At 37.1% G+C, this 72089-nt stretch overlaps 1 protein-coding gene across 1 annotated transcript; it reads left to right on the top strand.

Moving 5' to 3' along the window:
- The first annotated feature begins 17407 nt into the window (after positions 1–17407).
- TRIQK (triple QxxK/R motif containing) lies at positions 17408–36886 on the top strand. The gene is made up of 3 exons (XM_080938690.1): positions 17408–17478; positions 31261–31346; positions 36711–36886. The coding sequence occupies exons 1-3, from the start codon at positions 17418–17420 to the stop codon at positions 36822–36824; spliced, it is 261 nt and encodes an 86-aa protein (XP_080794816.1). The 5' UTR covers positions 17408–17417; the 3' UTR covers positions 36825–36886.
- Positions 36887–72089: the final 35203 nt, after the last annotated feature.

A 72089-nucleotide genomic window follows, 5' to 3' on the forward strand; every position in this document is an offset into this window, starting at 1 on the left:
TATGGTTCTTGGTTACCATAAACAAGATTAGCAAGCCATTATTATATAAATAGGAATGTCTTGCAGGGCTGGCCATTGCTGTCATCCATAGACTTTATAGATAGGTTAAGTCTGTTGATTATTTTCTGCCCTTGGTATCTTGCATAGCATCTTTGGTTGGATATTGTTTGACATAGTTCCCAGGAATGAGGCCCCCAGGTACCATCCAGCATGATTCCTCCATGTTCTGTGTCTAAAGTGTGGAATCTCTAGCACTAAAGTCTTATTTAAATCTGGGGACAACCAAAAACAGTAGCAATTGTCTACATATTTTTGAGACTCTCTAGGACAACCCTGACCATACCAAGAACTTTTAATTCAACAAAATATTCTACTTATTCTGAAATTTAATCAGCTTTACTCACAATATTTTGTACTCTGCTTTGTTTGTCTTTGTTTTGGAATGCTAGGGACAGAACCCAGACCTCTATACCCTTAGGTACTTACACATAGAAAACAAAATAGGCAAGACTAACTGGTTTCACAGGTAGAATCTACTACGCATTCAAGTAAGATAATTACTATAAAAATCCATTAGATATGATCTAAGTGGTTTTGAACCAAACAGACAGAAACAACCCCAAACTTATTTCTTGGGACTAACTCAATTTTGAAATAAAATCAAGATGCACATATTAAGAATAAATGGATTACAGTTTCCCATGTTTTTAAACCAATCCTTTGTCTGTTCTAATCATCTCTTTGAAATCTTATTTCCTAACTTTTTAAACTGCTTTTTAACTTATTGTTTTATTACCTGTACCTTGAGAGATCATACTTCTAGCATTTTTTAATTTTAAAAAAAATTCTTTTCACTTTTTAAAACAATTTTTTTATCATTTTTTATAGTCCAGACTTCGTTCTCCCAGTCTTCCCTCTCCCACTTCCACCTGCTCCCCATTCCATATCTCTTCCCCATTCCTGTATCCAAGAGGATGTTCCCACCCTGACCCAACTCACCAGGCCTCCCCACTCCCAGGAGCCTCAAGCCTCTCAAAGGTTAGGTGCATGTTCTCTCACTGAGGCTAGGCCAGGCAGACCTCTGGTCATATATGTTGAGGCCTCCACTTGATCTGGATCCCAATCTAGGTCTGTCACTGAACCTCCTTTCTTTCATGCTCTTCTCCACTTTTCTCTCTGCAGTTTCCTCAGACAGGAACAATTCTGGGTCAGAACGTTGGACTGTGGGATGTCAACCCCATCCCTCCACTTGATGTCCTGTCCCTCCATTGGTGAGGGATTCTACAAGTTCCCCCTCCCCACTGTAGAGCACTTCATCCAAGGTCCCTCCCTTTGAGTTCTAGGGGTCTCTCATTTTCCAGGTTTCTGGCAGGGGTGGCATGTTTTTCTATACTTCATTTATAATCTTTTGGTTTGTCTAATTCTTTTTAAATTTTAGCCCCTAAATATGTGTATGTGCATGTGTATATGTGTGTGTGTGTGTGTGTGTGTGGTAGTATGCATGTGTTATTCACAAAATGAACATTTATTTAAAATCCTGGTTGTTTTAGCCATAATTTTTAGACATTTTTCAGGTTAGCACTTATTGTTCTCAAAATGACTTAAATTTGAAGTCATTTTAATTTCGATAATATATTTAAAATCTGTACTTACCATATTTTCACTTCTGGGAATTGCCTTATTTTCCTTTAAAAAACTGAATGCTTTAGAAGTGTCAATGATTTCATTCAGTCAAGATTGTTGTCCATCAATTCTGTGACATCTCCTTAAGCGGAAGGGTGCTGTACCCTTGATGAAATAGAAAGGTTGTAATAGGGGCTGGAGGCTAGAGACCAATGGCAACATAGAGTTTCAAATGCTCTTGATCATATGTGTTATCTGATCAGTTATTTTTCTCTCTGATATGCTTCCACAATCATTTAATTATGACTTTAAGTGTTCTTTTTTCTTATTTTCTAGCTATAATTTTATATACTTATATAGTTATTTTTAATATCACAGTGCTTCTCCTTAATTTTTTCCACATCATTTTTCCAGTTTTATGGACTCAGTATTTATTATTGCATTTTCCTAGGATAATTTGGTAGCTCTTAAGTGTAATTTGCTTTATGTTTGTAAATATAAAGTTTAATATTGCAATCTGTTTGAAAACTACTACTTTGAGAAATTCTTGCATTGGTGAATTAGTAATGATCATAACGTGTGGGACATTCATATAATTTATACTTTTAATGTAACTTCTGTCCAATTGGAGGAATGCTAGTTGTATTATACTTTTGACACGTACTTACTAATAAAGCTGCTCTTAAATAAGTAATGTAGAATTACAAAGTTATGAGAAACTAAGTAACCACAAAGGAAATTCTATGGTTCACTTGGGCTACTTGATTCTGTTCCGCACTTAGATTATGTTCACTTCATAACTTTCATTTGTTTTAGAAAATTTATATTAAAATACAATGTATTAGTATTATTAGCCCTTTACTAATATACAAAAATATGTTTTTAAGTATTAAAATAATCATTCTCAGCCCAGTCATGGATTCATGTATACTATGTTTAAAAATTGTGTAAAGGGGGTTAGGAATATTTTATAAAGAAAATTTCCAGGCCATATATTCTTATATTGAACAGAAAAGGATACTCTAAGGCCTTCTACCTTCTACCCAGGGTGTTCATACATGATTCCATATTTGTCAAGTGGGAAACAATGAATGTCTTTAGGAAGCTATCCATGAATGTAATTTCTGTTTCAGTTTATTATCCCTAAGTATTTAATATACAGAAAGAAAAGACAAAAGACACATCTGTATTTTCTATACATTCAGTGCAACCCTGGCTGTCTTCTTCTAGAATAGTTTTCTGACATTTAGAGGCCTGATAAGTTGAAGTATATGATACACATTGAAATGACTGGCAATGAATACAGTTACTGCTGTCATGAAAAGTAAATCTAAGAACCTCAATGTATAAGGCAACATCTATACTTTTTGTCTAGTCAAAAGTATTAAAAAATGATAATTTTAAGATCTTAGATTATGAAGAATATATTCATAATTAACAATAAACATCTTAACTTTTAACAATTTGCTATATGTAGTTACTTTCTAATTTATATATGCATGTTATATTATTAAAGTCCTAGTTTTATTGAAAATAGATTTTTTATATAATAGATACTAGTTATAGTTACTCAATCTCTCAGATCCTTATCAGCAAACCAAATCCACATCCTTCTTGGTCTTTGTCATTATAAAACAAATAGTCTTTTTTTTTTTAAGTAAAACAATGAGATGTTCCTGTATAAAGTAAACACAGGGACAAAGAGTGAAGCAGAGACTGAAGGAAGGTCCATCCAGAGACTGCCCCACCTGGGGATCCATTCCATATACAGCCACCAAACCTAGACAATATTGCTGTGCCAGGAAGTGCTTGCTGACAGGAGCTTAACATAGCTGTCTTCTGAGAGACTTTGCCAGAGCTTGACAAATACAGATGTGGATACAGGCAGACAGCCACCAGACTGAGCATGGGGATCCCGATGGAGGAATTAGGGTACAGACTAAAGGAACTGAAGGGGCTTGCAGTCCTGTAGGAAAGAACAACATCAACCAACCAAAGCACCTAGGGACTAAATCACCAACCAAAGAGTACACACAGGAGAACCCATGGTTCCAGCTGCATGTGTAGCAGAGGATGGCCTCATCTGGGATTAATGGGAAGGGAGGCCTTTGGTTCTGTGAAGGCTAGCTGCCCCACCATAAGGGAATGCTAGGGCAGTGAGGCTGAAGTGGGTTGGTGGGTAAGAGTGTCCTCATAGAAGCAAGGGTAGTGGGATGGGATGGGGGCTTGTGGAGGACAACTGGAAAGGATGATAACATTTGAAATATAAAGATATAAAGCAACACATATTGATGTAGATACAAACACATTGTCACACACTGACATGCCTAAAGACACAAAATAATACATGAGCAGAATACCTGCAGGGTAAGAAATAGGAAAAAGAGGACAAGAACAGATGAAGAATTATGTGACAAAATCAGATCAGCATTAGCAGCCGCAGCAGCATGATCCTTCCATTATTATCATTAAGTTTGTTTTGTGTTGACCGTCTACTGCTGGGCATGAGGCCTGGCCTTTAGGCTTGTTTGTGTAACAAGTGAGATGCTGTTAGAGAAAACTAGTTTTTCATTTGCCAGTAGTAATCACTTGGAAGTAGTTTCTGCGCAAGGGATGGGGGTTTGTTTCTACTCCCACTGGCTGCAATGAGAGCCCATCAGAGCCAGACCTGCATGCACTGTATATGATGCCACAGTCTCTGTGAGTTCATATACATGCAGCTCCTTCTGTGTTTAGAAGGGCTTATTCCCTTGTATCCTCCATCCCTGCTGGCTCTTAAGATCTTTCTACCTCTTCCACAGGGTGCCCTGGGCCTTGAGGGGTAAGATTTGATGGAGACATCTCATTTAGGGCTGATTGATTATTCCAATCTTTCTCACGTTGTCCAGATATGGGTGTCTGAAGTTACTCCCATTTACTGCAGCAGGAAGCTTTTCTGATGAGAACTGGGCAACTCACTGATCTACGAGTACAGCAGAATGTCACTAGGAGTCATTTTGTTACCAGGTACCTTTAGTGAAATGGTAGTATTTGGTTTTCTTCTCAGTCTATTTCCTATCTAGTGTTGACTCCATGACCCCCTGAGCAATGCTGGGAATTAGGTCAATCTCGCGGTGCTGGAACTTTAATCAAATAAGATATGGATTGGTTGCTCCCACAAGCTTTGTGCCTCTGTTACTCTAGCACATCTGTAGACAGTTGATTCTTGCAGATCAAAGGATTTACAGCTAGGCTGGCATTTACATTTTTTATTTTTGGTAGCATGCATTCATACCTTCCAGTACCATGAATATATTAGCAATGGCCGACTAGCACAATTGAAAGGGGATCTAGTACTAAGTGGGACTCTAGGGATGGGCCTCATGGGTTATACCTTCTGGTTCTGGTCAAATGTTTTTCCTGACCTTGCCATGTAACCTAGCTCCTCTTTTTCCCACTTCTAAGGTTTAGTCGTGATGCACTATTTTCTTTTACCTTCAATGAGGTAAAGTAAACCCTTTATCTCTTAAGTTGGTTTTGGAAGGTACCAACTTAAAAGATGCCATCTGAATCGTCCATTTAAGCCTTGCATCTGATGTCTCCACTGGTTATAAACATGTAACTTATGTCGACTTAAAAATTTTTGATAAAGGGAAACTAGGCCCCGTTGGAATTGGCAGCTTCTAGGACAAATAAGGAAGCTCTTTATAAAGGATGATAATTGGTCAGTTGGACACAGGCACTTTGAAGGAAGAATCTGACACTGGGCAATGGGACCAAGACAATAAACAGGATTCTTACTGAGTGAATAAAACAGTCTTCTGTGACCATATACACTGATAACCATGTGGAAACAAAAAAGAGAACATTATGTGTTCATTTCCAACTAATAAATGTAGGCGGAGGAAATTAAGGCAGCATCATTTGGCAGCTGTTAAAATTTCAATCAGTACAACTAGATTCTGGACTAGTAACTTCAAATTGTATGAGACGCAAGATAAAATGTATGCAGTTTCAAGGTTTATTGTAAAATTATTATGAATTAAATAGATGAAAATTCTTAGTTGGCAGTGGTGATGCAGGGCTATCCCTAGATGTCCTAAGATGGTCAGGCTTCATTTTGCTCATCTTGATGCAACGAAGCCCCCTTTGATCTTGAAAGTGGATTGCTTAGAGGTAAATTGTGTGGTTCATCTTTATAGGTTTCTGTTAACAGGAATATCTTTATGGAACCAATAGGTAAGCATATACTTAGGACAGTCTTTATATATTTTGTAGTAATCAAATGTAGTAATCAAAAGATCCTGTCTTTCTGAATCAGACCCTTAATAACTGAGCCTTTTACTGCTTAAACTTTGTATAGAACAGAATTTGCAAGGTAAAGTTATAGGTAATTGTAAAAGTTAGACAAGGACCAAAGTAGGAAGTTTGTTATATCCAAGTTCTTCAAGAGCCTGGTGAGATACATGTTAAGATTGAGAAAGTCTTAAAGTAGAGTTTCAAACTCTGCCAGTTCTCTAAAACTGGAGGTTGTTTATATTTACTTGAATGTACATGCCTGAATAATAAGGGCAAATAAAGACTTACCATTGCTTAAATTAGTAAAAGTTGGTTAAAATCATGATTCTAATAGATTAAGCGTCTTTCAGAACATTTCATTTCCATGTGAAACCTATTTAGAAATTTATTAAGTGACTTTTCTTAGTCTTTGCCTTAGAAAAATGCATTAAAATTCTTTAAAGAATTTATTTTTGTTTTTAATTGTCAGGGAAAGGGGCGTCTTTGTGGACATGTGAGTTCAGTACCTATCTAGAAGAGGGAGTCAGATTCCTTTGGAATAATGTGTACAGGCTGTTGTGAGCTGGAAACTGAACTCCATTTCTCAGCAAGAACAGTATATACTATAAAGTGCTGAGCCATGTTTCCTGCACCCACTGAAAAAAAAATTAAGTCATCATGATTCTCCAATCTTATGTGAGACCTAACATATAGAGTTCACATAGAAAAGTGATAAATGGCTTTGTCTGCTCTTTCGGAGTATTGCTTTTTTCTATGGCTATGTAGTACCTTGAAAGAATCAACTCAGGTGAATGAACCAGCCTACCTTGGCTGTTAGTTGTAAACTGTGGTTCATCACAGTGGGCAAGTAAAGGAACAGGCAATCAAACAACTGGCCACATCATACCCGCCATCAGGAATGAACATTTACTTACTTGTGCCCTGTTCACTCTTTCTGCACTATACTATCAAGATCCCTGCAGAAAACAGTCTTACCCACAGAGGGTGGATCCTCTCTATCAATTGTTGTAATCAAGAGAACCCCCCACAAGCATGCCTAAAGATCATATCTCAGATGATCCTAGCCTTTGTAAAATTACAACTACTACATACCATCACCTTTGCTTATTCAGGGATTATGGAAAAAGAGAAAATATCCCCTGAAATAGCCATGTCTATGGCTTATTACTTTCATTTATTCTTTTGAAACGGCTGAAAAAGTGAGGATATCAGTATCAACATAATAAATTCAGACAAGCTTCAGCTTCATATACATCTTTTAAAGAAACTTAAAAGGAAGATGAATATGGGGAACTCAAGGTTTGCAGATATAGCTCTGGTTTCAATTACTCTTTGTGTTGTTAGAGAAAACAATTTGGACTATGCTATTTAGTAGTCAGAGTAGATACTACCCTGCCTTGCTTAACGATAGTATCTACTTTAGTTACTTTCATATTGACTTGAATAGACGTTATGATCAGGGGAATTTATGGAAGAAAGCATTTAATTTGGGGGCTCACAGTTCTAAATGTTAGAGTCAATGACAATTATGGTGCATAGCATGTCAAGAAGTGAGCAGACTTGGCTCTACAGTAGTAATTGGGAGCATACTTCCTGATCTTCAAGGGTAAGACAGAGAGCTAAGTGGGAATGGAGTGGCCTTTTAAAACTACAGAGACTATACCCAGTAACATGCTACCCCCAGCAAAGCCACATTTTCCAATCCTTCCCAAACAGTTCCACCAACTAGAAACTAAGTATTCAAATAAAAAAAAAAAACCTCTGGCGGCCTCAATCAAACCACAATATCCTTGAATATTGCAATATGCAATCCTGCTTCTCAGAATTCTCTGTGACTCGTTAAGCATTTATATACAGTGGTCCAAATTATTTGCCTCATTGATTTTATAAGATAATTGTATAAGTTTGTTAATTTTACATTTGAAACTGTGTGCCTTCTTCCTTCAGCACTACAGTAAAACCAAGATAAATATTTTTGTTCTTGATTTTATATTACTAGAACCGTTAGCACTAAAAGTATATATTTGAATTATTTTATTCAAATGTGTGCTTTGACTGCATGTATGCCTGTGGATGCTTAATGCTGGTGCTTGAGAAAGCCAGGAAAGGGTTTGAAATTCGGGAACTAGAGTTACAGGTGATTGTGAGCTTCTGTCGGATGCTAGGATTTTAATCCCAGTCATTGGAAGAGCAATGTTCCTAACCATTGAGCAACTTCTGTAGTCTCTTTTACAAACTTGTCTAAAATAACAATTTATATGAAATGTAAATTTGTTTAAAAGAGAGGGTAATTTGTTAAATTTAAATTTTTCACCTTTTTTAAATTTCAGAATTTTTTCTTAGGTATATATACACCTTTAAAAGCATATTTTTATGTATGTTTGAGGAAGGTATATGAGCACAGGTGTCTCCACACATGCCCTCTTCCAACAGCACATCTGATGAGTAGAGACATCTATCAAGTGTTTCTTTCTGCCATTCTTCACCTTATTTTTGTGACAGTGTTTTGTTTGTTTGTTTGTTTGTTTGTTTTTTCTGGATCTGTAGCTTGCAATTTTATTTAGGATGACTGGCTAGCAATCTCCTGGGATCTGTCTCCCATGCCTTGGGCTCCAGGCTTGTGTGGCCATGCCTGGCTTCTAAGGTTGTGCTGGAAATTAGAATTTAGGACTGCCTGGTTTATAAGCACTGCACCATACTGAATACTTTCCCCAGCCCAATTAATGTTTTTTATTCAATGACTGTTAATTAATGTGAATAACATAGACAGTATTTACGCAATGTATCTCCTTTGGAAATATAGCATAAGAAGTAAATTAAGGCTCAGTTTTGGCTTCTCTAGTAAAACTTTACTGAATTATAATGATTACTTTTAGGTTTTAGAAAATGTTCACTTATTAGATACCATCTCTTTCTTACATGGCACTTCAGATTTGTAGTGCCTACCCCAACTATGTTTGGGCAGAGTTTAGAATTATAAAAATTATTTCATGAGTCCCAGCTGATGTCACATCAGCCTTCCTGAATGAGGAATGTTATTAACAGCACACACAAGGCACCTTCCTGTCTATTCTGGGCAGTATAAATTTAATGTGTTGTTTTCAAGTATGTCACGTGTCCAGATGTCACAACAATCTGTGCTTTAAAAGGCACCAAGAGAAAAGCGAGAAAAATGTTTATGTGCATCTCTTGGTGGGTGCTGAAAGATTTGGGATAGAGTTATACCTGAAACAACCAATTCTGTTAGGTTTGAGGAAAACCTAGTTCATTGCGTTTTTGCAACAATTTTATCCATTTTAACAGATGGCTTTGCCACACTCCCACCACGACCACCTATCCCTTATGTCATTCCCATGTATTACTTATTTCTGTTAGTGGGGTTGCCATCTGTCTAGCACAATATATTGCAAACTATGGCCCACGGCCATTTACGTTTGAAAACTCTGGCATGGAGTAGGTGTTTATTGGATATACTTAGCGCTCTCCCCAGCCTTACTGAGTATCTTTATGGAGAGGATGAGACCTTAGAATCTGTATTTTAGGGAACTATGCTTGACGTTGAGAATTGTTGGTAATATCATCTTTTCTGCCTTGTGGATTCATCCAGGATGCTTCTCAGTTCTAAACAGCCAGCTCACGGGCATCACTTTCTCAGTATATGTGTCTGTCCTGTTTGCTTGGTGAACTACCTTTGAAATTTCCTCAATTGTGCATTACCTCTTAAGTTTATTATCTTGAAACTTCCCAGTCCTTGGAATGGTAGTAAAAATGTGTCAAATTTGGTTTCCTCACTACCCAAGCCCCTGGAAATGTTCCTATTGTGTTCAGAACGCCTATCAAAATTAAAAGCCTCAGTGATCGAGTCATGGTGCTCAAGCAGGGCTGTCATCCACCAGGCATTCTGAAAGATGTCACAATCTGATGTAAAGCATCATACTTTTATGCAACAGCTTTGCCAATGATCACATGTAGAAAAATTCCTGAGAGCTTGCTCTAGAAGAAGGTCAGTAGGCTTGATGCTGACAGCTATTACTTGGGAAGCTAACAGCAGAACAGCAATGACTCTTTGAGTCTTAGTTGCTGAGATTCTGATCTAGCAGGGCTGGGGAAGGGCCTGGGAACTTGCCCCTCAGTAGATAATAAGCAACTGAGGGCAGATATTTTGACAATTATGACCTAGAGACTCTAGTCCTGCTTGGTGAGCAGTGTCCCTGCCCCTTGAGACTGAAGACTTTCCTCTGTGGGGCTGACTTCTATGTAACTGACCGACCTTTCAAAGAAGTATGATTTCCCCATTCCGCCTAGCCCCAGATAACTCATGTAAGGTAACGGAATTCTGTGTACTCTTGAGATAAAGCTACTTCAGGACACCTTCCATTTTGTTTCTTACTCCCTTTCTGGAAAGAGCCATTCAATTCTATGTCCTCCTGTGGACACTCGTGTCCCATAAATACCCCTGATATTTCATTGGCTCCCTGTGTACTTTTATATTCTTGAAATCCTTCAATCCTTAAGCAAGTCTTTCTTTTTTAAAACCAGATTCTTGGAAGAGACACTATTTTCACAAAGTCTTTTTGTTCATTTGTTTGTGTACGGTTTTGTTTTTAGGAACCTAGCTGGACCTCCTAGCTGACCTTGGATTCCTGATATTCCTCTCTCTCTCTCTCTCTCTCTCTCTCTCTCTCTCTCTCTCTCTCTCTCTCTCTCTCTCTCTCTCTCTTTCTCTCTCTCTCTCTCATATGTTCTGGAATTAAGGGACATTCTACCACTCAGCTCACCTATGAGTTAATACATGGGCAATCGTCTTTTTTCCATATTTCTGCTACTTTGTGACTTAGTGTTAAATATTGAGTAAAACAAGTAGGAAAAGTCAGCCAAAGCCCCCAACACATTTGTTTATCACACAGGACTGCCATGGCTTCAAACATTCCTTTATTCTCTGTGGACATCTCCATCCTTCTTCAGTCTAACTTCAGAATCTCTGTGTCCCAGTTTGCAAGTGGCTCTTTGTGTCAAAGTTAGCATGTACCTTGCTGTGTCCACGCTTGCATGTGGCTATATGCAGGCCCCCTTTTCTATCTACATTTACAATGGAAATTTGATCTTTTCTCTTAGTTACTCTTTTTATTTGCCACATTGTGGTTTTCCACTTTGACAACCTTGACCAAAGTAGGCTCCATGTCAGTAACTGTTCACTCCATAGTTTTCATTATGATTCCCAGTTCTTCCTTAATAGGGATACTTCATTCAAATACTTGTGGACTTTTAACTCCAGAGTTTGAGTATTTCACTTCACCAGCACTTTAGAGTCTAAAGATTGATCTATTAAAAATTCTGATTAACTCTGTGCTTCGACAGCTGCACTTCCTTCCTAGCTTTAGGCCACAGAGTGGTGTACTTGCCCTTAGTACTTACACTACCCTTAGACCTCTGCTTGTCTTGCCCTCTTTCGGTTTTTTACCATCCTAGAATATATAATGTCTACTCTGTCATACGGTCTTTCTTTCTGTCAACATTAAGTGACTGAGAAAGCCAAAAGTAATGTATTATCTGTCATAATGCATCCTTGTGAGTCATGCTCACCAAATCCATGTCTTCATATGTACTTGTGCGTGAGTCGGTCTTCTCAAAGCTCTACAGTTCGTCAAAGTAGCAATTCCAGTTTCTGACTTTCCAATCTTCTGACTTCTGACTTTTCACCTTCCATTTTCCAGCATATAACATCATATTTCACAGTAGAAAATGTGTTACCAAACCCTCCATGCTATCTCCCACCAAAGCTCACTTCTGCATGTTCTTGTCATTCCTCTATGTATGGAGAATGATGTCTAGAAACCTGGATTGTAGTTGGTGCCATTTAAGAAAGGTCTGACTTCTTCAGTGGAGATGTCCCTGATATGTATTACTTAAAATGAGTTATACAGCTAAGGACATATCGAGAATATATCTAAAACAAATCAGAGAGCTTGAGTAAATTCGTGAAACTGCGAATAAGCTTGTTACCACGATGGGACTCAAAGCTAATGTGAACCAGGCTTGCTCTTACATTTCTGTAATCCCAGCTTGTGTAGGTAGAAATAAAAGGATTGAAAATTCAAGGCCAGCTATGGCTATGTGAATCAAATGTTTTTCAGTCATTTTGTTTATTCAAGTAATATAGAGTTTGATAGCGCAGTGGAAAGCAAATAGAAAACAAATAACCCAAAAAGCCTTGTCATCACTCAGAAGATGGCATGGTCAGTGTTTTGAATATTCTGAAAATGGTGAATGTGTCATACGACCAGGAAGAAATACCAGCCATGACCATCATTTTATCCTGTATGATTCTCTATTTTTTATGTATATCTTTTCTGCTTAAATATAACTTGATGTCTAATGAAGAATTTTCATAGGTTAGTGTCTTTCTGTGAGGAATAATGCTAAGGTATTAATATTTTTCTGTGTTCAAGAGTTAAATCTTTCAGTAACCTATGTTTTAAAATGGATTTGAATGTAACTATCTAGATTTAAACTTTTTCTGGAATTAGAGATATACACAACAAGTTTTAGCTTTCCTCCTTTTACACTTTGTCATTTTGGGATTTACAAAAATGTTTGGATACCATGAACATGACTAAATTTTATGCAGACCTTCCCTAAATGATACCATTAATGATCCAGACATATAGTCTTAGGGTTTCATTGCTGCGAAGAGACAACATGACACCAAGGTTAACTCTTATAAAGGAAAACGTTTAATACATTTAATTGGGACTGGCTTATAGTTTCAAAGGTTCAGTCCATTATCATCATGGTGGGAAGCATGGAATCATGTAAGCAAACATGGTTCTGGAAGACCCAAGAATTCTACATCTAGAGCCAAAGGCAGCCAGAAGGAAACTGTCTTCTCCAGGCAACCAGGAGGAGGGTTTCATTCCACGATGGGTGGAGTTTGATCATTTGAACTCTAAAAGCCCACCTTCACTGAGACATAGCTCCTCTAAGAAGGCCACACCTCCTTCAATAAATCCATATGTCTTAATAGTGACACTTCCAATAGACCAAGTATAATCATACACACACACACAAACACACACACTCTCTCTCTCTCAGTCTCTCTCTCTCTCATCTCTATCTATCTATCTATCTATCTATCTATCTATCTATCTATCTATTTATCTAGATATATATTATATTAGCAAAACAAACCAAATGTAGTTTCAATGTGATTGAGAATATGATTCATTTTCTTTTAAAGATTTCTTTTCTGTGTGAAGGTGAAAGGCAGATGTGCATGTTAATGTACGATGCAGGTCAAAGGCATTAGGTGTCTCTGCAGCTAGAGTTACAGACAGCTGTGAACTGTCCTACATTGATGCTGGAAAGAAACTGGGTTCATCTGCCATAGAATATGATTACTTACTGAGCCATATCTCTAGCCCAACTAAATGACCCAAAATATGTTTCAACCTTCATCTGAAACAAATTTCTGTTTAATTCAAGTTAAGAAAGCTTATATAAACCATAGTAACATATTCTGTCTTAAAACTTCTAGACTGTAAAGTTTTAATTAACAAATTTAATTATGAATTATTTTAATATTTGGTCTATATTAAAAAAAACCATTGGTCTTCATTCTCCCTTAAATATGTCCTCAAGTTTCAAGAAGGATAAAAAGTTCTCTGATGACTTAATCTAAAAATCATTCCTACAGCAAAATTCATAAATAATAAATAACAGCTTATTAATCCATATTTTAGTTGAACTGGGGCTCAGAGCAAGTTACCTCCTCAGGGAATGCAGTGCTCTTTATAAGAGAAGGTGGTGAGACACGGTCTCTAATGAATTAAATTGTGAATACAATCTTGGTATTGTACATGCTAATGTAAATCTGTTATTCCCTTTCCGCATCTATCACAACACGTTTTAAATCATGGCTGATCTCCTATGCAAATAGCTGTCTTATTAGAAATTGTGGTGGTACGTTACAGTGTCTCCTTGGATTTCCTGGGAGTTTGCTATTATGCCATAAAGCAATAGAAATTAATGTTGATTACTGCAAGGCTCTGAAGAGCAAACCATAGTTGTGTAAGTTCTGATGACTGAAACACTGACAGTCTGTGCTATACAGAGGAACGGGCATGTCTTTAGGTCATTTTAAATAGAACTGAGGCATTTATGAGTAAAGCCAAATACATTAAACCATTTTATGCTTGTTTTGCCTAAAAAAATTTACTCACGTTAATAGCTTTTACTAACTCATCATTTGGTTAAATGTTGTGTTTTGTCTTTAAAGAATAGAATATATTTATTTCACGCAAAATAATAAAGGTGCAGTTTTATAATCTGATCAATTATTATTATCAATCATGAAAGTAATTATAACAGTAATTATAAACTAGTTTTGTCTTTTGTATGGAACTTTAAAAACCTAAGATTTTTTAAAATTTTATATACAATAATTATATACAGTATTTATAGTCTGTTTATATGTATATAATCTTTCTGTTTATAGCTTATAGACATTTATGACAACTTAGCTTTGTTATCCTTTTTGGAAATTAATAAAAGCACATTTGGAAAATACTAAAGTTCAGTGTAAGATGCTGTTTTTGTATGATTATGAGTAATTAGTCAATACAGTACTGATCTCTTAAGTGTTCCTTTTGTTAATTGACTAGAAGACAAGACAGTGTAAGGACCAGAAACAAAAGGGTTGTGTATGAAAAGCCATTTCTTGCTCAGACTTAGCAATTTCCTGTGTTTTGTGTGTTTATCTTAAGCATATTCCACAAAGGAACAAAGCTATATTGAACAAAAAATATTTTCTTGTGTCTTATTCATGAAAACTAACTTCTTTCCTGAAATGGATGTCTTCAAGCTCCACACAACTAAGATTAAAATAATGACTCCACTTTGTTATTAATAAATGCAAACACGATGCAAAATAGAACTGCTATATGAATACATTATATTTATTGACATTATTTATGGCTTGTCTTGACAGAACTATTTTTAATGTTTTGATTTATAGCAAGTAAGAATACATAGGCTTTGGTAATATCTTATTTTCATTTAGAAAACTTTAAGTATGTGTCATCTTAGATGTAATAACTGTGCTTTATTACTGATAAAAATGGAATTTATTTGACTTTTTCTTATCAGTAGATATTTTATATTTTTAGGTACTGTTAAACAATCAATCTGAAGATTATTATTATAAGAAAAAAGCTTTTAGATGAGCTTCTGATTTTCTTAGACATGGGTGAAGTGATATCTTTTTGCTGTGTTGAATGATATCATTATTGGATAGTTCTGTGAAGTTACATAAAAAATGTAGTTGAACTCGAACAGACTCCGCACATACTTGGTATCTGAGAACCCTGATAAAAACCATTAAGAAAATTCCGTTTATTTGGAGCCCAAAAGAGTTCCCCTTTTATTAACTCAGACACAAGAACAAAGTCCTCGAGGTTTCTGGACTACCATAGTTAGAGCCTAACTAACCCTACCCTTCCTAGTATCACCCATGGGAAGGTTTTGTTTCTAACAAATCAGGATCATCTCAGAAGAACTGCTATGTGTTCCTCTGTGACTGCCTCCTCTGGCTGTTTCCTCCTTCAGTGTGAAGGGGACATCACAGGGTACAGTTGCCTCCCATGGCGCTACATCAGCACCTTCAGAGCACAAGGAAGGCGGCCTGTGCTCACTCACACAATCCTGTGCTTAACATTGCGCCTTTCTCAGGAAATAGTTTTCTCAGTTTTTGTTAATCTCTGCAACCACTTACAGGGAGTTCCATGTGCTTTTAATTTTGTCACATTTTCTTTCCTAAATATAATTCCATCGGCTTTTCATCTATTCTTTGGAACTTCTGGGCAGCTACTTTTACCCTCTTGTTTCTACTTAGATATAACCTGAAGTAATAGATTCAGAGCAAAGTAATTCCCATCCCCCCTCTCTCTCCTCCTTCTCCCTCTCCCCCCCCCCTCTTTCTCTTTTTCTCTTTCTTTCTCTCACATTCTCACTACTGTTTCTCTCTCCCTCTCTTTTCTCTTCCCTGTTTCTCTCTTCCTGCCCTCTACAGAGGAGATATGTTAACCGACTTTCAAACTAATCTTCAAAGATTTCTCAGATTTTTTTCTTCCCATCTGCTTTTAGACGTTAGCTTTTCCAGCTTTTTAAACCCCAAGTTCTTAGAACTCTTGTGCCTTTATGCATTTCTACGAATTAATTTTTAATGAAAATATAATTATATAATTTCTCTACTTCCTTTTCTCCTTTCCCTAGTCTAAGGCAGCTAACGACTGCTCAGGGAGGGAGAGTTAACCTCTCCCAGGAATGCAGCTTCTAGCAAGTACATAGTACAGAGTAGTCAGTCCTGAGATCATGAACACTCAGGCACATGAAACAGACAAGGCAGACTGTATTTATATATGTATGCACATATATGTAACATTAACAATGAAAGAAAAAGAGGCCTTTGTGGTTTTAGTCCTAAAGGACTACTTGCTTGACCATATCATTTTCATCTATCTTCTTCACACAGAACTACACCAGAAGGAGCAAGACGCAAATCCCAAGCAATGGTGTTTGCCTTGCATTCATGAACATTTGTGACTATAGTAAAAACGGCCCACAAGAATCTATCAACTCACAAGAGAAATTAATTTTTTTCTAAAGGATAAATAATGATTACAAATGCTTCCTCTACCCCTTGGATAACCAACTTTCTAGAAATGGGGCCGTCTCAATTTGTCTGAGGCTTGTTTGTTTCCCATGCTTTAGGTGGGGAAGAGCATAGATGTTCGTGCCAGCAAGTTTGTCATACTTACACTTGGAAGTGACACATTCACATTCTTATAATAAGAACTTAATTACTATTTTAATGAAAGCTAGTCTAACAGTGAAAATAAGCAATCGTAGATTTGGTGAGAAGAGTATAGTTCCTGGTACATCAGAATAAAAACAGAATAAAAATGATAGAGATTAATAAAAGTAGATTGTGGACAATAACTTGAGGATGAGATGAAACAGCACCTGTTGCAAACGTGAGAGTATTCACACACAGCAGCGATCTCTGCTGCTATATTATCAGGGGCACATCAGAGTTTGAACACACCCACCTTGGCCTCACTCGGGAGGCATTTTAAAACCAAATTCAAACTATTCAACTAACATACTATGTCACCTCTATTCAATGTAACACAGAGGGTAACTGCAAAAACTATTGCCATTTACAGACATTTCTCTAAGGTTCTGGTTTAACTGAACTTAGTTCTTGATGAAATTAATGGGACCTAGAAATAAATGAATAAAGATTTTAGCACCAGTCACTCTGTAGCTGATGGTTTATTTGAAGAGTATTGTTTTCTCTGTAGACATCTAATGGAAGTTAAGTTGGCAGCATTTTTAGTCATTGGATTAAAAAGAATTTTAAGGACCTCTTTGGGAATTTCTTAAATAGTTTTTTTTTTTTAAATGTGTTTCATTATGATGGTTTTCTTTCTTTTTAGCAGGTGTTTTGGAGATCAAAGATGGGTAGAAAAGACTCTTCCACTACAAAACTTCCTGTTGATCAGTACAGAAAGCAAATTGGTAAGCGATGAGCTTCTGTGAGTAGAAACTAAAACAAACAAACAAAAATAGACAGCCTGTCAATTAAAGAATCCATTTTCTATAATGTATGTGACTCACAGAGGAATATGAATCAAGAGATACCTTCAAGCTCTTTAGGAGGAAAAGCAAAAGTGAAGCTGCTTCCTAGCGAAGGACCTTTGCTTTTTCAAGTGCTTTGGAGATTTTATCAATCAAATTAAAGCAAAATTAATATTGTTATTTTAAATGGTGCTTCACATTATTTTTCATATTGCCATTTAATAAGTTATTCCTTTATATTTCTTTATATTCATTCAAATATTTCGTTGTGTTGTCTCACCATGGCAGTGATTTGTATTTTCAGAATACCTCATTACATATGCTGAATAAATATAAATGCCATTTCCCATGTAGAGCGGAGCTTAGAGAGAAAGAAAAGGAACTTCCCAGGAGTCATAAGTAAAGACTTACAAGAGACAAGATGTTGGCTTTGTCAGTTAAGGTTCCAAGCACATCTTCAGATAGTAGGAAGATCCCTTGGGGAAGATGGCCATCCAGAGAGAAGATAACAGTATATAGAGAAGCAGGAAGCAGGTTGCTGCAGAATACATGCTTTTTTCCCTATGTGCACACAAAGTATTTGATTCCAGAATACTCATGTACTAGGCAGTGCTCAAGGAAAAATCCAAGGTTTTAGAGAATTTGTAGCTTAGGAAAACATTCTTTTTTAAAAATCATAATAAAGTAGAAATGAGAAGCTAAACAACAGCGAATCAACATACTACTCTCTTTTCTTTCTCTATATCCTCTACCCATTCTTATTTAAACAAACCCAGAATAAATTCATAAAACCTCCTTAAATAACCATAGAATAAAAGAGATTCAATGGATTCAGATAAAATAATTGCTAAAAAATAATATGCCTTTATTTCATAACATTTCCAAAGCATGCACTCCATACATTTAAATAGTTACAAAAACAAGTAAATTAAAAAACAAAAATAAGAATGCATAGGCAAATAAATAAATTTTTATGTTTTGTATTGTGTATAACTATATAAAATCTATGCATATTCATGTATAAACACATACACATATCAATATCATGTAGCTATAATAAATCTAATTAAAATCTCAATTATTCCACATAGTGAACTCTTGTGAAGGTTAAACCCACCTAACTCTATTCATCAGTTTCCCATTAAACATGATAGAATATTATTAAATGTAGCTCATATTGGATCTCTAGGTACCATAGTTTGCACTTTTGGACTTGCATATTCCCATTTGTGTCCTTCAACTTGGGTAAGAACCGAAGATGCCCATCTCTTCTTTTATGAATCTTTTTCTCATTGAGATTATACTGTAATTACAGCATTTCTTCTTTCCTTTTGCTCTTCCCAAATTCCCTACTTTGCCTATTGTTCTAGTTGAAGTTCATGGCCTCTTTTTTTCCCATTTATTGTTGTTATATACAATTACTTCTTAATTCAGTTGACTTGTGCTATCAGACTGTAGGCAGAATTAAGTAAGTCTTTCACAGAAGACAACTTGAATGGCCTCTATTCCATTCCACTTAGTGATGAAACTTCATGTTCTTAACCTCCACTCTCCACTAACATTCTAGTCTCTGAGCAAGCACCAAGATTTGTCAGTAAAGCTCTACCACAACATTATGGGGCACCTCTTGCCTGTAGATCCAAACACTTTCACATCCCTTCAGCAAATGAGTTCCAAAAACATTAAAACAAATGATCAGGATCATCACAACCCTTCCCTGGTACCATTTTTCAGTTCATTCTTCTCATCACTGCTGGGATAAATACTTGACAAAAGCAACTCAAGAAAGCGAAGATCCATCCTGAGTCAGTTCATGGGATGTAGTCTAGCATGTGGGACAAGGCATATGGATGGCCTGAGAGGCAGCTGCTCACATTGTTCCCACAGGCAGAAGCAAAGAGAAATGAACTCTGCTCATGTCTCATTCTCTTATTCAGGCAAAAAGCCCAGCCAATGTTACATGGCTGCACAGTTCATTGTAGGTGTCCCCTCTTCAGCTAAGCGCTGTGGGAAACATCTTCACAGACACACCCACAGGTATACTTTGATAGTAATTGCAAATCTAGGTGAGTTGACAGTTCAAATTGGCCTTAATTTGGTCATTGTGAATGATATTTTGAGTGTAGTTTCAAATCTCACCTTCTACTAACTTGTAGATGATCTTAGCAACTGTTTTTTTATAAAAATAAATCATTAATTTTTGCATTGTAATGTTTTTTTAGCTTCAGAATATCTTAAACACTTATATAGAAAGTGGAATGTTCTCTATAATGTATTTTGGAAGAGCTTATGAAGAACATTCTTCTCTAAATGTCTGGTAGACTTCATCTGTATAGGCATCTGGTACTAGGATACTTTTAGTGAGAAAATTTCTGATTGCAGATTCAGTATCTTTATTTGTTATTTGTCTCTTCAGGTTTTCTATTTATAGTTTATTCCTTCTTGGTTCCATGAGCTAAAAAGCTTGTCTAGGAATATACCCATGTTTATATAAATATTTCGTTTTTCTCGTTATTCAGTTTGTTGGCGTATAATTATTCATGATAGCCTGTTAGTCTTTTCTGTTTGAGTTTATCTCCCCACCCCCCTCATTTTGGTGTTTGTCTACTTTCCTCAGTCTAGAATATCTCTACTCTCTTTTGTTAATGTTTTCCCTATTGTATTTTGGTCCATATATTATGTACCTAGTCTTGATTATTCCCTTCATTCTTCTAACTTCACACTTAATTTATACTTATACATTTTTTGAGCTACTTTGGGTTGTTTAGTTGAAATGATTCTTTTTAATGCATGTAGTTAGTAGTTTAAACATCACTCCATACTGTATCAGCCCATTTGCTACTTTAACAAAACTAAAGCCAGTACTAGGTTGTGTTAAATTGAAAAAAAAAAAAAAGGCACCAAACTGCATGGCACTGGGGATGGTGTTCTCAGGAACACTCTGGTCCAGAGCTCCCAAAACCTCTCTACCCAAATCGCTAAGTTCCTGGGGTGGGTTGCTGCACCCCAATTCCATGGCACACTTAGCATCCTGCCACCATGCCTTTCTCTGGAGCACAGCTGAGTCACTGTGTGAAGGAAAATACCACACAATCTTGGTTTAAGATCAGTAGGCAATTCAATCGCTGTGCACAACCAACATCCTAATTAATAAGCCATCCTTATTGGGTTAAATCCTCTGATGGCGGATTCACAAGGATCCACAGGTATCTTCCATCTAAATAGCGGGGAGAGGGGGGAGAAGAGCTGGGGCGTCTAGTTCTCTACCTTATCCTCCCCAAATTCTCTACCATTCCCAAAAGCCACAAGTCTTTTTTCTCCTCTATCCTGCTCCGAGCTGGAAGTCCTGCCGACTCCTCGCCCAGTCATTGGTCCCCTGAATTCTTTATTTATCAGAGGAAGGTCCATCTCTCAGTAGTTTGTGAAGAAGAAATGTTCAGGAGGCTATCCACTGGCTGGCATATCACATATGCCTCCTTGATGCTTCTTAATGCCATCAGGTGTCACATGGAAACCTAAGTCAGCTGAGTCTGTATTTCGGATCTTACAGCCACCAGGGCCACTATATGCTATCCTGATGGCACTGCATAACCCTAATTACTTCCAAGTATTATCAACATCTGGGCTGTGAATTACATCTAAATAAATTTTAAAAAGGGCAACCAAACTGTGGCATCTACTTTTGCAACATGCAATTCCGTTGTTCATTTTCATGTCAAAAACTTGGTGATTATTTAAATTGGTTATTTGCTTTCATATAATATTTGTGAATTTTCTCATTTGACTTGCTGATGTGTAATTCCATTGTATACAGAAAGTATATATTGACTGAGTTTAGTTTTGTTTCTTATGTTTGATAAAGTTTTCTGTGTACTCTAACATGTGATATATCCTGGAAATTTTAAGCATGCCCTCAAAACTGTGTAATCTGCTAGTATAGAATTGGATACTCTATATTTATCTATGAGATGTATTCTCTAATTTTGCTATTTCTATCTTGGTGATCTATCTATAAAACAGCTGCATATTGTCAATAAATTATTTTCTATTCATAGAGATCTTTTGAGTTTTATGATTTGTTTGTCTATCATTCATCTGTCTATCCATCTCTTATCTATCTATCTATCTATCTATCTATCTATCTATCTATCTATCATCTATCTATCTATCTATCTATCTATCTATCTATCTATGTATCTATCTATCATCTATCTATCTATCATCTATCTATCTATCTACCTATCTATCTATCATCTATCTATCTATCATCTATCTATCTATCTATCTATCTATCTATCTATCATTTATCTATCATCTATCTATTCAGCTATCTCACATATACATACAGATATACATGTGTATGTATGTATGTTTTTATATGTATACACTTTAGAGTTTAGTGCATACAAAGTAAATCTTCTTAATTCACATGTTTCAAAGTTGATGGAGCCAGCTAAGTTCAGAGTGAAAATAAATTGTCCCTGACCTTAACATGAATATGGTTTGTTTATTTCCACCCATTGTGTAAATAATACAGCCTTATGCAGGCTTTGTGCTGCATTAGGGACTATAAGAAATGTAGTGGTGTTTTGAGGTCTACATGATAGTTCTGTGCCAGCAGCATTTGTAGACAACATCTGAGTTTTCATGGAGCACCTACAGATGGTCCTCGAACCATACCCTGAAGACAAAGAAACATTTATAATTGCTATATCCATTTCCTGAATTGACTAATTTATGACAACATTGTTACTTTTTTATTTGTCACAGTTTCTATAAAGTTTGTTTTTCACTGATGTAATCCTAGATGCTTCTGTGCTTGCTGGCTGGCCGATGTGTTCTCTCTCTCTCTCTCTCTCTCTCTCTCTCTCTCTCTCTCTCTCTCTCTCTCTCTCTCTCTCTCCCATCCCTCTCCCTTTTTCTCTCCCTTTCTCACTACTTCTTTTTCCCTTTCCCCCTACGCCTCTCTCCAATATTCTGTTTCTGTAATGACACAGTCTATGTCCCATTAAATCTAAAGTGATTCTCATCTTGAATGAATTTAATTGTGCCTTTTAAAATTCAGCTCAGCTATTTGCTTCTTTATTGGTACATTTAATCCATTTACATTTAAAATAATTGTCAATAGAACATGAATTACTTTTGCCATTTTGTTGGTTTTAAATTTTTAAGTTTTTTCCTCCCTTGCTGTTTCTTTGCAATTTGATGATTCCTTAATGCTATAAAGTCTTTATCTTTTCTGTATCTACTATTGGTTTGTTTTTAATTGCTCAGAAGCTTATATGAAACATAATAGTTTCGCTAACACTGGTAGAAACTTAAATTGCATACAAAGTTGGAAAGATTGTTTTCTATATCATCAGGTTTTGCTAATACTCTGTTTTGTGCAGTCAATCTTGCTAATGTCCTCTCTGCTGGTGAAAGAAAGCTGCTATGTTTCATTTAGATACAACACTGCTCAGCTATGTTTTTCAGGATTGTTTATATATATATATATATATATATATAGATAGATAGATAGATAGATAGATAGATAGATAGATATAGATATATTCCACTGTCCATGAAAGAAAATGAAAATATCCTAAAATAATGTTATATTTGTTGCAATGCTTTTTAATCTCTTTTTGCTTAATATATGAAAATTAATGTCTATTTTTATTCTGTTTCTCCATTTTTCTTTTAATGACTTAAAAGGTATTTACATTTTTTCATTTGTCTATTTTCTGAGACTTTTGTTTTAAAATAGTATTGATACCTACCTTCTAGCTTTTGTCTAATTTTCAGTTACTTTTCTCCTTCATTTTTTTTACCTGGACTTTAAAATTTTGACTTTATGTTTTTATATATATAGTTCACAAATGTTTATTTTTGGATAAACAAATTTCATTGATAACTGTTAGTGGTAGTTTTTAATTTTGCAGCTTAAATTTATATTTATTTAAAGTTTATGTTCTATATTAGTTTGCACTCTATTCTACATCTCTGTAATGTTTGGACTACATCCTTACTTTTATAAGTATTTAATTGAATTTTGTTTTCTCCTGTTGGGATTTTTATTTATTTTCTGTTTTTTATCTGCTACATTGTATTTACTAAAATGTGATGTTTGTCAACTTTTAAAGTCATATTGAGTATTTTTATTTCTCATATGTGATTAGTATTTGTATCTATTAAAATTTAGTATTCTTAAAGACATATGCTCTTATTCTTTACTTGTATCTATACTGATATTTACACAAGGAACTTAATAAAGGCTTGCTAACATATCTTCAATTTCTTATTTTTAAATTATAATTATAATATTCCTCCTTTCTCTTTTCTTCCTGCAAACCCTCCCCTTCTAGCCCTCATTGTTGATTTTTAAATCCATAAGCTCTTTTTCATCAGTTGCTATTACATGCACATATGCATAAGTGCACATATATATTCCTACATATAAGCAGCTCAGTCTGTGTCATGTTACTTGTATGTATGATTTTAGGTCTGAACATTTTTACTGGCAAACAAGTTGTGAAGGAGACATTGTCTTCTGCCCTCAGCACCTTCCCGTTACTTGTAGTGCCCTGTGAAGGGTGGAGGTCTCACAGGCCATCAGCTTCTGCTTTGGCATGTCTACCATTGTACCCATCACTTGATAAAAAGTACAGTTGAGACAGTTCTGTGACTCTTCTGAAATGTTTTATTTCTTCATGCTTAGTCATTTCTTTTGTTTCATTTTCCTTTAGTACCGTAAATCTTAGTGCTTGCATATGTTTATGGTGTCAGTAGATGATGTGGTCTTTGAAATCTATAATAGCTGTCAGTATGTTCTGCCCACCCCTGGAAATTGTTCTGATTATCTCTATAAAATTTTTAAACTATATGTTTTGCCTGAGTTTATATGCTTAAGAGTTATTTATCAGGTTGCTTGCTATAATCCAGATGTCTGTATAATTTTGGAAAAACAAACGTTTTCAAAGTTTCCTATTATAAGTTGTTGTGGTAAATAATAAATAGGTAACCATTTATCCCTCACTAGTGCCAGCACCTATAAGGCCACATGGCACTGTGGGGCATCTCCTCCACTACCCCCACTGCCATCCCCCTACCCTCTTCACTTGCTTCCATGGAGCTCCCTCTACAATCCACCCACTCCCAACTCAGTGCTATGGCATTCCCCTACACTGGGAAAAGATGCCTTCTCTGCACCAAAGGCTTCTCCTTCCATTGATGCCAAAAAATTCTATCCTCTGCTATATCTACAACTGGAGCCATGGGTCTCTCCATGTGTGCTTATTGGTTAGTATTTTAGTCCCTGGGAACTCTGGAGAGTTTGGTTGGATGATAATGTTGTACCTCCCATGGTGTTGTAAACTCTTTCAGTTACTTCAGTCCTTTTTCTAGCTCATTCACCCTCACCTCGAGTGGGCAGCAGAGCTGGAACTCCTATTTCCAGCTGCATCTCAGTGAATACTTTCACACACCATCCTCCACAGTAAAATCATGACTCAACAATCAATAACTTATCAAACAGATATATATGTTAAATTCTCAATCCACAATTATTCTACACAATAAGCTTATAACCAATTGACAAAGATATAAACTACCCACCTAGATAAGATAAATTGATCCATAGAACCCCTTAGAAATAATCATAACAACCTTATCCATAGAGAGATGTGCAGAGAGAAATATCCATGTCTGCTTCCATGTTACCTCCTCTTGAATTTCCTGCTTTCTCCCTACTTCTTTACTAAAACTTTGTTCCCATCCACTCTCTACTGTCTAATCATATATCACCTTAACATCAACCTGCAATAAGAATATTACCTTTATCTTTTAGGAAGCATATGGTATCATTTTATGTGACCGACAAGAGTAAAATTTGAATATTCTTATAGATCAATGTTTTGTACTATGTAATAATTTTACGAACTTAGTTATTAGTTTAAGTATACATTTTCTTATGAGTATTTGTAAGTTGGTTAATCTTTACGACATCAAAATGCAAATTGTTCACTGATATAGCTACTACAGTTGAGTTTTGGTTTTGTAGTGAAATTTCTGAAGCTATATTGTATTATATAGTAAAATTACTTTACGTACAGTATATGTATGTAATATAGTAAAAAACCATATGGCAGTTCATTTAGCAGTTTGAAAATTATGTGACAAATTGTCTCTGCCTTATATTTACATCTGGTAGTATAAGAAAAGATTATATAATGCTTTTGACTTATGAATAAGAGAGGAAATATTTGAAGCAGTTGAAAATTATTCTAAATTGCTGAAGTCAAGATAAAAGTCTTTACTGTTGATTAGCAATATTATTTGTCCATGCTTTTTGGCATGCTGCAAATAACTAATCTTCCAATAATTCATTTGAGTAATTAAATTTAGATTGCAAATTATTCTTTTCAAATATTTTGACTGTTATCTCTGTTCTTTTCTATTGTATCTTAATTGGTGTGGTCTATATAAATGGACAATAAATTATATATCTTTGTTATAGAGATCAGACATTGAATAGAGCTTGGTATTCATCCCAGACAGAATTATGATGGAATGTATTTGAAAGATTAAAGAACTGAATTTACTATTTTTTCTAATTAAAGGCAATTAAAGATTTGTAGACACAAATAAAAGACAATGAAACGAGGACTAAGTGTAGGAGCAAGTCCATTTGCAGGTGAAAGGCTGTGCCTCTGAAGCAGAAGCAGCTTCATTCTCATCATGAGAATAACAGTTTAGGAAGCTTTTCTGCATGTGCCTGTTTGATAGCATAATGGAGTTATAAGCAGCTTATGCAGCAGAAAAGACGGAGCATTAATGCTGAAAGCAGTGGAGGCTGAGAAGGAGCAGAGCTGCCATGTGATGATAGTGAACGTGGCTGGTGTGGAGCAGAGAGAAGAGCTGTATGCTCAGGAAAAGATGACCATTTATAAAACAGCCACCAGTCACATGGTAATGAGCCTGAGCAACTATCTCAGCAGAGATGCTTTTCTTTCTGCCTAGTGGTAAAGAGACAAATAGGGTAGAACCAAAGTCAATTGTCTAGGTTTTGTTTGTTTTATATTAAACTGAGGAAATTTCTTCTTAAGGCCTTGTAATATTAAAGCATAAGCTAATGTAAATATGAAATAATTGCTTATACATAGATGACAGACTGGTTTAGAGCTCTATACAAATTACTGTATCCTTTGCTAAAACAATGTGATATGGACAGTAAATATTGGTAACTAGTATACTATGAAAATGTATGATTTTGCTAAAAAGTATTTTCTGTATATGTTTTCAGTATATATGTGTTATATTGATTTAAATATTTGTTTCTTTTATGGAAATTGCTTGTTTTTAAACAAATTTCAACATTACTGAATATATAAAATACATTTTCAGTAACATTTATTAATTTTTGATAATATCATATAATATAATTTGATCACATTTACCCCCTTAACTTCTCTGAGATTTGCTTTCTCTATCCTCATCTCCTTACCTATCTAACTTCCAGGCTTCTTCTATATCTTCCATTTCTTAATCTCTGTACATTGACCAGTTACAGGTCTGTATCCACCATTTTTAACCTCTGTTTATTGACCAGTTCCAAGTCCGTATTCGCCATTTTTATTCTCTGCACATTGGCCAGTTGAGGGTCTTTATGTTAATTTTATGTTGGTTGTCATCTACTGTAATAAGAAGCCTCTCTGCTGAGTGTAGATGGATACACTGATCTATGGGTATATCCATTTAACACAATAATAGTGTTGTCTTCATTCCAAGTGTCTATAACTTATTTTTCTACAGGTTATCGGTACCATTAGCCAAGTATGGTTTCTATTTTAAAAACTGGTCATTCACAAAGTTATTGGTGACTTCCATAACATTTAAGCCACTGTTGCCTCAGTGGGCATATCTTTAGTATAAATAATGAAATTATGTCAGTTGTAGAGAAAAATGGAGCTGAAGATTATGCTAAGTGAACCAAGCAAGGCTTAGGCAAAGATCATCTTTTCTCCCGTATACAGAACTTAGATTAGTCCAAGCACACACACAGACACATATACCTACACATATGCACACACATCAGACACATGAGTTTTTGAAAGAGTATCATAGGAGCAAACAAGATAGATAAGTGAGAAAGATACTTGTCACCAAGTATAGCAACTTCAGTTTGATCCTAGGTATCAACATAATAAGAGAAATTACTCCAAAGAACTGTCCTCACAAAGACTTCCACACATGATCCGTAGCTCATGTAAATACACAATATGAATAAATGAAAACAAACCTGTTTAATAAATATCAGAATTATATTGCAGAAATGAAGCATAACACAATTGTTAAGAAATAGAGTTTGGGAAAAAGTTTTTACATAATTATTACTTAGTAAACAGACATAATGCATACAGTGTGCTGGAATTTATATAGCTCGGTGAAATGATTGACAAAGTGTCTTTGGAAGAAAGAACTTATCTCGCCTCCTGGTTTCAAAGGCTGTTGTCCATGGTCTCTTTATTCTAAGCCTTTGGCTGCAGGGGAATATAGGAGAGAATTACTCCTAGCTGACAGAAATCATACAAAAGACAGGCTCTAGCTACTAGGTCTAACCTTGGAAAGCTTGTCTCCAGTGATCTACCACAAATGACATGACCAGATGAGAGCTAAGTCTTCACTGCGCATCATGTCTAAATCTTACCAGAGCAGATGACAGACGTTCCAGACTGGTCTCCTTCACACATATGTTCATGATGTGGCAACTTGTACCCAAAAATAGAAAACCATGTACAAGCTCAAGTATCAGTGTGATTATCTTTGTTTTCTGAAATTCTTAGTTTATGGTTCCCTGTATACAACTTAAGTAACTATCTTGGGAACATCTGGAACGTTTATTTGCATTTATCTACTGATGCTTGGGGATTGAATCCAAGGGTGTCCTGGATGCTGAACACATATGCAATCACTATGTTACTGGATCTTCTCTTGCATTGTTGATGTGTCCAGAATCAAATGCAAGCTAAATACTTGACATAAAAAAATCTACATAACCTACTTTAGATAACTAAACACAAGTACTCTGAATACAAGGGGCATCTGCATGTAACAGTTTTTACAGCCATTATGGGCAAAGACTTCTATCGTAAAGCCATAGTATTCTATGTATAAAAACATAGTTTTCTATACATGTGAAGACCGCATCTATAGCTTAATATTAGGGATGAAAACAGAGGAGGATTGTTGCCAGGAGTTCAAGAACAGCATGGTCTACATAACAAGGCACTGTCAGAAAATAAACATTTCAAGTGTTACACGGTTTGTGGCCATAATAGGAAAGTGTAGCCTGAGTTTGAAGACCTTAGAAGATGCTTTGAAAGTGCTGTCACTGTAAACTGCTTTGTGCAGTGTATGTTGTGTGTCATGGACCGGAAGATGAATAGTAAATTAATGCCAAATGCGCTGTTTGGAGATGTGCGAGTTGTATATTAATTTTAATAACATCTCCTATAAATACACATTTAAATGTTCACATCAACCTCAATGATAACCTAAAAGTTTTGTTTTGTAAAAGATTATAGGTGGGAGAGGGAAACTTAACCAATGGTTTCATGACCCCGAAGTTAAATGGTAAGTTCTTACTGTTACATTGAGGCTGATATTGATCTGCCGAGTATTATGACAAAACAGTATATGAAATAATGCACATTATTAATGAGTCACATTGTTTGAAACCGTCATTCACTCTCACTTTTCTTTTTTCTTAACCATGGGGTTGTTATGAAGCACAGAGAAAGGGAATAGCAATGTTGTCTTTCTGCTCATCTCTGAGACTTTCACAATTATTTTTAGATTTTCTTTAGGGAAATGCTTGGTAACCCTGAGTGGAGAACCGTGTCATCACGTTCATCCTTTTGATCTGTTTATATCTAAGCAGGAACAATGACAAAAATAACTTGACTGTTGAGATGTGAAATCGGAATGAACAGTTGTCACGTTCTCTCTCTCTCTCTCTCTCTCTCTCTCTCTCTCTCTCTCTCTCTCTCTCTCTCTCTCTCTTTCTCTCAGCAAAATTAAATGTTACTAATTTAAAGTAGGTCAGAGTCATGTTTTTCTATAAATTATTTATTCCTTGATTTAAATTTAGAACATTTGATATGCAGTGTTTTTTTTTTTTTTACAATTGACTCATTTCTGAATCATTAAACACCATCAACAAATAATACTTGTTCAGTTTCTGCTGCTGGATTCAGAGCGGCTGCCCTGCACCAGGCTGAACCACACACTCTTTCTCTAAGAACTACCACACATCTCTGCAGCCAGAGAAGCACTTGTACGTGCGTAATGAACTCCAGCGCAGAACTTCTCCTTCATTACTGTCCATTTGCCTCGCTCCTCTGCCATTTCTACTGCTAAAAATCTATATGGAAGTTCAAAGGTTCTTTTGAATCATTAGTAGACACATTAAGAAGCAGATTTATCTCACATTAAATTTTTATGATATACTTCAGTTTAGATCAACTGCTTTCAGATTTATTTGCATGTGAGGAAGACCTGGGCATTTGGAGGGAGTCACATGATCATTTAAATAAGGGAAATATGTGCACGAGCTCTGGAAATGGACCACTGAGAGGAGAGGGGTTGAGGTGAGAAGAGAAAGTGACCATAGGAAATTAGCAGAATTGTTATAGGATCATTGCTCAGAATAACGTCTTACGATTTTCATACTTAACATGACTCTCACATATTTCCTTTAGGAGTGTTAAAATGCATATTTTCTTGATAATCTTTTTATTGTGAAATCTACTCCCTCCCCCCACCCCACCCCCACCGCTGAGGCTGAGTAATGCTTCTTCTGTGGCTTGTCAGTAGGGTCACCAGATGGTACACCAAAACCCAAAATTCTATGACACTAACTCAATGTTGCTTATTTCTTGGCTGTGAAGTGTGGTGAAGAAGATTGAGTGTCACATCTAAATGTCGCTGTCTTCCGCTGTGTTTAGTCAGGTCTGTGTGTCCTCTGGTGGAGGGGATGAAAGTAAAGGATGCATTTTGTTCTAATGAATTTAGTGAGCAGAAAGTTGATTTGTTTATAGGTTCTTCTTTAGTCTCAGAGAAAAACCACTGACTATTTTTTTTTTTTTTGGATAGCTTATGTATTTGCATTTCAAATGTTATCCCCTTTCCCAGTTTTCCCCCCTCTCATCCCCCTCCCCCTGCTTCTATGAGGATGCTTCCCCTCCCACCCACCCACTCCCACTTCAACACCCTGGCATTCCCCATACTGGACACTGGAATATTTTTCAAGCTAATCATTTAAATATTTAATGTATCCACAATAAAATAAATTTATCAGGAGTTATTTTGTAATTGCTAAGACAAAGTTAAGTTCCCAAAATAATGTGGTAATGCAATTGTGTGTGTGTCATTTATAAGTGCCTTTATTTCCAAAGATGCACTTAATGTGAATATCTTAGTCTCTAAAAAACTTAAAGTTGTCGATTTTGCTTTGACATTTTTTGCACATCAAATCAAGATGACTGTCAGAGTCTTCTTCCTAAACGAGTAAAAAGACACATTGATCTGGTGTGATGTTTATGCTAATCTCAACTGCAAAAGCACGTGCAGTTTCCTATCCATGTTTTACTTTATGTAAACATCCTTAGACATTCCATAGGTGACTGTGAATTTCACATTATACATAAGCATAACTCATTGTCTGAAACGATTTCTTTCTAGGTAAACAGGATTATAAAAAAACCAAACCTATTTTACGAGCAGCCAAATTGAAAGCAGAAGCCAAGAAGACAGCGATAGGCATAAAGGTATGCTTCTGTCTGATAAGGTTATCATTTTATGTGTGTGTTCCAGTTCATTCTACGTGACAAAATTGTATTAGTTCTCAATAAAATAGCAAAAATGAAGGGTTTTGGAAATAATTTACTTATTTTAAGACATCTTTACCAACCTTAAAATGTTGAGGATTCTTAAAAGGTATAATTAAATATATAATATAAACAGTTCATGGAAAATAGGTTATCCTTAAGCGTATTCTGGCCGTTATAACTACTATTTAGACATCTCAGTCACGTCTGTGGGCTTCGTCAGATTCTTGGACTTTGAGTAAATTTTCCTACCTAGTAGTTTATGTTGCTTTTGTAATAGCATCCTTTTATTGTCTCAAGTACTCTGTATAATGAAATCCTAACGACATTCTTAAACTTGTCCTTTTGGCAAACCAGCGTTTATCTGCTTATGTGGGATAAATGCAACTGAGAATGATGTCAACAGACACTAGTTCACTGCGCTGGCAAAGCCAACGTCATCTTTGCTGCTATTCACAAGTGTTCAGCAAGGGTTTAGAATGAAGTAGCTGGATAGGAGAAGACATTTGGAACCCAATGCTACCAAACGTGTAAAGTAAAAATGACCAGTACGGATATTTTATTTAAATATTGAACTGTTAAAAGAAGATTTGGGTTTTCATCTGGCAGATAAAAAAATCAATTTTTCTAAGTTATAGCTTATAACAAATGCCAAGGTATTACCAGCAAGCTGTAACAGCTGTTCAGCTGCCAGATGATATATTTGGTTATCTTCCAGAACTTGCTATTATGATCATGAAGCACTGCCTTCCCTTTGCTTCTGATTGCTGATGTTGATCCAGCTTTACTGAGCGCTGTTTGCACAGCGCAGTATCCTCTGTTGCTGTTCTGATGTAGGTTTTAATGATAAAATCATATTTTGTTTAAAAAAAAAAAAACCTTACTTTATATTTTTTCAAAGGCACAGGAATTTACATGCATCTATAAAAGACACTATGGTTTGAATTTTTAAAAAGCAGTGCTGAGCAGTTATTTTCTGTTTGGTCTCATGGTGATTTGAATCTTACAGTAGGAACAATTTTAACATTGCCTCCTCCCAGAGAAACAGTTAATATTTGATTTTATGATATCCTAGCATTTTGAAAGGAAATACTAATATAACAAAATATATTCCTAACATAGTTTAATAAATAGTCATATATTAAAATTTGTGAAATAATGAAGCCATTTATATATTTTATACCACATTTTTTACGCACACCCCTTACTTAGTTTGCTATTATACTTTTGCTTTGGTTTGCTTAGAATAAATCAGTGTTCTGATTATAAGCTAACATACAGTTTACTACTGTTAGCTAATATCTGCTTTAAAAATTATGATGAACGAACTTTTCTTAGCTTTGTCTCACAACATGACATAGGCAGTGAAGTATCTAATATAGATATATTTTAGCAATCTAACATCATTCTGATTGCTAAGTCTAGAGAATAAAGAAACTATTATTTTTCTTGCATGAATATGTGTCTTAGACCATTACTGGGATATGAAACTTTTAAGAATCAGAACCACGAAGTCATCTTGCATTTCTAATCTAGCATAGTGGTTGGTTTGCCCTGCCAGACTTTGAGTACCTCGTCATTTTGGCATAGGATTTTAAACAGCAGAGTTTCCTTCAGCAATTGTCTTTTGATGCTTTTTAATCTCCCTAGTGAGTGATTTTGTCCATGTTGTTAATGTCAGAGAAGCAGCCGAGGACAAATGAGCATCAAACATGTCTGTCCCTTACCCAGTTGATACAGGATGACCATAATGCCATGTTACATGACCACTTTACTGCATTTGAGTAAGTTATGCCCAAAAACTATGAGCAGTTTCACACAATAGAAAAGGACCAACAATGACCACAAAACGAAGCATACATGAAGGGCATCCCATCTCATCCCTGTGACCCTCACTGTTGCTGGGGGTGATCTGACTGAGCCTGAGAAGCTATATTTCGAGTTGGAGACTCCCATTCTCCTCTGCGGTGGCCACAGAGCCAAACTGCAAAGTACAGGGAGAGCAATACGGAACCTTGACCTTGCCATGTCGAAGGCACCTGTGACGATTAAGTGGTAGGGAGAGCTCACACTTAGCTGTGCTAGTTTGGGTAAAGAAGACATATTCATCAGGGCCGTCCTTACTTCAGCTGATCTTGCACTGTGGACCCATTAGGATGTGAAGCAAAGTGCTCTCGAATTTTCTGTGGAGTTGGCATTGTGGATATTCACGACTTGAAGTCTTGAAGCCATCACACACTTTTCATGTGCTTACTATCGAAGTCATATAGGTATTACTTGATCCATTGTTTCTGAGAAATCACTATGAGCTATTACAATATTGTAGAATCTATGGAAGGAGATGAGTAAGGCATGATATCCTTGAAAAGAGTGTCCAGGAAATCCCTCCAGATTGAATTTCCACATTAACCCAAGCACACTGAGCCTTGAGACAGGAAGCGGTGGGAAGTAGGGCATTTACCATGTCAGTAGAATTCATTTCTAATTTGGAAACCACTCTTACTTTTTATGTTTCATAAGTGTGAATCAGTATCATAATTTAAGACATAAAATGGCTGTGTATGGCACTGAAATATATTTTCACAACCAATGTCCACACTAGGTTGTTTTTCAGATAGATGATTAATTTTACATCATTAAAATCAATTTTTCTTTTATTAAAATAAAATTTTTATGTAATATATTCTGATTATGGTTTGCCCTCCTCCAAACCTTCTGAGATCCTCCACACTTCCATCCAAATCCAAACCCCTCCTTTTGTCTCTCACTAGTAGCCAAACAGGCTTTTAAATAATAATAATAATAATAATAATAATAATAATAATAATAATAATACCACAAAACCAAACAAACTGTAATAGGACCAAACTACTAAGGAGAAGAAAAGGAGCCAAAGAAAATGCATGAGATTCACATAGATACAGTGACACGCGTACATAGCACTAAAATTCTTCTACAGTACAGATACCTGTGTTTCCCAACATGCAAAAGGAAACAAATCTTCCTTTGCTAATTTTAAGTCTATTAGAAAAACATAGTCATCACCAAGAAGCAAGGAGAGAAAGCTTAGCATCTCCACGTAAATAAAATATTCAGTGTCAGGCAGATCCTGCCAGCATCCTTTGGGATGAACAGCTTGAAATGTTGTTTGTTCTTTTTGTTATTTCGGGTTCAAATCTGAACAGCAGCCAAGACTTGGAAAGGGAGTCCTATGCCTACAGGTGTCTAAGGTTATGGTCACAGCCTCTAGCATTCGGAAAGCTTCATGTTGAGATTTGATCGTGGCTTAAAACTTCAGAACAGTAGGCCTCCACAGTGTCTGCCTCAGTGAGAACGCATTTGGAAGGAAACTGGTTTGTGACATTTCCCACAGTGATTTTTCCCTCATCTGCACGTCACAAACTGACCAGACAGCACTGAAGGACAGGGGCCTTTCTATACATAACCTCTACGTTCTCCTGCCAGCAGTCCCCTTAATACCTGTGATAGCCTGAACTCATTTGATGAGGGAAGAGCAGGCTGCCTTAGGAGCAGTGGATGGGAAAGTCATTAAGACTGATTACCGGTGATGGGAGAGGCAGGGTCCTGAGTCGAGAATAGAAACGTCATTCTCTGGTCGAGCTTGTGTCAGCGATGGCCGCTGTTGATCAGTCCTGTTGTCCACTCTACAGAGCAGATGGGGCTAGTGGCTGTGTCATTTTTTGTTGCTCCACTTAAAATTAGTAGCTGCTTACCCAGAGGGGCCTGGGAGCACAGCCGTGGATACGGAGAATAAATGAAACCTGTCTGACGCCTCCTTGCCCTTTCGAGATGTCAAAGTGTTCCAACTGCAACAAAGAAAATTCCACTTTCACTTCACATTCCATTGATGTCACATAAAATTTGTTGACACCGTTTTTTTATTATTAATATTTATTTTCATAGTTTGGATATATAAATAAGCGTAATCAGGAAACTGAAAATCTGTACATAATATCTGTTCATCTTTTCAACGTTCACCTGAAATTTCATGCTAGGTATACATCAAATCCATTTTAATGTTTTTTTATTAAAGTTTATTAGGTGGCACATGTTGAATTATTTATTTTACATTCATATGGAATGTAAACTATATTCATACAAATGCAAATGAAGTGCTTCCCCATGAAACAAAGTAAGATAAGCAGTGTGGCCCAAAGGTAGAAGTCAGTAGGTATTCTAGAGCCTTCTGGGTCATGGACTGACCCTGTTCTTTCTTCCTGTGAAGTAAAATAACATGTTAATATTGAGAAAATTACTTTACAACACACACACACACACTAATATTTTGAAGGAAATGTGGCTTTCTTATATATTAAATTTTATTATATATTAAATTTAATACAAATAGTTAATAAAATTAACATCAAAATGCCAAAGGAAGCATATAATCCCTGTCTTCTGAGCTAAAGTGAATCACACTAGTCTATGTCTTATGCGCTCAGAGTTCACTTTTGTTCCACACACTGTAACTTATAGATTTTTGGGTTCTACAAAGCAGAATGTGTAGCTAAGCCTGTTGTCATAAACCTACAATCACAGAAGTCTACCTATAGTCTGAAGAAGGAAGACTAGGAGCTAGATACTGGAGTTGGCCATGTACTAAGTTAGAGTTTAGTTCACGTTAAAACAAACAAACAAACAAAAACGAGGTGTGTAGTTGGAAGGAAACAGAAAAGAAAACAGAAACAAAGCTTAATAACACTGCAAACGAGCCAATGAATGTGGAGATGAGCAGGGAAGAAGGTAAGCAAAGTGGGGAGGGGAGAGGGAAGAAAGACATCTTATAAGTCTATAATAATCTCAAAAGTAAGTGTGAATGGTTATGTCTGTATAGCATCTACGTCTTGAAATCAATTTATCATGAGGTTTCTTCCCAATAGGAAATAGCGGTGATTTGTAAAATATCTTCTGGTAAATTACATCACTAATGAATAACAAAACATTTTTTAAAAAAAAATGTTGCATGTCCTCAGTCAGAGAACAACTGGAATATAAAAGCACAAACTTCACTGGTTGCACTTAAATTTCTGAAGACATAATTTAGATAACATATTAAAACCACAAATTTAAATTTTACCCCTAGAAAAAAATCATAATGGAAATCCCACACACACACACTTATGTACTTGCTGTTGAAGTACACCTGTTAACGAAAAATAGGTTACTAGTTGATCAGTATCGAGCTGACATTGTTTATCCTACACCGTGGAGTAATATTGCCATTGTAGGTGCTGAAGCTGATCCCTCTTTATCAGATCATGTTTACCGTTTTCTCTTCTCCAGGAAGTTGGCCTGGTGCTTGCAGCTCTCCTGGCCCTCTTACTGGCTTTCTATGCTTTCTTTTATCTCCGGCTGTCCACAAATATGGATGCTGATCTGGATGCGGATGAAGACTGATGGAACAGCAATCAAAAAAGGAAAGGAAATAAGTCTGATGAGAGCATCTTTGGGGACAAATGCGTTGCAATTACCAAAACCAGAACAGTTTGAAAATTTGCTTCTTGGTACTGGCAGTTTGCAGAAATATCTTAGTGCTTAGTGGCATAGGGTGTCAGAGAAACACCTTACCCATCCATCTAGGATCATGCCTGCTACTTGATACTTTATAAATTTTTCTGCTCTGGCAGATATCCTGTTCATGGTACCATTTAATAAGATGGTAACATTATTTTTTTCAGATTTCATTCCAATGTACATGTATAACTCCATTGGTTACAAATCACTAAGCCCATTATATCCTACGTATATTGTAAGAAAAATATCTGTTGCCATTTGCAGAAGCATACTCAAAATCCTATTCAGAATCCAAGAAAGAACAGAAAGTCATAGAAAATCGCTATTTTACCAAGAAGCATGCTTTCTTTCCAGACATATTTTCTGTCATTAGGGAGACGATCTGCACACACATCCACAGTCATCTTCTTCTTCCTTGCCAACTGTTAGTGCACATGTGCTGCTTCAGAAATGGCACCTGGATGACAGAAGCTCAAAGAGTCACATATGTCCCTAAAGTGGAGCTCCTCGTCTCTTGGGCTGCCTGAACTGGTGTAAAGAGAAAGTTCCGCTGATCTCGATTTTAATTAACTTATTACACCATTAATATAAAGTTGGGATTCTATATTAATTATGTTGTTCCGGCTGCTTGCAGGATCAGTTTGCCCCTCTTGTTAGGGAGCTGTGTAACAATCTGCCATTTAATTGTGCAGGGGTATTTTTTTTTCATTGCAGAATTAGCAGTAGCATACATACACAGAATAATTTTATTGGCTCATCTCTTAAATTTGAGCATTACAAAGTTTTTTTTATTGCATTTTGTCTCTCATGAATTGATTATGAGTCTGCAGAGAAAAATAAATAATAGAAAAATATATGTCGCATGTTTGCTTTTATGTGTAGTTTTTTTGGAAATGTTTTCTATGTGTCTTGTGCTTTACTGTAATGACTACTCAATATTTTATTGGTAATTAGAATTTTAATAAATTGTAAAATATATGAGACACAAAGCTAGAAAGTACACACACACACACACACACACATACATATCCTATTTGATAAAAAGATGCATAGAAAATGGCTATTTTGAAATAGGTACAGGCTTTTAGACTATACATTGACGTTATGAAAAAATAGTAACAATTCTAAGGTCACTTCTGCACTTGCCCAGAGACAGACATGCTAATCCTCTAGGAGTAGGTCCAGCTTTCCACCATAGCTTCTAAAAGAACAGATAATCTTTGGTACTTTTGCAAAAAACAAAACAAAAAAAAAAAACATAAAGCCCAGTATGTCAGTGCAGTATGTGTTCTGTAGACATTTTTAAGTAGCATAATGTATGTCATCGATGTGAAACTACCGAAGGTCCTAATATCCTCACATTATTTATGCCGAACATCCAGGGGCAAACTTTGGTCAGAGTCATTTGCAGGATCCCTCCTTTTGAACTCACAAACTGGAGAGAGGGAACAGGAGCTCCGGCGTACCCACCACAGAGGACCCATCCCAGTGGCATTTTTAGGAAAGGTTGCAGCATTTTATGCCATGTGGTATGTCTGTTCTCGAAGTGGGAGGCAGGGGAATATCCAAGCTGGCATTTTGGATTTGATGGGCCTTTTACTTTCCTGAGTGACAAGCCACCACATGTCAAGAAATGCTGCTTTCTTCCAGTCTCATCACATTTACGTGAGCAATTTTCATTTAGTTATTTCCCTCCCATATGGTGTGAAAAACAGTCCCATCCAATGAAGCTCCTTTCTGGTTTGCTGGGGTAACTGAAGTGAGAGGACATGTAGTAATTGCTTATCAGGTACCTAGCCAGGTGAGATAGCTCCACAGCTCTGTGTTAAAAATAGATGTGTGTCTCCTGGAAACGTTTGGCAAGTGGCTGTTCTGAAAAACGCTCCCCCGTCCTGTTTCACTCTTTCTGTGTGCTCTGGGAAGAAAGCATTGTTTCTGTAATAATAAATATCAATTGAAATCCACTGTAATAATAAGCAAGTTTCGCTACCTGAAGTTATCCATGTTCTGGGTCTGTTTGTGTAGCTGGCTGATTTATGACATTCCCAGAGAACAAATCCCAGCTTTGATTTTCAGCAAATAGCAGGTAAAGAGAGACAATGATATTTTTATATAATACTCTTTTCACAACTGCAAATTTCATGAACTCACATTAACCAGAAGCAGCCAATCTCCTAAACAGAAACACCAGACTGAAAGTCTAGTTTGAATATTTCAAGGCAGAAAGATGTTAACTCCAAGCTCTTTCAGGGGACCATATTTTTGATTAGTGGATAGCGTTTGTCATAAATGCAGGATTAGAGTCAAGTACAATGTTTAGACATGGCTACTTCTCCCATAATGATGCACACTGCCCAGAATGATTGGGACAAAAATAGAGAAACATTATAATGATCTTTAAAGGAACATTGGACTCTGCTAACATACATTGTGTCATGAATTTCGAACTAAGAGCACAGAATGTAGTGAGTCGTGAATGACATGCAAAGGTTATAATTTCACATGCAAGTTTAGATGAAATCGTTCAAATTTATTTGAAGAAAATATTGTAAAAATATAATCCTCTAATAGTTTTTTAAACAAAGGAAAACCCATTTTAGTGAAAATATTAGGTGGTTGTTTTGCAGGTTCAAAATATATCAAGATGTATTCAACGTGTTCATGAAGACCAATGGCATACTCTAATCCCAATCAATGACAGGGAAAGCCTGAGAATATGGGCTTATTTTTTAATTTCTGCTATTCCAGTTTGTGGTCCTCTGCTCATGAACTTAAGTGCAGGCAAGAATTTGGTTTCATTTGTTTTAGATGACTCAGAGTGATTTTTCATATATTAAATGCTAAAAAATGTTTAAATTTAATAATAAAACTAAACACAAAATTAGTCAATCTAGAATTTAGCGTTTTTGGTTGTCTGGTGTCTTGGAAGATAATATATGGATAAAGTATCTGTATATATGATTATTTCTTGCAAAGCTAAAGAACTAGTATGAAGTCAATGTGAAATAGAAACAGCAGTCTCTTTTAGGAAATCAATTCATATTTATTTAAAAACAGTCTTAGTATTTCGCTTCAACCTGCCATCCGTATTCACTTCAAATGAAAATAAAATTAAATTTTTATTATAATGTTTTACACGAATACTAAAGCACTCAGTTTTCTAGGCTCTAAAAGTATAGAGTCAATAATAATTCATCAGAGTGAATTGTACATTAGATAAGCCTCATAAATAAATGCTTAGAAATTAAACATGTTTCTATTTTAATGTACTACATCTGTAACAAACTGCCGAGCCAGAGACTCCCGACTCTGGTCCTCTATTCTCTCTCTAGCAACAGGGAGAAGTCTTTACACTTACCTGGGGCTTCTCTGGGGCCAGGGGCAGGGGGAACTTCCTACTTCTCTTCTAGCAGCGCTGCCTTGTTTCTTAGCACTGTACCAGTCTAGCCTGGATAGAAAGATGGTAGCTAGATGTTCCTCTGACACCATTCCTAGGATCATTACAACCTTCCAGCACAAACGCAACTGTAGTAGAGGAATCCAGCATCTACAGAGACAGTATCACACTGATTTTCCTCAGTGGTAACTGCATAAGTAAGTACGAAGAAGAGGTGGAGGGTCCTGTGCAGAAGTGCACCCACTACTCTGGACCAGTCAAAGTGGATCAGAGAATCACAACAATTGAACTGCAGCCCCATTCTGCAGAGTAATGCCTTGTTACACATTTTTTTTTTTTTTTTTTTTTTGTATCCTTAGCAACAGATATGGGATGCTTATTTCAAGAAAAATAAGTTACTTTACACGCCAGAAGATTTTTCGATGACAGTGCCCCCTCCTATTTTTCATTTTTTTAAAACAACAACCAAACTGGTGGGGAGGCAGCCAAATTTTGAGGTACCAGTGTTTCTCTAACAGATGTCGCACCATTATTTTTTAGCTCGTTTGGATGAATAAAACATGTGAAACTGTGAAGTATTACATTTTAGATTTTTTTCATTAAAAAAAGAGACAATCTGTTTACTGTCCTAATTGAGACAACAATCCTCGTGGTTGCCAGTTTCGGCAGTCATAACAATGAACTATAAATATTTGGACCAATCAAGTACTTGGTGAGTAGAAAGGCTATAGCATGTGTAAAGTTCTGTTGTCGCGGGCAACCATCTTAGTACGTCTTATGTTTTTAATTTCATCAGATAAAATTGTTTGTGTGGAGCTAAACTTTCATGGTAAAGCTAAAATAATTGGATATCAAGATTGAATTTCATCCTGCTTTGTCAACCTCTGCCATCTATCTGCAGCTAACTCGCTTCTGCGTTTGCCTTGCTGAAGGGGGGTGGGGCAGCTCATCCTTGCCTTCCCTGGGGCCTGCTCCTGATGATAACAGAAGTCCTAAAGTAGCTTTGTCTCTTTCCTTTTCTCATATTTAAAAAACATTGCGCATATTTTAAGTCTGAAGTTGCCGCAATTGGTTTATCGGTAAGCAACAGAAAATGGCGTCTAGAGTTTTTGCTGTAAAGACTTTAAAGTGAAGGAGGCTGTAACACTCATCTTCCCACGGGGTTTTTCTTTACAACACCAAAATGGGACTCTTAGTTAACTGGAAAACCCGCTATCCTGGCAGTCTCAATCGCCTGTGCTCCGAGATTTACTGTCGCTGTCGCTCTCCTCTGTTGTTATTGAGAGTTACAGAGTTTTATAGTTGATGTATTTTGTCAATTGCGATCACCTTTTTATTACTGAAATGAATTTGATCATGAATGGACACAGAATTATCATTACAATAATGAATTATGTTCCTCTATATTACTTGACATTTTCTGAGCCAGAGCAATAAGATTTTATGTACATATATAGTTATGCATATTATATATGTGTGTATGTATATGTATGTATGTAAGCCAGTATGTATAAATGTATGTATATATTTATATGTCAGTATGTATGTATGTATGTATGAATGTATGTATGTATATATATGTATATATATGAATGTATGTATGTATATATGTATATATACTGTGAATTGGTTTTTATTTTGAGATGGGCTCATGTAGTTCAGGCAGGCCTAGGATGTCTTTGGCTTTCTGCTTCTACTGCCTTCACCTCCAGAGTACAAGGATTACAGCATGTTAAATGTAAGATATTTAATATACCACAATGTTGAATGAGACTTATATAATATACCCCTTTAGAACATGAATAATAATTGTTTCTTTGGTCTACCTGTTCCCAAATTAGTAAATATAATCTCAAATGTATTTTTGCTAATGTCAGTTTCAATTATGGAACATGTACATTACTTAGTAAACATGGTGAATCTTCATTAAAAAAATACAAACTCTACGCAGAATATGAGGAAGTTTTAATAGAAAAGAAATGCCCTCATCCTGGGTGGTTGGTTCTGTTGTAGTGACATAAATATTCTTTTAATCACAGAGAAATTTAATATAAGAACTCTTCAGATATTTTGAGGATAAAGAAATAGTATATGAACTGTTAACATATTAAAACCTATAGTATAATACAGTATGTAGTCATGGGAAAAATAATGCTGCGGGGGGGGGGGATGCCTTATGTAGTAAGATATCTAAACATGTACTTATTTAATGAACAATATATAGTGATTAAGAGATAGGGCATTAAATTATTCTTAAAATTCAGTATCCTTTACAAATATAAATATGGCCGTATACCATGACTTAAAACTAAATTAATGTCTGATTAAATTCTCAGTCCCTATGTAAAATGAAATCACGTATGTTATGAGGAGAACCCACAGATACCTTTAGAATCTTGTAGAAGGAAATTATTTCTAGACATTTACGTTTGAGTTAACCACCCCAATGCAAATACTCATAGAAAGCCACACATTACACATAACTGAACATTGCAGCCTTGACCTTAATTAAGTATCTGAAGAGGCGGCGGCGTTCACACACTGCTTGAGAATGATCACGACATGTGTTTTCTGGAAGTCTCTTTTACGGCCTGAAAGCTTACAGCTTCAAATGTTGCACATAGTTTTTACATTCATTGCAGGAAGTCACCAGTAGTGTGCAAAATGCAGCAAAAAGCACCTCTCATAACACCCAAGGACCAGAAGAAATGTAAGTGCTAACACTAGAGCACAAATGATCCATGACTGCCAATAAAATAAGCGTGGTATAGTCCTTAAAATGATAAGTACATAACTGAATGATCACAGAATGAAACATTCCTTATAAAATTACATGGCATGCAGTTCTGTTTTGTTTAAATATGTCTGTATCTGTGTATGTCTATTTTAAATGCATGCAAAAGGCACTTAGAAAGAGGGGTTGATCTCTGTGTACGTGTTAATCTTGATTTACTCTGTTGTAGTAAGCTGAATTCTTTCTTCATCTCTATTCTTCAGAGAGCAATAAGAGGGAAATGCCTCATTGAACTACTTAAAAGTCAAGACACATACTAGGCATGTTTCTATTTCTTCATTGTCTTTCTTTTTCAGTCACTTAGGCATTATTTAGTATTTAATAGGTATTAATTATGTCTCGTCAGCCTTTACCATTCTTCAGGAAGAGCACCAGAGCTGAAAGTTTTACTTATATAACAGTGACAAAGTCATTTCTTATTTTATTTTCATGCAAACAATTTATTGTTCATTTTCTAAATTCCACTCACTGTGCTTTGTGCTCACAAGGAAAAAAAAAACTGGCCAATGCTTGTAGGCTTGTATTTTTCAAAACCTAGTTTAACACGTGCACTTAAACACTTTAACCTCCCTTCTAGCCCAGCAGATTTACTGGAAAGGAAAGGCTAATAGGGCAAAAGAGGATGTGGACCTGTTTGGGTCAACTTACAAACACCATCAGGAATCAGCATTGACATTTCGATCCAGAAGAAACCATGAGGCTTTGGCAATCAGCCAGAGTCAGTGGAAAAAGCTGCAGGAACACCACCAGAAGTTCTTTGGTGCATTTCTCTCTGTGAAGTCACAACAAACAGTGATCAGTAAAGGGCAGCAAGACGAACCAATACCACACAGCACTGCCTACTGTCTGCTGGGTTATACTAATACCCTTTCCAAACATCGCATGTTCTCTCAAGCATCCTCTCCAGCAAAACATCCCATGCACCTTTTCCAGAAAGCTTCCAAAAGAACACCATGGTCTCTCCTTAGTAAAACATCCTCCCATGTGTCTGCTTCAGCAAAGCCATCCCCTCATAAGTCAGTTTCAAGGAAAAAATAATCACATAACATAACTGAGTCTTCAAGGAAACTAGAATATTTAAATATTCAAATATTCAAATGGTAAAAGCCATGCACTCTTATCTCATGAGGGTAATATTGTCAGAAACTGATTCTTTAATCAAACAGGAAAAGGGAAAAATGAACAAAAGGGTGAGATAACATGAGATTGGATGGGAAAGGTCAACAAAAGAGTACTAAGGTATTTGGTGCCCACTTCATTCCTCCTACTATCTAGAGCCAACTATATGAATGGTGCTAAAGGTCGGTAAGGCTGGTAATGTCCCATTGTGTTCACTGGTTGTTTTTTTCTCTGCCTTAAAATGATTTTCTCTAGTTGAATCTGAGAAATTCCTATACACATATCATTTAAGAGGAAACAGTTCCCAGGTTTCCCTGGGCTTCCTCAAGCCAAGTGAGGCAAACTCCAACTGAAATCTCTCACATAATATAGTCCATGTTAGTTATCTATATTGTAACTGATTTTCTTACTCAGATCTGTAGGGAAAAAATTTCACTGGGTTTTATCAGTGGCTCTACAGTTTTTAGCATTGTTCCTGACCAAGCATTACTCCCCTTATACTCAGTTCCTGAGAATGGGCCTCAATACTTGTGCTGCTACTGTAGAGAAAAGAGGGGCAGGTCAGTCTTTGTGTATATGTCTGCTCTGTTTGTGCTGATGCCCCTGAGTCAGCATCAGTCACCATGTAACTTTCAGAAGCAAAGCGCTAGAAACTATAGTAACCAAGATCCCAATGTCTCTTCAGTGGAAACGGGAAAGCACAAAATGACCCTTTCCCCTTCCTTTCTTTCATGAGAGGCATTTTGTTTAAGTGTAGGTATTCCTAAATTGACATTAGTTGTTGAACTTGAACCCTGTGTAATGATGACACTTATGAGTAATGAGACACTGAAGGTATTGTGTAAAGGACATTGCTCTCCAAATACCCAATGATATAAAAATCTTACCTTTCATTCTTATATTCACAGAGGAGGGGAATGGCGACTTTAAAATATTTAGTCACTTAAATAAGTCAATTTTATTTAAGAAACTTTAGACTCTAAGGTTTTAATCTCTTAACATTTTCTTCAAATAGCTTTACATTCTAGTATTCAGGATTTTTTTAAATTAAAGTACTTTTCACTAGAAAGAACATTTGTGCATCCATAGCTTTAAAGGTGAGCCTTGACTGTGAACTTGGTGACACTTAGAGTCACCAGGGGAAGGAGCCTCTAAGCCTGGCTATAATGGGCTTTCAGATTAGGTTGACTGTGATGGGAACATAACCCCACTGGAAGGTGTTGGCCCTTGACAGGAGTAAACCAGCTGAGCATAGGCATTTATCAAGGTTTGTTTCCTGCCTATGGATACAGTGTGACCAGCTACCTTCTCCTGTCACCAGCCCTTCCATTCCCTGCAATGATACTGTCTTCCTTGCTATGCTAAACAGCACCCCAAATTAAGTGGTTCACAAGTGCCTGCAATTCATGATCCAGATGGTCCAATGCTCCTGACTTGTGTGTTCACGTGCATGCATGTGCACACAGACACATAATGAGAAGTAAACAAAAATAAATCTCTTCAAAGTGTTGATATTTCTAAAAGTAGGATTCTTATAATTTACCAGTAATTTTCTTCATTTTGCATGGGCATGTATGTTTCCAATATATTGTTAGGATTTGTGTGCCTCATTCTCACTTTCTCTGAGCTGTTACTCATGTGATGAGTGCTCAAACACCGTATTTCAGTAATTATTGAGATCAGAGCAAGCTTTCTTCTTCCAGAGCCATGTACATACTTTCTTCTCAATATACCTATTTTTTTCTTACAATTAAATCTTTAATTGATTTTTTTTAAATAAAAAACTCGGTTGAGTTTTAGGCACCCCACATGACTGGTTTAAGTACTGTCATTATATTCTCCATGATGTCTGCTGTGATCACATGACTTGCTCTAGGCAGTTCTTCCTTTCTCATCCTTGATTTTATCCCTTGCACCCTGGAGACAGCGCTGTGTATATTGTCATAGTGTTATTGCTGAGCGGCTGTCTGCTCCCTGTCCCAGTAGCCTGTGAAAAACTCTGAAAAATCTGGAACAATGTAAGATGAGGATTGTAGACAGGCACATTGGGCATCTGCCTCTTTTGAGGCCCGTACCTGAGAGATCCCCGTGTAATTTCTTGGAAAGTAGAAGACCATGTGACCTGTACACTTTTCAGTGCCATCCAGTGGTGGTCCTCTTTCTTTGATGAGATCGAATAACTTTTGATGTGATTATTAAGTCAACAAGAGAAAAGTCTGCTTTAATGCGATCCAAACCTGGCCGGTGGGACATGCTATTTTTATTTATTTTGTCCACTCATTAAAGCAGTTACATAAGTTTCTGCATAAAAACTTTGGGAATGTTTTTGCCAAAGACATTCTTAGATATGTTTTAGTATTTATAGTATCCTGGACATTTTAACTGAATTTATTCATTGGCAATTTCACAAGTGTCTAATGCATTCTGGTCACACTCATCCACCCACCTTTTTCCCCATCCCACACAGCTGCCCAATTATTCTCCTCCCCCCCCCACCATGTCCCCATCTATTTACATGTAACAATTTAAATTTTCTTTTACTCCTGTGTGGAAGGACAGCATTTGCATATCAATCACATTGACATTGTAGTATTAAACAATGTATTAATTCTAATATCCTAAAAAGTGTTATAAAGGCTCAGAATGAGCCTACCGCACTGAGTTCAAATAAATGATGACTCTGTTCATTTCCAGCTTTAGCTATTTAATTTTCTTTATCATCTCATACTGAGTCCCTTCAGTACTTCACAGTGCAAACTCTAACTTGGGTCTCTCAGGCTTGTTTATAGAAGAGCCTGCCTGCTTTTTTACTAAGTGTTGTCTCCCAGAATCTAGCCAACCTGTTGGACATCGTACTTATTTTGAGGCTTCTTACATACTTTTCCTGTTTATTTTTCTTTGAAACAGCCATTGCTATCTAAAATCGTCATGTTTTACTGACATTAGCCTTTTTTTTATACATCAGTCACCACCATGTAACATGGATTTGTACCTAAACTGTTTTGAACAAACAACTACGTGATTAAAATTATTGATGTTTATATTGCATTACAAATTATTTTCTGGTTTAATTTGGTGTTGCTGTTGACTCTGTAGAGATTTGCAAGTGTATAATCCTCTTTACTAAAGGGCATCAAGAAGAGAGGATAACACCAAAGTATGGATATTGACACAGTTCTACTCATTTTATCTACACAGGGCCAGGAATTTGAAAAGAGAGTACCACTGGGGGAGGGGGAACTGCGACAGTAGAAAGGGTAACCACTAGAAAGTCCCAGATGCCAGAGACCCAAAAGGTTCCCAGGACCCAACAGTGGTGACATTAGCTGAAATACCCAACAAAGAGGAGAGAGAACCTGTAGAGACTATATCCAGTGGATAGGCAGAGCTCCCGGTTAAGGATGGGGCCACCTGCCCACCTCAAAAATATTAACTCAGAATTCCTCCTGTCAAAGGGAAATGCAGGAACAGAGAGTGGAGCAGAGACTGAAGGAAAGGCCTTCCAGAGTCTGCCCCACCTAAGTATGTATTCTGTCTGCAGACACCAAACTCAGACACTATTGCTGATGCCAAGAAGTGCTTGCTGATAGCAGCATGATATAGCTGACCCCTGACAGGCTCTGCCAGAGCCTCACCAATACAGACAGGGAAGCATGCAGCCAGACGTTGAATGAGTATGTGGACCCCAATGGAGAAGTTAGAGAAAGGACTGAAGGAGCTGAAGGGGTGTGCAATCCTATAGGGAGAACAACCATATCAACCAACCAGACCCACCAAAGCTCCCAGGGAATAAAACACCAACCAAAGAGTCCACATGGAAAACATGGGGGACAGACACATGGCTCCAGGTGGATATGTAGCATACGATTGGGCATCACTGGGAAGCGAGCTCCTTGGTCCTGTGGAGGCTCAATACACCACTATAGGGGAATGCTAGGACATTGAGACAGAAGTGGATGGGAGGTTGGGGAGCACCCACGTAAAGGCAGGGGGAGGGGAAAAGGGAGATTGTGGAGGAGAAACTTAGAAGGGGGGGATACATTTGAAATGTAAATAAATAACAAATACAGAATGATAAAGAGAGAAGGATATCAAGATAATGTGAAACAGTAATAGTGGTGCTGGCTATCCTTCCTTTGTCTTTATTCCTCTCTCATGGAATCCATCCCAACCACACCCTTCCTTCCCCAGTTCTCCCATTCCCTTCCACCTCCCCTCTCCCAGATACACTGCTCCTTTGTTTCCCTTCAGATAAAAGCAGACTTCCAAGTGATAACAGCCAAATATGGTGCAACAAGATGCAATAAGACCAGGCACAATCTCTCATATTAAGGTTAGACAGGCAACTCAGTAGAAAGAAGGGGGGGTCCATGGGTAGGCAAAATTGTCAGAGACACACTCACCCCCACTGTTGGGAGTCCAGCAAAACCCCCAAGCTAAACACCCATAGCATGTATGTGGAGGGTCTTCCCATGAGACTCTACAGCTGCTTCTTCAGCCTCCATGAGCTCCTGTGAACCCACGTTAATTGATTCTATGCATTTTCTTGTGTTGCCTTTGGCCCCTCTGACTTCTACAATCCTCTGTCCCCCTCCTCTGCATGGTTCTGCCTAATGTTTGGGTGTGGGTCTCTGTATCTGCTAGATGATTCCTCTCTGATAGCAACTGGGCGAGGCGCTGATCTCTGAGTATAGCAGCATAGCATTAGGAAGTGTTTTCATTGACCATTTCTTTTTCCATGTCATTCATGATTGGTTCTACCCTAGGTCTCTGAGGCATCTAGCTTCTGAACCCTGGCCATCCAGGCAGTATCAGGCATAGGCTCTTTCTTGTGACTTGGACCTCAAGTTAGAGCAGTCATTGGTCGGCCACTCCCCAAAGCTCTGAGCCACCATTGTGCCAGTGCATCTGGCAGGCAGGACAGACTGTGGCTCAAAGAATTGGTGGCTGCGTTGGTGTTTCAGCCCCAACACTGAGAGCCTAGCCTAGTTACAGAAGAAGGCTGGTTCATGATCCCTATCTTCCATTACTAAGAGTCATCCATAGGGTCATACCCACAGGTTCTAGGAACTTTCTACTGCACTAGGCTTTCACATCACTTCCTAATGTTTACTTAATCCAGTCTCCTTTCCTGTACTCTCACCTTCCATTTGTCCCTCTCATTCCGGATCCCTCCTTTTCCTATGCTAACCAGCCCCTAGTTCATCTACAAAATCTATTCCCTTGCTTCTTTCTAGAAAAATCCATGAGTCCCGGCTACACATCTCTTTATCTAACTTCTTTGGGTCTGTGGTTTGAATTATGATTATCCTTTATTTAACAGCTAATGTCCGCTTATAAGTGAGTATATATTATGTTCGTCTTCCTGTGTCTGATTTGTCTCATGAAAGATGTTTTTTATTTGTTTGTTTCTTGTTCCAGTTACAAACCATTTGCTGGCCAGGTTCATGATACCACTTTTTCTTACAACTGAGTTGTGTAAATGTCCTACATTTTCTTTATCCATTCTTCTGAGCAACCACGAGGTTTTTCATATATTATGGCTAATATTATGATTATTATGAATAAAGCTCCAATCAACATAGTTGAACAAGTGTCCTTGCGGTAGGATGAGGTGACTTTTGCCTATGTGCCCAGAAGTGGCGTAGCTAGATTTTGACATAGATTGATGCCCAATTTTCTGAGAAACCACCATAGTGATTTCCACAGTGGCTGTACTAATGTGCACTCCCACCAGCAATAGAGGAGTGTTCCCCTTGCAGTACCTCCATGCCATCATGAGCTGTCACTTATGTTAAATATCTTAGCTATCCTGACAGGTATAAGATGTAGTCATCTTTAAAACATTACTGAATAATTCCATTACATCATCGTGTAAAAGTGTAACTGAAGCATGATCTATCTATGTACAATTGACCTACTCTATTCATAATCTATCTTTATATACCATCCACCTGTCTCTCAATATGTAATCTATTTTTATCTACCTATTATTTCTTTGTTTGTCTATCTATATTTTATCTGTATCTATTATCTATCATCTATTTTTCTATTTCTCTTATCTCTTCCCTATTACCATTTAAGCATCTTTTATCCAAACTGGTCAGAAACAATGCTTTTAAAATCACTCTGTATCAAATGAGTTCTTCATATAAAACATGATCTTGATATTTGCCATTTGACTTAACATGATTTTTTTTTCTCGAAAGACATGAATTAAAAGCCACTTACACTTTGAAGATGGCTGGCACTTGGAAATGGTTAGCTTCAGGTATTTATGTCGTTTTTATGTTAGAAGTCCATGGGCATTTGTGTCTGTAATGTTTCTTCATTTGTTGACTCCTTGCTATTTAAAAGAGGTTCTATGAGTTCCTTCCCAGGTTCATATCAGACTTCTCTTTGTGATGAGCTCTGGTCAGAACAGGCAAACCAAATGAGCCCTTGTCTCCCCTAGTTGCTGTTGGATAATGTGTCATCACTACAACACAAAGCAGACAAGGACAAAACAGTGACATTTTATCGCACTTTTATTATATTGATTGTTCACTGTTCCTCCTTAAATTTTCACTGGAATTCGTTATACCTTGGACATATTTGAAATTTCTGAGTTTCATGCATACCGGGCAAGCACTCTAGCAACTGAACTTCTGGTTGCCAGTGTTAAAGAATATCAAACATCTGACTAAAACTTTTGCCATTTATTACTGTGCACACACCCCAGCTTTCCCTCACACTTCTTAGGCTTCCTGGTGCACTTTCTGGCTCACAGTCATGTCAGGTTTTTGTTGCGATGTGGCATCATGTATCAGATAATAAATTGAGATCCATGGCTATTGTTCAGTCCTTTCTTGTCTTACTCACACATTTTTGTAATTTTAAAACAGGGTCTTGCTATGTAGTTCAAGCTGGCTTGGAACCCATAACTTCTCTGCTTTTGCCTCCCAGGTACTGACTGAGATTACAAGTACCTCTATCCCAAATTTACTGTTTCTTCCTTTTTTATAGTACTGGTGTGAGGCTGGGATGTCATTTAAGAACAGATTCATATTAATTAATATTATCCTTAGTCCCAGAATCACTGGAAATAGAAACTTAATTTGTCATTTTCCAAAGATAACTATATATAATAAAATTACTTTGAAATTTCCACAATAGGTTTGTTGTGTCTTGAATTTTAAACGTCTTCACAGGTTTGATTTGATGCATCTGAACTTTGAGAAAGGGGCCTCTTTGTCTGATTTTCATATTATTTTACAGATTACCTTACATACAGCTTTCTCAGTAAATTACTTATTAAGACTATTATAATAACATATTTGTGTCACTTATATTACATGCCCTTTTAAAATTTTTTTAAATAAATAAGTCATAATAAATATTTTGTGAAAAATGCAATATAATGCAATTTCTTTAAAATAATCTTTATGGAAAATAGTGCACATAAGCTCATATTCTCCTGACAAAGCTGGACATAAGAAAAACAAATTTTTCCAATTCATATTTTCTCAGTTAATAAAATAATAAAAAGAAAAGCTCATGCATTTTATTCCTTATTGTGTTTTTTTGTGAAAATTAAAGCAGTGAACAATAAGAAAATATGATACATTATTTTAATCTCATATTTATTAATTCATTTAATTTAAATGCAAATTATATGTTTTAATAATTATAAATTGCCTGGCATCCGGTTGTTTCAAGTAATGCGCAGTGCAAGAGATGGTACTTTTTGAAATTCTAATAAAGCATTCTCTGGAACCTTCTTCCTTTGTAAGCTTTGCTGCCCCTTGACGTTTCCTAAAATGTGCAGCTGAGGTGACTGAAAACCTGAGAAGGTGTTTAAGGTGGGAACAGGATCCACCCTCGCTTCATGGCTCAATCCGAACACCGAGTTAAGCAGCAATTTCACATCAATCTGTGCAAAGGTTTTACTTGCGATCATGAGCCAACAGAGGCCTTCTCTCCGGTAGGTGTCAGAAGTCGTGTGATGGACACTAATGATGTCCGCTGCCTTTCATCATCTGTCAGAGACAAGTCACATTCTTTTCCACACCAACAGTTAAGAACATTTAATGAAACAAAGCAGTGTTGTTGAGCTCCAGGTTTCTTGTCTTCTTTGGTCCTAGAAACAAGGTTCCAGGTTCATTAAATCGAGGCTTGTGGAGGCACACCACAATTAGAGTCTGTCTACTGAAGCAAAAATTATAATAAGATCCCAAGGTGAGTCTTTAGTGTATACTGGACATCCTACCCCATCTCAAAGGTTTAGATAAATCCAGCAGCTATCGCAGGTTTAGGTCATGCACATAAGTGTATTTATCTTTCTTTTAATAGGAAAAATTAAGACAAATCATACTATACAAATAGAATCTGTGATGTTGTTTGATAATTTTTATTTTGATAAATGTCTTTACATATTTACTTTACATGCCTAGGAAGTATTCTTAGCCATATGAAATCTGCAATTTATTTGTTTCTTGTCTTCTGCCTATGACTACAGGGATATCCAGAATATTTTTGGCTTAAAACAAAAATGTAAACATGCAGGTATCACTTGGTGCATGATGTTGCTGTGTTTCTTACTAATTCCCTCTACAAATACTGGGTTTCTGTGAAGTGCATGGCACTTATTTTGTAGCTGGAAATAAGTTCACACTAATAATTTTACTCTCTTCACAGAGCATTTTGGCTCATACTTTACATTCTCAGAACTCCCAAGCATTTGTTCAAATAGCACTTCCTTAACTAGGTGCATACAAATTGCTCTATTAAACTTTAGCCTGATGCCTCTTCTGTACCCTGAACCCTGGAATTTCTTCTCACAGCCATTTCTTCACTCCTTGGAAACATCATTTATATATACTTTAGTTATTAAACATACTGTCTATTTCCAGTTTTTTCAACTTAATGTATATGGGTTATTCTCATTCTTCTGTTCAGAGACTATATTGTCTTCTGCCTACTCGATAAAATATGTAAGGTGCTAAAGCTCATGCCTAGCACAAGAATGTTCAAAAATATTTATTATATATACTGGTTATATTGATTAAAACACTCAAAGTTTGAGAAGATATCAAGAATAGAAATAAAAACCTAGAGGTTATAAAGAAAGACATTTTATTTCTGAAAATTGGGATCATTCCCATGGGGAAAATATAAAATAGAGAAGAGCCAAGGCCATTCCGGCCTGAAAATGTTAAATAAAAACCAGTATGGTGAAGAAAGCTCAGAGAAGGAGGCCGAGAGCTGGCCACACAACAGAGACAAAGGTGCATCTCATATGCATCCTATGACCAATCAAAGATAGTACTTCAACAAGGAAAAGCCACCAGATGTAGAGAATGTGGAGTCATCTCCTTTTTGTCAATGATTAGACTGCATCCTCTGTTTAGTATTTCTTACCCTTTAAACTTTTACAGGGGTCCCTGTGAACCTCATGGCTGGCAGGGAAATGAATCACAAAGAGGCAAGAAAGACAAATCAGTTAGGCCTGACTTAGTAGGTCCTAGTTCAAACCCTGCAAGAGTCTGACACCAGATGGTTTAATTAGTGCAGTTCAACACGGTACAATTTAAGTAAAACAACAACACCTTAAAAAAAAAAAAAAAAAAAAAAAAAACAAGAACAATGGTGCAATACAATATTGGGTGCACAAAGAGGCATGATTACTTCAAACCCCAGCTTAAAGTACATGTCACTGTGAAGATGAGTTCTATAGCTTAAGGGCCTAGAATCTGGTGTATTCTTTGAGCATGGAGGTTAGCTATATAAAGCACATGTTACATTTTCCCTGAAGATGGGTTTTATTAACCAAGAGCTAAAGGCAAAGGTCTGGGGAGGGAGAGTCTGGGACAAACACTCTGGAGGATTTGGGGAAGGTCTGGCTCTGTAGGTAGCAAAGGTCACCAGGTCACTAACGGCTTCCACTCCCAGCTTTCTGAGTGGAAAACAGCTATTTCTTTCCTTTATTGGGAAGACAAACTTCTGGGATTAACATCCCTGGTTTCTCTAGTGACCTGTGGGCATGAGACCTCTGTGCTCCCAACACAAAATAACGTTTGTCTTTGGTGGTCAAAATACTTTATTGTTAATTACGATCTCCTTACAAAGTATTTTAAGGCATCTTTGGTGGTAAAAATACTTTATTTTTACCTCCAATCTCATGGCAAAGTATTATAAAAATTTTTAAATATTTTAAAAGCTAGTCATACAGGTTATAATTTATAAAATGTAGTGTAATTCAGTAAATGAATTGAAAATAATTTGAATACCTTAAGATGCACACATTTCACTTTAGAAACCATTGATGTAACTTTCCCACTCCTCCCTCCCAGACTCTTGTCCATTCCACCCCCATCCCCTCTCTATTTTGACTGATTCACATTAATGTTCTAAGATCGACTGTCCACCATCTTCCTCTTCCTGCCTTCATTCTCTTCCAGCTGGACCTCATCAACCCTGGAGAGCAGTTATCCAACATTTGCAAACCCAGAATGGGCTGAGCTTTGAGGTGGTGCCAGCTAATAGTTGGACAGGGGTAACATCAATAATTACAATCACTGATAGTAATTCCTCTACCCAGGGCCCAGACACTTAGGTACCCAAACTACAATGAGGCAAGTGTTAACATTGTCGAAAAGCATCACTTGCAAGAAAGCAGCCCTACATAAGAGGCTTATTAGGTCAGATACTACTAAAAGCACTTGAAGGCAAACAGAAATAGGAACTAAGAAGAGTAAACTCCTTTGTGATGGGGCTGTAATGCAAAGCAAGCATACAGGTCAGGAACTAGAGTACTTACTGGCTAGTGAGAACATAAATTGAGATAGTGCATTGGCTCTCTGGACTACTCTACAGATGGTATGATGCCAGATAAGATCTTCTTTAAGGGAAAGTATTAACAAAGTGGGGAGTTGATTTGGATATATGACCTGCTACAAGGACTGGCTGATGATTATCACAAACAGACCTAAGACAAATGCAATCGCAGCACTTATGACTCTTTTCTTTTAATATGTATTGTGATTTGCTTGAAGTAGACACATTTAAGGATCGGTTTGTTTTAAAAATAAATATCATGTTGATTATCTAAAAATGAATTTTATTTAACCTCTAAAGGAAAAAAAATAAACTTGTTCAAGAAAATAAAATTCAAACAGTTTCTCTCCAAATTGTACACACTCCGTGTCCCTTTCAGCTTATTTCACTCAACAATGGCCCAGGTTCTGTGGCTGCATAGCTCTCCAGCTGGATTCCTTGTCCTCTTGGCCACACCTCCTCTGTCTTTCACATTTGTGTCTCACCCTTTCTGTTTGTTCTTATGAATTCCTTTTATCCATCTACTGAGAGTCTCCAAAGCTCAACTACACATGTCTTCTCTTCAATCATCTTGACCCCACTTTCTAGTGTCCCCACTCTCACTACTGACCCGCTGACAGTGGTCCTTTTTTCCTTCCTCCCCAGGTTATATCAATGGCACCTTGGCTACAGAATTGGCAACAGTTAGAATGGTGCATGCTGCTTTGTACCTCTCAGTGAACTGGTTCCACGTCTAATTCATCTTTCCTATATTGGAGTGGCTATAGTCTGTGTGTTTTTCTACTCATCAGAAGTCCAAAGAGTTGTCCACATTTACTTATGACTAACATACAAATATCCAAATAGAAATAGCTAGTATTCTGAATCAGAGTAATTCACTAGGCAAAGACCATTGTGCAAGTATTCCAAGTTGAGCAATGTACTTACAAGCTAAGGTCAGAGAAAACTATTTTCACAGAACATATCAGTAGACACCATCCAGATCTACAGTGATACCTGGCAACTAAGCTGGAAAAAAACACACTTAAAATGACACACATAATAGTTACTGTCTTTCATTACTTCAGCAAGCCACTTATATGTGCATCAATACATAATTTTATAATGTTTTAGACATTTATTATGTATGATTTCACTGTTCTATGACTACCTTGGCAGAGCTCACCCTGAAATAAAATTAACATTAATGATTATTAACAACATTTTAATGGAGCATTATATTAATATGTGAGATTAGGGCTTTCTCATATGATAATTTCTCTTAACAGTTTAGAATTTATTATGCCATTATAAGAGCCCCCTTTTCCTTGAGCATTGTGTAGACGTGCTACCTCCAAAACCACCAAATCTAATTAGCTAGGAATGATAGTAGTAGCAACAGCAGCTAATCAGGGAGGCCTCTGCCACTCCAGCCCATCAGTGAACACTCTAAGTGCCTGGCATTCTTTGAGCCTCGGAAATCCCCATGATTAGTATTATTACTCCCATTTTACACCAAGACACTGGAGCTTAGATGTGTGAAGTAACTCTCTTTCAGGGTCACAATCTGGAAACTAGGGAGCCCAGGCTTCCCCAGTGAAAGTGTTCGAGTACAGATGGAACCTTCAGGAATACTTCTTCAGCTACTGTTTTTCTCAGCTTCACATGAATGGCAGGTTTGAGGTTGTTCATCTACATGACCTATTCCTGTATTTAACACCTAAGGGGGTGTTATACAGAGTGTTCTTGTGGGAAAACCCACAACATCGCCTAATAGGGGACTACTTTGAATCTTCAGCCACCTATTTAAGCTGGATGTGCATGGGATGTCTATGAGCCTAAAATGAAAATTACTAAAACTGAATTATTTATGTTAATTATATTGCCTTAATGAAAATTTTATCATTGTAATAAGGATAAAAATGGAAATATCGCTAGCAATGGATTTTAATCAGAATGTGGTTCAAAAAGGTCCATGATTGAAAATTCTTGGTTTTTAGGCTTAAGTGATATCTGGTAGGCACCAGGCAGCCCCCCCCTTGGAGTCAGTTCTCCAATATGGCTTCGAACATCAGGCACATTTAACCTTCTGTAGTCTTTCAAAACTTTGAAATGAAAATGTCAGTGCTGCATGATTTTCTAAAGGATATTGAAGTTTCCATAACTACTAAAGAACTGTGGGAAATTCCAGGAGATAGAAGCACAGCTGAGATTTATTGGTTCAATTCCTCTGGGAGACTTTTTGCTTCCGTTTTCTCTTACTATTTTTCACACAACATTTCCCATTTGAAGATTATGTTTTTTTATGAAGAAGGAAGCAAAATCGTGGGACCTTAGCTGGACAGTGGCAAACCTGCCTTTCCTCTTATTTTTGTGTAAATTAGATACTGTGATATTTATCCTTAGCAGATTTTAAGTCACCTCAGATGACTCGGGTCATATGTTCTGGTTTTATTTATTTATTTATTTTGGTGATATAATTTTTAAAGGTATTTTTCTTATTTAAGGGTGGTATGTGATTTTTAGTATAGTGTGAACTTTGAAATCTATTAGAAAGGTCCCTCCAGAGTTATATGACATCTAAATTGATGACTCTGGGTTATTTTCAATTAGCAAATGTCCCTAAAACCTCTGGACATTCATCTTCATACAATGATACCTCCTCTGAAGGCTGCAGAAGCTAGGAGTTTAAAAACTAGGGATATTCATTTACAGTTCTTTCAGGACCAAATTCCATTTAAAACCCCCATTGCTATGGATATTTGCATTTTCATCATCATTAGGATACTAAAATTTTTATTAACATAATTTAATTAATATAAATAATTTAGTTTTAGTCATATTTGTTTTAGGGTCTCACACATACACACCACCCTCACTGAGCAAATAGGAGACTGAGGTCATATGACTTAGTTACTACCTATACTTTTAAATCATCAATGTTTCTTGTATTATCTGTTCGTTTAAGGAGATGTATATAATTTAAAATTGGAAAGTGCTTTAAAATATGTATTTTCTGGGGTGAAAAGTCTTTCCAGTTAAGAGTACAAACTGTTCTTCAAGGGGACCTAAGGGAGATTGTTTTTAGTACCTATGTTGAATGGCTCACAATTGCCTGTAACTCCAGCTCCAGATAGGTATGTGCACTCATGTGCACACTATACACACATGTACATACATAACTTTTTAAAAAATGAATTCTAATATATATTTATAAAACTATTTAATATTTGTAAACTATAGTGTTCTAATCCTTTAAATTTGATAACAATTTATCACATTGTTTCTAGTTTTAAGGGTTTTTTTTTTTTATGATGAGAATGTCACCTCAGCAGGAGTGGTGTTGGTTTTGCTGTTTTTTAGCACTCAGCCTGCACATAATAGGTGCTTAGTGAGGAGTCATTAAGTAAATCTAAAATCTTAGCAGGTGACACGTTGAATAAAGATGTTTCATCTACTTATTATGACGATGTTGCAGAAATGAAACCACAAGAAAGGAAGTCTCTGTAACATGCATTTTGTTTGAATTTAATTTTGGTGGTGTCACTGTGCTCTTTCTGTACTTGGACCAGTACGTCTTAAAATATGCCCTCCCTGAAAAATCTGACTCCTGATAGTTCTTGTTCTAAACCAAATCTATGCACTCCGGTGTACAGAGTTCATCTCAATTAGAAATTACTTGATTGATGTGTTTAATTTGTTATCTCTTTGCTCTAGGACATGGCAAGTCCTCTTAGACTTGTCTAATTCCTAGCCTGTCAGTAGTCCTGTCCCCGATCTCAGAGAACTTGCATTTCTGCTTCTTCTTCAAATGTTCTATTGATGTCATTTGTCTGACTGTTGGGTGATCATCCTGGCAACTTCAGACCTTGTGCCTCCCTGTCTGCTATCTTTTAATATACTTATGGTCTTTACTAAAGAGAATACCACCAGTCATCAATAAACTGCTTTACAATTCATTCTTCCAAAAAAATGTAAGTTTTGTTTTGACATATTCTCACTGGTCAAATGTAATATTGTTTCAATGGAAACCAAGACCAGTAAACAGACTGGGAATAGATATTGGTTACTCTAAGGCCGTTTAGAGTATGCTTTCACTACCCTTTCTGATACCCACCTGTAAATGGATTAGTAAAACCAAGAGCACCAACATGAGTTGAGTGTGAACAGTTGGCTTGTGGTGATCACTGAGATGATGCTTTAGACCATTGAACACTGATAATGAATGCCTTATGGTGCCTTAAAGAAGCACAAAGATATTTCAATGATTTCAATGGCTTGATTGTCAATGTAACTGGGTTTAGCATCAGCTAGTAGACCTACTGTGAGATATGTTTATGGCAGAGTCTTAGTAGAAAATGAACCGAAATGGCTGGTGCCTTCCAATGGGTTACTATGATACGTAAACGTCAGAGAAAATAAGCAGAGTGACTAAAGATGTAGCATTACTTCTTCCTGTGACGACTCCATACATCAGTCCTGCTCTCACTGTCTACTGATGCCTAACTCCAGCACATCTCGCCTTCCAATATGGACTCAACTGTGACTGACTTATAGGTACTGCTGAGGCGTCCATGCTCTTGGACCCAAGACTGGATTGTCAGTGTGGAGATAGACAAAATGAGATTACTTAGCTCTTCTTCTACAGGCAAGTCCAATAAATTCTCTTTTACAGATGTAAAATATATCTACATCATAATGATCCTGTTTGTTAGAGAACCATGACTTATACAGTTCTGGAACCGAAAGTGAGATAGTTGTTGAGAAACATAATTTTTAAAACTTCTTTCTCCTGTTTTGGGACTTGGATCTCTGGTTAATCATCCCTACTAAAGACACTTAGTATGGAAACTATTGATAAAGGTGCAGAATGAGCATCCTTTATACTGCTGGTTTACCACTTGTGAAAGGCAAGAAGTTTAGTGGATCTAAACATAATCCCTGTAGGCATTTCTGGAAAAATCATCAAACATAATAATGTTGGCTAGTTGTCTTTAAAAGCTTCTCTGTGTTAGGGGAAGAACTGAAGGAGCTGAAAGGGAATGCAACCCTATAGGAAGAACAACAATACCAATTAACCAGACACTCCTCCCACCCCCGAGCTCCCAAACAACTAAGCCACCAACCGAAAAATACACATGGAGGGACTCATAGCTCCAGCTGCATATGTGGCAGATTATGGCCATATATGACGTCAATGGGAGGGGAGGAGGAGACATGTTGCCCCACTGTAGGAGAATGCTGGGACGGTGAGGCAGGAGTTGTGGGTAAGTGGGGGAGCACTATCATGGAGGCAGGGGTAGGCAGAGTAGACTAGGTGACTTGTGAAAGAGAAACTGGGAAAGGGGACATTTGAAATGTAAATAAATAAAATAACCAATTAAAAAATCCTCTCTGATCGAGCAACAGATGAAAAGTATTCCAAGATGCAACTTCTCAGCAAGGTATGAGCTTTAGGAACTATGGAGCCTCGTCACTACGCCCTGAGATGGACGCCTCGCTCTGCAACTGGAGATCTGAAATTACCGAAAACCAAACACAGTCCACCACCACGTGACTGGTAGAGCAGAACAGGGATCAAGTTTCACTCCCAACATGTATCTGGATTTAAAGTAAGAGCAGCGATGGGGAAAGAACAACTGCTGCCACACGGGTCAAACGTGTGGGGGGACTGTGATGAGGCTCATACATTGAACGTCCCACCCTCAGGGGCAGCTGTCTCCATCCCATCTTTGTGCCGTTTGCCTTACCTCACTAGCTGAGGGAATCAATCCTCCTTTATCAATGGACACAGCAATGGCCTTCTCTGACTGAGATGCTCACAAGGCTGATGTCCTTCAGCACCAAGTCTCATAGGCAACCTTTGCCTCTGCACTGATAGGCAGACTCGAGGCTCTTCAAGCCTCTAGAGGTGCAGATCATGATGCATGGGATGATCTATAATCACACATGACTTCTGGAGCTTTCGAATACATAGGAGCAGAAAGCTGGGAAATGCATATGTACGTAGACTTTAGGGACGTGAGAGATTGGTAGAAAAAAAAGTAAGACTAGATTTCATTGACTTCAGAGGTTCTTATTTAATGATAGATTTTGAATTGCTTAAAAATGAGCAATAGTTCATTTAATTTGTTGGCTAATATGTTGTTGAAATGATAGTTTACCATGAGTGAGTAAGGCAAGCCTAAGGCAAGCCTAAGGCAAGCCTGATGATCTATCTCCCTTGGCTTAACATGTAGGAAGAGACTTGTAGATCTGAGAGACTGGGATGCTGAAGTAGATTTGCCATTTAAAATCTACTGCCCCATAGTGGGAGGGTCCAGATGATATACCCGGAACTTAATATCAGAAAAAGAAAACCATCATTCCCCTTTGTTTCTATTCCCGGTTCCACTGACGTGGGAAGAACCCCAGCATCATGTCCTGCTGCCATACTCTTCCACACATCACTAGGATGCGGCATATTCTGTCTAATCATGACACAAAGTAGATTCATCTCTTATGCTGCTTTGTATCAGGCATTTGATAACAGATAGTTGTAATATTCTAACACGATTTAATAAAATGTTATAGCCTAAGAATCAGAAATTCTGAGGTTCCATGTAATGCATTTCCCCTTATTGTGCTGATGCTCAGGATCTATTTGCCTGACACCATTACACATTTTCTGTGAAGAATGCCAAGGAATGGCCACAGGTGTCTGGCACATTCTGACTGTGGCCAGGAGACCCATATCATTAGGATAATGACCAAGAGTCATCCTGTTTGGCTATGCGTTTGAAATCAAAACAAGAGGCAAAACCACCATAAGTGCAGTTAATTTAAGGCACTCTTGCTCTGTTTATTAAGGCTAATTGCAAGTCTGGCTTACAATTAGCAATTGCCTGAAGGATTAAAGTACCCCTGGCACTTGAGAGAACAGAGTGTCCATGGCACTGCCCCTAGATTTAATATTTCCAAGAATGGATTTCTGCCTGTGATGTTATGGCTACAAATTGCCTGCTACATAATCACTATCAACACGGTCTTGGCAATGCCAACGCCATTGATGATTTTTGTGACAAGTCTATACTAGTGTCTAGTAGAAAAGCCATGCAGCTGGAGGCTAATTAATGGATGCAGGTAGGATGTTCCATCCTGGAGGAAAGAGGCAGCCTGTTCCCCTCACCGGCTGCTGGCTAGAGCTCGCACACTGATAGTATGTTGTTGCCAGTGTTACCACCTCATTAGAAAATTAGCTTTTAATTAACTTTGGAAGCTACTGCACGGGTTTCGATGGGAGGCAGACATTTGTACACATCTTGTTGCAGAATTAAGCCTCCCCTTCAGGTTTCTAATGGGCCTCTCTCGCCTTACAGAAGAGCAGCGGTCTAGCTGTATGGAGACAGCTGCTCCATGGGTAGTTGTGGTCATGCAGCTTCAGCCGGCTCTCAATTACAAGGAGATGTCCTTTAGTGACCTCATGAGCATCTCTTTACTCCAAGGCCACTTGAGGCATGAAGCAGCAACAGAGGGGACCTCAATCCCAGATGCTCCCCTTCTGTTCTCCTCACCCCCAATCTGGCAGTAATGGCTCCTAGTCTGGGAAGACTGTGCCTCACCTCATGTCTATATTTAAACATCTCTGCCTGAGCACAGTGGTGATAAAACTACAGACAAGATAAATGGCTAGATTATCACTCTTCTCTCCAGGGGCAAACGGTGCTGTCAATTAGGCTAATGAGGGGGAGGGCAATTCAGGTGTGGCATGCCCTAAAGCCAGAGAAGACTTCTGTGCCCATAGCTGGCAAGTCTAAAGATGGATTTGAACCATGTCGGCAACCATAGGGTGGCCAGCCACCAAAAGGGGTACGTCAAGGAGCTTTGTGATTAATCATCAGAGATGACAATGGGAGGGCAAGCAAGAGGCTCAGGAGAGCAGATCTTCTGAGCTTCGTTATAATTCTACATTGCCTCAATGGATCCTACTTGGTGTATTAAGAGATTTGGCTCTACTTGGGTGAAGGAAGCAGGCTCCATCACTTAGCATGAGTAAGAGTTCTTTTGTTATGCTTTTGCAAAGCAGTGGAAGTCAACATCTCATTTGATCTTATTGCCAGTCTCAGAGGGATAGAGGGCAGCTGGCATCTTTCTAGTTTTGCAGGTGACAGAGCTGGGTGACTGAGCAGAGGTTGGTGATGTTCATGTGATCACACAGACAGTTGCTGATGGCACCAAAAGAGAGTCCAAATGATGCAGCTCCCTTTCCTCCTTGTTCACAATCCTCTACTGTATTATTCCTCACCTTCCTTCCACAGACACTAAATTACCATCTGCTAAGATGATATTCTTGCATTGTTCTCTATTAGGCTGCTATGCAAATGAGGAAACAGTAGAAAAAGAAAGACACACAGCCTGGTAAACACAAACTGATAATCATGAAATAATGTAGTACAAATCAGAAAGCATCTTCTTCGACCTGATACCTTTCTACAGCCTGAGGGGGAAAAAGAGAGGATTTGTTTTTAGTATTAACAGGAAGAGACAGACTTTGCAATGTTGGTACTTTTTACTCAGGGACAGGTTCTTTGAAGAACTGGAGGTTGAATTATAAATTGTCTTCTCAAATATTCAATCTGTTCTGAGCACAGCTTAGATTTCTGCTGTTGTCCAAAGACTTTATTGGTTTTAGTATTTGCCCTGAAAAATGTCACCCCAAATTTCAATCAAAACTTTATCTTTTAACCCCATTATTCCTCTGAAGAGCCCAATATCTGCAGCTTTTACTTTTGAATGCTTCATGAGTCGTGTACATCTAGAGCCTGTATGACAAGAGACAAGAGTGGCAGTGGAATGACAGACACAATGAACCAGACATTCTGCCGAACACTCCATCTTCAGTCATTTGAGATAGTATCGTCATCACCTGTAAAGTAAGGAAGCTACAGCTCATGACAATAACCTAACCTGCTCAAGAGTGAGCAAGGAAGTGGCAACACCAGAGTTCGAACTCCTGTCTTCTGGTTTCAAAGCCTAGATTCTGAATTGCTAAGACTTTCTGAGAATTGGCAAAGTCTCAGATGAATGCACCAGGCTATGGTCTAGTGATTTTCCTGCTTAAGAACTGAAACAGTGCAGTGTAATCTCGTCCCTGCCAGGCTGTTTCACCAGCTTCATCTAAAGGTATGCCTCTCATAAAATGCATATTTTTACCTTCTTTGAAAGTGACATAGCAGAAGCTAGAAAATTCATATTTACTTTCCCAAAAGTTTCACAAATTTCTCTCTCTCTCTCTCCCTTCCCCCCTCCCCTTTTCCCTTTCTTCTTCTTTGTTTTAATTTTAGATTTTGATAAGCAGAAATATCATACTTATTAGACACGGCCACATTATCAAAAGGAACAAGACAAAGGGTCCTGTTACCCTAAGTTCATCTTCAGAATCCTGACAGGATAGTGAGGATTAAAGAAAGGCAGAACTGCATAAAGTTTGGGAGGAGTGCTTAACTCGTCACTGTGACTTTTCTCTGGTCATTTAGTCCTGCAAGGAACTCTGGTAAGGTCCTGTCACTTGAGCAGACTAACTGGTCTTCAAAGAGGATGACTTATCACCCTTATGAATTAATCTCTTCACCCAGGCTGGGGTTGTTATGGTCTATACTGGCCGGCTCTCCACCTCAGTGCCTGTACACAGACACAAAATTACATAGTCACATGCACTATTCAACCATGCAGACGAAGACAAATAACATTGTAGCAATGGCTATGTAGACTGCATTGATATGTTCATAGTCATTTCCTTCTTCAAACCATCTATACTGCACACATTACCTCTGATCAGATGCTATTTTAAAGTCAGATAGTAGTAGCAATGTAACAAGATTATCTGATGGGCAGACTTTCTTGTGGGCTTGCTCTGAAATGATAATCTGATATTTGGGCTGGGGTTTTTGTTAGGTGACCTTTGGCTCTTGGAGAGAGCACAGTCAGCTCAAGTGAGAAGATTCCATTAAAACTGCCTTTGTGAATTTATGCACTGAATCATATAGTAACAGCAGTAATCACTGGGTGCATTGGTAGGAACTGGTGTTCACATAAGGTAATTAGTATTTCATCCTACTGGGGATCTATGGAAAAACTATTTTGAATCAATGGTGAGTTCAGATGAAGGAAGGTTGAGACATTTGAGAAACGGATTCTCTAAATCTCATATATTCATCTCCTCTTCATTTCTAACTTTCCCATTTCATTAGATTAAATATTCATGTTATCAGAAAACCCATGGGTATGAAGACGCAGAGTTTTTCCACTTAAAGAAAGATCACCTGGGTTTCCGGGTACAGATACTGTTGGGTGGAGAGGACTTTACTTGACAGCTTAACTAGTATGTTTTGCAAACAAAGCTATTGCATAACTTCTTTAAGATGTTTTAAACTGACCATGGTACACACATGTAATTCCAGCACTGGGAGGCTGAGGCAGCAGGGAATATGAATTCAAGCTTATCCTTGGTTATGGACTGGGACTTTGGCTTGACGAAAAACCCAGAAAGAACAAAGACTCAAATACAGAAAACCCAGATTCTTTCTGGTTAGTAACTATGCAGTTTCAATTCGTCTTTATTAGACTTTGATTTCTGACCAGATTATGTTATATACATAGGTTCAACTTCTTCAGTTAGAGTTTTAACTTTGGTCAATTATAAGATTGCCTACTTGGTTGTTGTTTTAAAATGGTTACTACATAGGCATTGTTCTCACTTTCAGCGTGCAAGACAAGCACAGGAAATACCTTTTGCTTTTAAGGTAATGAAATGAGAACATGAGTGAATGTTGAAGCCAATGGAGAAACATGAGAGCTCTGCGCTGCATCCATTGTCCCGTCTTTGCACAGGAGAGCGTAATCTCACTGATACAGAGTTAACGTGTGAGAACGCACAGTCCTCTCCCATCAGCAGCTGACTGCTGCCTGCCACTTCTAGCCAGCAGACTGCCTTTGTTAACTGAGTTCTCCAGGGAAAGTTGCTTTTCTGTTTTGCTTTATTGTTATTGTTGTCTTTTGTTTGTTTACTTACTTTTGGGTTTTTTTGGGGGGGGGTGGGTTCTTGGTGTTTTGTTTGTTTGTTTGTTTGGCTCAAAGTGTCTGTCTCCTACATCTACCCCAGAAAGAGACAAGATAGGTGGTTATGAAAACTAACTGCTCTTAGCTCACTTTCCTGTCCCTATTTGTATATATGGCCAACATAAATCTATATGAAAGAAGAATAAATTATAGTCTGTCTAGAGAGGATGGTCCATTTTGCTATTGTTACCAAGAACCCCCAGATAGCCCTCAGGATTTGAGGTACCAATGAGTGTGGTGCAGTCTCCTCACAGTGCTTCTATCACCTCAAGTGTCCAAACAGAAAGTGTTATCCGCTTCCCTCAAGACTAAGTTTTGCCCAGGTCATTGTGGTATGGGAATAGCCCCCTCTGTTAACCGGAATCATGTCCTTTATTTGAGATCATTAAGATCATTATTTAACATTTTCTTCATGCAATATATTTTTTTCTGCTCCAAAATCTCTGCATTGGTGTTGAATGTAGGAAAATTCGGCTGTCTACAGGGAAGATAGATATTCCCTAAATATTTATGAATACATGAAGTCTAATAAGTTACAGATGGAAGAATGCTCTCATTCCGGGTCGTTCCCTTTAACCATGTTGCTGTTGCTTTTGATAGAATACAGTGTCTTCAAGAGATGCCCTCTTTCTCATAACATGTTTAGCTCTACTCATGAAGAGGTTTATTTTCTTTACCTTCTTTCTTTGTGAGGAAGACTGCTTCCAACTTTGTGTTTTGGGAACTGTCTTACTTCAGACCACAGCTTTCATTGCTCTTTACCTGACCTCATAGTCCCACAGAACCACTGAGCTCATCCCACATGAAAACAGAGTCAGTATTAATCTTGTAATCTCAAGATATACATACATATATACATATATATATATCCTGCTAAAACATGTTTTTCATTAACATATGAAGTTAATACGTGTATTGTTTCTTTATAATTTCCATTTGGATGGCTATTCAGTGACATCCAGACCCTCATGTCTGGTTGCTCTGTAAGTTGGGGGATGAGTTCCCCCCATCAGTCCTGCCTCTTTCTTTCCTCAATTCCTCCTCATCACTCAGCATCCTCCTTAGCGCCACCATCATTGCAGTTTCTATGTCACCTCCATTTCTGTAACACACTTAGTGCTTGGATTTTCTTTCTAAAGTATAAATGGGATGACATGGCCTTATTCCCAAATATTTTCCAAAAATAAAAGGCTAGGCCTATATAAAAGATCTTATGCAAGTTCTGTGAGCCTAGGGGAAGCTAAGGTGAACCTAGGGCATAATAGTGTCAAGTTGATTAATGGTGCTTATTTGAGATAAACAGGATAACCAAAGTTAATTGACAATATTCCCTGTCCAGGCTAGTGCCATGGGGTAGAAATAAATCAATGAAGTGATTCTTAAATGCCTATGGAGACCAATTTACTATCTGGAGTATTAGGGTGGGCAGAAAATAGTGATTATTCAGGACTTCAGCCACCTTGCAGAAGGACTTGAAAGTTATTTTTAATTTCATGTTAACTTTGGCAGAAAATAAAATTTCTTTCTCAACAACACAATTGAGGTCATAGGAGTAGTTCAATATCTGCAGGCAAAGTGGAGCCTTGACCTCCAGTTTTATCTCTTTGTTCATTTTCTTCTTCTCTTAGATGCTCCTTGTCTTCTTCCTACTCATTTTGTCTTTTCTCCATCTCTTCCCCATTAGTTTCCTTTCCCCTGTCTTCCTCCTCCTTCTCCTCCTCCTCCTCCTCCTCCTCCTCCTCCTCCTCCTCCTTCCCTTACTGTACCTTTTTGTAAGGACCTTTCTATCCGGATACACTCTTTAACACTATCTATTCCCTGTTATTTCAGAAATGGAACTGAAAGAAAGGGTTTATCTCTCTCTACTCAATTCATTTGAAAGGTTCTAAAAGCTTCTGAGATAATCTTTGAGAATACGATACATCAATTTTTCCCACAAATCTTCCCATATGCCCTCCTTGCACCCTTTGTGAATCATGGTCTTTTATTTATTATTTGCCATTATGTGCATTTATGTATAAATATGGATAAACATATCCCTAGATATTACCTGTTCAGTCTGTATTTTGTAACTTGTGTGTTCTCAGAACTAATTCCTTGGTAATAAACAAAAGGTATACTCTTCCCTGGGAAAGACTATTTCTTCCACTCGAAACTCTTTAGTTGCCTAAAATTATTTGTAAATGGCAAAGCCACGCTGGCTTTCCCCTACTTACTTTGGCATGTCTATCTGGAGTGTTGGTAAGAATTTATGAGTTTAGCTTCTGTTATTCCCAGGAGACAGAAGCTCATGGGAAAATTTTTCTTGTCCTTTGGCTCTTCTAATCCATCCATGGGCCAGAAGCTTCATAGCTGTCACCTAAAGTACCAAGTGCCAAAACAGTTTTAACACCAAAGTAACTAGGTAAAACCAGAAAACTTTAATGGAAATAGGCTCAAAGAAAGTAAGAGCAATAACAACTTCCAGAAAAAGTGTGTAACTTCAGTTATGGCAAAGCAAACATGGAGCCCCACTATCCTGAAGATGTCAGGAGGATTGTATGTTCAAGGCCAGTCTGCCTTGCACAGAAAGATCTTGATTCAACAGACAAACCAACCAACCAACCAACCAACCAACTGACAAATAAGCAAAGTTTGCATAAAATGAGAAGGTCAACAAGGAAAAGAATAGAGTTAGATCACACAATTGGTGGCCTTATAGAGCATGTTTGTGAGTACAATCAATAGAAGAGAAGAGAGGAAGGAGAAAGATAAGCATGGTGAAAGCAGGTTGACTAGCGACAGGCAACTAATGAATGCTGGGTGTGAGAGCGTTAGTTCTCTTCATGGAAGACAACCTTGACAGGTTATGCAATACTGAATGATCAGCCCTGAAATGATCTATATGGGATCACATTTATTCTGACTGACTGTCCAACAGATTGTCTTCTTATATTTAGGAATAATCACACAGAACCACACACATACATAGACACAAGTGGCATGCACACACACACACACACTTGAATGCACATACACAATTAAATTAGAAGGTCATGAATTTCAAAGATAAAAATATGGTGATAGCTGAGAGCAGTTGTGAAGAAAAAAAGAAAAAGGAAAAATGATTTAATTAAACTTTAATTTTCAAAAACAAATACATGACAATAAATGATAAAGGAAGTAATGTTTCTTTTGAAAGTCAGAATTTTTTGTTGGGTAAAATAAAATACCATTTGCTAATTAACTTGAAAATGTATAAAAGAAGGTTGACTGTCAAAAATCAAATACAACGAATTTTGATTTTATATAATCAATGAATATTTCTAATTTAAGGGTATTTCTTTGGATAAACTAATAAACTAAAAAAGAGAAGAAAAATAGTCATTGTTCATCTCAACTTTGAGATAACTAATATCTTGAGGTTTTATTTGCTAAATCTAGCAATCACAAAGCTAAAATAATATTGATCTGGCCATTTTAAATTCAAACAAAATGGATCACTTTCGAAAGAGCATTTTTAAAAGGACACCATATGGTAGCAGGAACCATGTAGTAATTGGTATGTCACGTGGATTAAAGGTTTAAAATAAGACCTACATGCTGAGCCCTGCACAGGTTGGAATGAGGCATTTATAATTGACACAACCGCAAACGGTTAGTTTATAAGTTGTTTATATAAATAGGATGGAAAGAGGGGAGGGGAAGGAGAGGTGGAAGGAGAGGGAAACGGGAGAACGGCAGGGGAGAGGCAGTTCAACCTGTTATACAACTAATCAATGTACAGGAAAAGGCTATTTCAAATGGAAAATCAGATGGCCCACATTGCAATGTAGCAAACTCCACTGGTTAGGAAACTTAGACTAAAATATCCAGTACTACAATTATTTGTCATCAAACTGCTAAAAATTAAATTCTGACAAGCCAAGTGTTAAAAAAGGCAAATGTTGAAAATTTGGTAAATGTTGGGCATATAATTCCTAAGGTTAATTGGGTAATATCTTTGGATCTATGTACAAGGAAGCACATATGTTTGCCATATTTGAATCAGATATTCTAGTGCACACACACACACACACACACACACACACACACACACACACAAATACATGCAAACACACATGCACACATGCACACAAGCACACATACGCACATACACACATATGAAATTAAATAAAATATGGAATTTTGATCAATGTATTAGCCATGTTCTAAGTACTAAACAGTAACATATTGCTAATGCCTATCCTTTTGTGTAGAGAAATTATAAAGTATTTCCATCATCATCCTGACTAGCTAATATAATTTCTATGAGAACATATTTTTTCTGACTGTTTTCTCTCAATCTGGCAGAAATATTTGTATGTATCTTAGTCAGCAATCAACATCTAAGACAATTCATCACAGAGACACACTTCCTGTATTTTAGCTCTATGCCACTTAACAACATTAGAGAAAAGTCTTACTCCTGTTAAAGTATATAAATAAATAAACATTAATATAGACTTCTGAGAGAGAAGGCAAAATGGTCTATTTATCTAAAACAAGTTACTCAATTGATTGACATAAGCCTGAAGTTATGTTTTGTTTAGCAAAGTATTTGTCTTTGGTTTTAAAACTGAATTTCTGTCCATATTTATAAATTTCTTAATACAACTGTCTTACTTCTTTTGAAAAGCATAACATTTTTAAAAACCTGAGCCTCCATCTCTTGAGGGAAAATGTTTGAGAGTTACTCAGTGGGTGCTTTATATCAATACATCAGAGGCCTTACCATTTTTTCATTAAAACATCTGACTGGGCCATAGAAGTTATGGGGCTCTGAGCCCTGTCATCCATGTAGAAAAATAACTGCGTTGCTGTTTGCCATACTCGGATTCTCAAATACCTCAGCTATATTTTAGTTGTCTGTGGTTGACCACATGAGACAGCAGGAAAATTAACCTAAGATAACACACACTTGAAAAGGCAAATGCACCAGTTGAGTGAGTAAAGGTATTTTATGAGGTCTGAGCTTAAGATTCTCTGTGCATGTTTATTTTGTGAGTTTTTATTTATTTAGACATGTCTGTATTTATACATCTGACAACTGTTATTTTGAGGAAATACAGGAGAGGTGAAGGTCCAGCTACACTCAGCTGTTAGTGCTATATTCACAGATGAGCTAGAAGAGGCTAACACTTTGCCATTTGGTTTACACCTGAGTCAGGTGGGGAATGCAACTGTAAATAAAGAAGCTCAATATCATATTTCCAAGAAACAAAAAATATATATGGCAAAATCAATTGCCTTACTGCTTTTGAAAGAAAAAGTATGTAACTGGCTGTTCACGTTTGACCTGAATTTCATCCCATAATTAATTAGGCAGCAAAAGCTAGACTAGCAGCTGCCCGGGTAAATAAGTATTCTGTGGGGATGGTATAAGAGGACTTGCTGGATTATTTCAGTTTGGGTATGATTTAGTCTTGGTTTTTTTGCAGTCCAGGAATAAGAGAGACAAAGTCAGTAAAATGATTTGGTAGATTGCAGATAGAGCAATTTAGAAGGACTGAATTCAGTGTTCAAATACAACCATGGAGACACCTTTAAATCATCCTGTTTTTAACAGGAAATTCTTGTCTATTAACCAGCAATCTTCTCACTTCTGTTTTCTGCCATCTCTTCTAAAGATTTGTTCATTAGATACATCATATTATTGGATTAATGAACTGTCCGTCATTTGTGTCTGGCTCCTTTCATATAGAAGAATGTCCTCCAGGTTCATTTGTACTTTTAGAATGGCAGGACATTTTTCTTCCATAATGTTGGGTACCATTGTGTGGCATCCATATCCTATATCTTCTTTATCAATGTATCCATTCATAGATATATGAGATGGTCACATCGTGTAGCTCTTACAACATAACAAGGCAGTGGGCATTAGAAAATAGGAATCCTTTTGAGATCCTGGTTTGTGTACCTATTGTCT

This window comes from Micromys minutus, assembly GCF_963924665.1.
Source record: "Micromys minutus genome assembly, chromosome: 26".
Taxonomy (NCBI): Eukaryota; Metazoa; Chordata; class Mammalia; order Rodentia; family Muridae; genus Micromys; species Micromys minutus.

Excerpts from the sequence above, each read along its gene's own strand:
- TRIQK (XM_080938690.1), top strand. The coding sequence starts at position 17,418 with ATGGGTAGAAAAGACTCTTCCACTACAAAACTTCCTGTTGATCAGTAC. Across the intron at positions 17,479-31,260 it reads TCAGTACAGAAAGCAAATTG|GTAAACAGGATTATAAAAAA; the intron begins GTAAGCGATGAG and ends ATTTCTTTCTAG. Across the intron at positions 31,347-36,710 it reads AGACAGCGATAGGCATAAAG|GAAGTTGGCCTGGTGCTTGC; the intron begins GTATGCTTCTGT and ends TCTCTTCTCCAG.